The 72,089-nt window shown below is 45.6% G+C and overlaps 2 protein-coding genes across 2 annotated transcripts; both read left to right on the top strand.

The window, feature by feature from the left end:
• The first annotated feature begins 24,893 nt into the window (after positions 1-24,893).
• LOC136588209 (E3 ubiquitin/ISG15 ligase TRIM25-like) lies at positions 24,894-44,312 on the top strand. Its single transcript, XM_066587259.1, has 9 exons — positions 24,894-25,597; positions 30,395-30,490; positions 30,560-30,793; positions 34,410-34,548; positions 35,816-35,884; positions 36,107-36,169; positions 37,130-37,189; positions 37,317-37,388; positions 37,559-44,312. The coding sequence occupies exons 1-9, from the start codon at positions 24,968-24,970 to the stop codon at positions 38,095-38,097; spliced, it is 1,902 nt and encodes a 633-aa protein (XP_066443356.1). The 5' UTR covers positions 24,894-24,967; the 3' UTR covers positions 38,098-44,312.
• Positions 44,313-47,394: 3,082 nt separating this feature from the next.
• Positions 47,395-49,622, top strand: LOC136587314 (tripartite motif-containing protein 14-like). The gene has a single exon (XM_066585872.1). It carries the CDS (start codon positions 47,860-47,862, stop codon positions 49,396-49,398), a length of 1,539 nt encoding a protein of 512 aa, XP_066441969.1. The 5' UTR covers positions 47,395-47,859; the 3' UTR covers positions 49,399-49,622.
• Positions 49,623-72,089: the final 22,467 nt, after the last annotated feature.

The raw sequence follows: 72,089 nt of genomic DNA, 5'->3' as shown, positions 1-72,089 counted from the left end.
ATACCAGAGACGGTAACCAATAATCAGCTTACAGCCTACCTAACTAAAGACCTGCCGCAAGCACTCCAGCTCGACATATCTAATGACCCCCTAACAATAGAACGAGTCCACAGAATTGGCCCACCAGGAGACGGACACAATAACAGAAATAGACCCCGCCCAGTGATAGCAAAATATATGCACTGGGCAACAAAAGAAATAATTCTGCAAGCCTACAGAAGACGAGGGGAATTAATAATACAGGGGACAAAGATCCTTATGTTCCAGGACTTTTCGGCGGCAGTGTCACAAAAACGTAAGCTATTCACCCCGATGTGTCAAGCCTTGCACGAACGAAACACCCGTTTTCAACTATTATATCCAGCAAAACTCCGAATCCAAGACGGCAATAGATCTTTGGTGTTCAACACGCCGGAGGAAGCAAGAAGGCACCTACAAATGGAAGGGCTGGGAGAACAGGGATGAAAACGCCGAAGAGAAGGAAATGTACCACAGCTTCTTACTATAACCCTTTTCCAAGTACTGTGGATGTGACGCCTGTTATGCAAAAGAAAAGGCAAAATAGATGCTAAATGTTTATGCGTTTATTGCCATGTTTTTCATGTTTTTTATGTTTTTTGATTTTCTCTTGATCTGTCTGACCTCTAGGAATCAGAACAAAGGGAGGATTGGAGGGCCCCGTGGACACGGCACAACCAACACCCAGTCACGCCCGCGGCTCGCTGGGACCGAGGGAAGTGGCGAGGACAAAAAGGCAAAAACAACGGTGAATAAGACCAACACACGCATACTAATATGCCTATAGATACAGAGACAAACGAATACCAAACACCCACAACGATACAAATATTGTCTTGGAACGTGGACGGACTAAACACACCCATTAAAAGAAAAAAAGTGCTTACACATCTAAAACGACACAAACCAGATATAGTGTTTTTACAAGAAACACACTGGAAAAAAGAGGGGAAGGGAGAACTAAAAGCACCATGGATAGAAACATGCTACGTAGCCTCACACACATCAGCATCACGAGGGGTGGCCACCCTGATCAGGAGAAACATCCCACACACAATAATACAAAATATAGCTGACCCACAGGGAAGATACTTAATAACAAGAATAACCATGGATGAACAAACATATGCCCTGACAAACATCTACGCCCCTAACACAAACCAATCAACATTTTACACCGCACTAATAGAACAGCTACAACCATACCCAAATGACAGAATAATCATGGGAGGGGACTTTAACGGTACACAAGACGAAACGTTGGACAGAACAGGACCGTCCACCCAGACAATAGCAACCACACACGCACTATTAACCCTAAAAGAACAACTCCGCGTATGTGACCCATGGCGACTCCTCAATCCTACTAACAAGGAGTACACATGCTGCTCTAATGCCCATCACTCATTCTCACGCATTGACTTCTTCCTAATCTCAGACAACATTTTCCAACATCACCATCAATCGGTAATACACCCAATAGCCTTAAGCGATCACGCGCCAATAGCAATAAAACTACAACTGATCACCCCACGAAAGCTGACAAAAACGTGGCGCTTTCCCTCATATTTGTGGGAATCGGAGGACTTCAGAACATACCTGAAGATCAACTGGAACAATTACGTAGATGACAACAGCACACATATAGACAACATAAACCTGTTCTGGCAGGCATCAAAGGCAGTAATGAGAGGCCATATAATAAGCTATCAGTCCCACAGGAGGAAAAAATTTCAAACGGAGTTTGAGGCACTGCATCACTCCCTCCTGACAGCACAAAAAGAGCATATTAACCTCCATAATGATAACTCATATCAAACCTTTATTACAGCAAAACACCTGCTAGACACGTTCGTGCATGCCCACGCACACTGGCAAACCCAGCTGACGAAAAACAAATTCTACAGATGGGGAAATAGGGCAGGACGTTTGTTAGCGAACCTCGCCAAACAAAAACAACCACATAAACCAATACTGACCCTAAGGCAAATTAACGGAGATAACATAGCAACAAAACAGGAGGAGGTGGCTCAAATACTACAAGAATACTTCGAGGATTTATACAGGGCAGAACCAACGAACACACAGGACATAAACAACTTCCTAGACTCCATAAACCTACCAAAACTGACTGAAGAACAAAAGTCACTACTAGACGCTGACATACAGGAAGAAGAGATACGGAGGGTAATAGCGACGGCGGTAGGGGGGAAAACGCCGGGCCCCGATGGATTCTCGGCAGAATATTATAAAATACTAACCACCGACATCGTACCAATAATGACCCAACTTTACAATACAATATACATAAATGGTACACAAACAGAAGACTTTGGGACATCTAGAACCATTCTACTTCCAAAACCAAACAAAGACATAACGGACCCAAGGTCTTATAGACCAATAGCGCTGTTGAACTGCGATTACAAATTTCTGTCCAAGATCCTAGCCGACAGGCTTCAGCGGATTCTTCCGTCCATACTAGACCCAGCACAGAAAGGCTTCACACAAGGGCGAAGTGCTCTAAAAAACATCAGAGCCGCCATAGCGGCAACGGTCATAGCACAGAACCCCGAAAGCCAGACGATGATGCTGCTAAGCTTAGACGCGGAGAAAGCTTTTGATAAGATGGCCTGGCCATTCTTGAATATGCTACTAGAAAGAAGAGGCTTTGGACAGACCTTTGTAAATTACATAGACACAACGCACACAAATGCCACCACGACCCTTACAGTTAATGGACTTAACACCCCCAAAATAGATCTATTCAGAGGGGCCAGACAGGGATGCCCACTTTCACCGTTACTGTTTAATCTATCTATAGACCCGTTACTTAGACATCTAACACACACAACATTATACACAGGGGCAATCTGTGGAAGCACAAAGATAAAGACAGAGGCATTCGCGGACGACATCCTTTTGGTGGTAAATAACCCCAGGGAGACACTAACACCTTTAATACGGAATATTGAGAGAATTGGTAAATTATCAGGCTACACCATAAACCTGGACAAAACAGAAGCTTTACTTCTTAGAGGCCCGGCCAAACCTACGTGGGCAGCACAATATCCATTTCGATGGGAAAAAAAAGCTATACAATACCTGGGAATACAAATTACAAGAAACCCTTCCAAACTATATGACGCAAATATAGAACCCCATATCAAAAAATTAGAAATAACTTTGAACACATGGAAAAATTTTACAATCTCCTTCCTGGGGAGGATTAGTCTAATAAAAATGATAGAATTCCCACGCTTACTATATATATTACACACGTTGCCCATACTCTTAAGACTAAAAGATATAAAGAAAATTAACTATCTATACAGGAAATTTATATGGGGGGGGGGAAAAGACCCCGTATTGCGCTCAAAACACTGCACAAACACAGAGAGAATGGAGGAACCAACCTACCTAACGTCCGAGATTACAACTTAGCAGCACAGGCACGAATCATCCATGACTGGATCTACTCTAAGACATACTTTACAAACAAACCCCTTGAACAGGAAATGGCCGGCCCAGTTAAACTCCAGAACATTTTACACCGCCCATATGCGGAACTCCCAGAAAAAATCAAAAGGAATCCCCTGATACTAATAGCTTGGAAGACGTGGAACAAATTACGTAAAGACAGCCAAACCTCACCATTAATATCACCACACATATCATTAATAGACAACCCCGACTTCCAAAACGGTAAACCCCATAACACTTTCACGGAATGGGAGACCCAGGGAATACACTCAATAGACAAACTATTGCACACAAGAGAAAGACGGATCTTAACATATGACGAAATGAAACAAAAATACCCGGAACTTAGAGTCCCACTATTCTCATACCTACAAGCTAGGCACTACATTACAGAACTCATACCAAAATTCCGAGAAAACGACTGGAAACAGACAGGGGACACATGGACCACTAGGAGAACAGGGCCAAGGGGCATGATCTCCAAGCTGTATAGAACAATACGAAACATGAGAGAGGAAGACGATATTGACCCGGGGGTGGGCAAATGGGCTGTGGACAACCCGGAATTCACACCCTCATTGATAATGAAATCCCTGACCGCAGCACACAGATTCCTGCCATCGGCAAGGTTTCTGGAAATGAGACTGCAGATTGTCCACAGATCATACTTGACCCCAAATAGAGGATTCCACATGGGAATCTACGCCACTTCAAAATGCTTTAAATGCCAGAGACCTCATGCAAATCTATATCACAGCTTGTGGACATGCCCCATAATACAAGCCTTTTGGACACGTATAGGAGAATATACAAAAGCACATCTAACGAACTTCTGCCCACAAGAGCCGATATGGGCAATATTTGGATATCTAGACCCAGAAACATACCACTGCACAAGAGGCGTAAGAAAACTACTACACTTCATAGCAGCAGCAGGACAGAAAGCCATACTGCAAACATGGATTCAGCCAACAGGGCCCCCATTCAGATTGTTCCTAGATAAACTAGCATTCCTGTTCCAAATGGACTGGGCAGAAACATCACTATTCAAGGAAAAAAAGGTACAAGCCTTCTTCGAAACTTGGGAGAGCTTTATCCAACAACTACCACAAAGGGTAAAAGATAAACTGAGGGACTGCTTTAGCTATACCTGCTGGTTCCAGGAACAAATGGCAGCTGGGGAAATACCTGTTTAGGGTGACACATGAGTTGTGCCGTGGACGCGGGAGGCCTCCATAAACTTGAAGATCCTCAACACACAGGTCAGTAGACCAAAAACATAGGTGGTCGTAGTAGATCAAGAGTCTGAGTTAATGTATGTCAATTATGTGTTTTAAAGTTTAGTTTGTTATGTTTTATAGTAATTGAAAGAAAAAGAAAAAAAAGCAGGTTAGGACTAACACACACATACAAAGGAAAAAGGATTCTAAGGCCTCCTTCCCACGAGCGTGACGGGCTCCGCCGCGTAATATTCCGCTGCGAAGCCCGTCACGGCGCCCCCCAGAGCCCCTATACTTACCTGCGGGAGATAGCGTGAAATCGCTTCCCCGCCCACCGCCGCCGCGTCACCGCCCGTCACCGCCCACCGCCGCCGCGTCACCGCCCGTGTCACGTGCACGGCCGGCCGTGTCACGTGACGCGGCCGGCCGCGTCATAAGGCGTCATATGACGCGCGGCGGTGGGCGGGAAAGCGTTTTTTCACGCTATCTCCCGCTGGTTACAGCGGGAGATAGCGTGAACGGACGGCTTCCATTGACTGCAATGGAAGCCGTCAGTGCGTACAGCCCGTCCTCACCCGCAGAAAATAGAGCATGCTGCGGGTGAGGACGGGAGAAATCGCGGTGCGTAATTCCGCGGTGGAATTACGCATCGTGAGCATTGTGCTATTAGGTTCAATAGAACCTAATAGCTGCGGGCAACGCAGCGGATTTTCGCCGCGAATTACGCGGCGGAAATCCGTTCGTGGGAAGGAGGCCTAATAAATTTATGACATTACTATTTGTGTAACCTGATCTGTGCAATAAAGACATTTATAAAAAAAAAAAAAAAAAAATCCCGGCTCACTTTTTCAAGCAAACCTAAGCAGCTTTCCACAGATTTGTATGGGTGGTAGAGGAAGTAGGTTGATAGATTTGTGTGGGGTGGTAGAGGGAGTAGGTTGAACTACTGCACTCTCTCTCGCCATAAAACACGTGGAGGGGTAGGAGCCCCGGACTCTAGACTATACTATTTGGCAGATATACTTACCCGCCTTCTCGAATGGCACTTCTGTTTTGCATTACCAAACAGACAGCCTTGATAGGAACTAATTTACGGGATCTGCCTTGGTTGTCTCCTGAAGACAGACCCTCCTCTATGTTGTCTTACCTGCTTGCTGTGAATTGCCTGGATGTGTGGGATGGGTTGGTGGCCAATAAGAGTCTCTCAATACGTAGGGGAGCCTTGGCTCTCTTATTTCACAACCCAGTATTTCCACCTAATCTCCACGCACACAGGTTCCTGTGTTGGAAGGCATCAGATAATGTAAGACTGGCAGAGGTGGCCCCCAGGAGGGTATTACCCTCATTGCCCACACTTCAGGCCAGCCATCCAGATAAGATGCTCTCCTGGTTCAGCCTTTCTCACTTCCCAAACAAAACCCTTCTAGCTGGGAGATGGTCCCACGGCATTTAAAAACCTGTTCTTGCAGGATTTCCTTCCCTCCCATGGCCTTTCTAAGATATATAGTATATTACTGAGTATCATCACTCCAGACGTCCCTTCATTTGTCCTCGGTTGGGCAAGAGAATTGGCCGTTTCAGTACCGGACCCCAATTGGGATAGGGCATATCTGTTCTCACACAAGCTAGCGGTGGCATGCGCCATTCAGGAGAGGAACTATAAGATCCTTTCCAGGTGGTATAGGTGCCCAGTTCTAATCCACCGTATATATCCATCAGTCTCAGACCAGTGCTGGCGGTGTAACAGTGCAACGGGGATGATGCTCCACATATGGTGGGAATGCCCAGACCTGAAGCCTTTCTGGAATGATGTATTCCGCCTGTATAAAAGGGTGACACATGGAGTGGCCATTCAGTCAGCATAGCTGGCACTGCTCTCCATTATCCCGGGGAGTCTGTCAACGATTAAAAAGGGCCTCTTACACTACTTTCTCACTGCGGTGAAAGCCGTGATTCCTAGGCACTGGCGGAGTACACGGCCCCCCATGATACTTGAATTTGTTCAAGAATTGTGTCACCTAGAATAGATGGAGGAATTAATGTCAGAAGACTACCTAGAGCGTGGGGACTGCATGGGAAAGTGGTCAGCTTGGACCCTTTTCTTGGAGACGGCAGAGTTCCAGTAATTCGTAGGGTAGGTAGATCGAGGCAGTCTCAAATATTGAGTTAAATGAGCGCCAGACAGGATACATTTTATCCCCTCATCTCCTCTTTACTATCCCTTCCCCTGGAACCTCTCATCTCCATCTTTCCTTTCTCTTTCCTTCCCCCCCCCCCTTTTTTTTCTCTTTTTCTTCTTTGAGTCTATTATTTCTTCCATATTTCCTTTATTAAGGAAGTTGATTATTACCTAATGTTTTTATGTTCAAACATTTTTTATTTGTTTTCCTTTATATGTTACAGACATTGTAATCAAATAAACAGGAGTATGAGTACCTTTAAATCTTATAAAACAAGATAGAAGTCAAACATTCTCTAGAAATTCAAAAGGCACTTTTCATTGTTGGTATTTCAGCATAAAACTCTAACACTAACACACTTACGGGGAGACAAACCACTGGACATAGACACAATAGGGGGGGGAGGAGGTGGGAATAGGGGGGGGGGGTTACCTCATGTTTTTAAAAGGTTACTTTTTTTTAATGCTATACTGACAAACATAAGACAGCAGTTGCTATGGATATGACGTTTGTGCTAATATCTATTATATAAGCAACCGGGGCATCCTTAAGGGCCTCCTCCTAAGTTTTCAGTTCTAAACAGCTCACAATCACTTGACTGATATCTCATCACATATGGATACCCGATGTGCTGTGTTCAATATATACGGGTGTTGTATTTGTGCGTAGCAAGATATATCTTTGCACCATACGTTGTATGATTATGTTTCCTTAATACCAATAAAACAATTTAAACATAAACCTGTGAACATTCCGAAGGGATACAACCAGTGTTTCTGGTGACGCGATGCGCCACTTACTAATATACACTGTAAGGAATTGTAGTTGGTACAAATATTTCTGTGCAAATAGTAAGCTATTAACATTATTTACAATTTTCCAGAACATTGCAGATGGTGATTTAGGAACTTCAGCAGCTCGCTGAGGAGACATGTTGGCTCGTTGCTTTTGCATATTAGCTGCATGTAATTTACAAACATCAGCTGCTGGCAGAGGTGACATTGTGGCTTGTCGCTGTGTTAGGTTAGCTGCATTAGCTCCACGGCTGCATTGAACCCTCTGGGGTGACATGTTTGCACGACAGTGACGGTTAGTTACAACACTGGACAATGGTTGACGATTAGATGAAGGCTGGACTGGTGTTGGCAGCATTAGCACTGGACATGACATGATATCACGCTCAGGAGATGTGAGAATTGTGGTGAAGGACTATGCTGCAATGTTGTTGTTGGTCAGTATGCACTGCCAGCTATATATGGGCATTTGTGAGGTGTTATTTATTAGACTCTCCACACAGGTGTGCAGCTGTCCTATAGCCAGTTGTAAACTGCCAGACTGAGTACTGCTGTATCCATAGCAACTGAGGCCGCGGGGGTTTATGGAGAATGTAGTACACAAGGATGAAGGACCTGTGATGATGTCACTGTCATGTCATCAGGCTCTGCTGGCTAAGGACCTGCGATAACATCCTGAGCACGATGGTGACAACATCACAGGTCCTGTCAGGACTCAGCTGCTGTCCGACTCTACAGGTTTTTAATAACATGAAGGGCTTGCGATGACGTCACTGTCATGTGATCAGGGGCGGAGCTCAGAGACCATGTGACTGATCACATGACGGGTCCTGTTAGCACAGGGCTGCTGTCAGGCTCTTTGCTTTATATATGCTTTAGAATGACATCACCGTCATGTGATCAGGGGGCGGAGCATGTGAAGCAATCTCACACACACTCTCTGACAATTGGTCATTAGCACTTTGATCTGAAATATATATATTTTTTTAACAAGACATGCTTAGATACAGTGGCTAAGTTCCAGTGTAGCTCTAAACAATGCAGTCACCAAATAATAGCCAGATACCAGCTCTAAACAGTGATAGTGATTACAGTGCAGTTCCCTCCAGTGATCACAAGTGGTTTCTTCTGGATTTGTTTTCCTTTTTTTTGTCTATCGGGGTTTGATTTGTCTTTGCTCACTTCCCCCATCCTGCCCCTACTCCTAATGCCCCTTTCAGTACCTCACAATATTTTTGCCACCTTTTTTTGCCACACAAAATATTAACCCTTTCCAATCCACTGTCTGACATCTGAAGATATTCTGATTGAAGGCTGTACAGCTTCTGATGTTGGAAGACGTCCAGCAGGGTATTCTTACTGTATATTACTGGCCGTTCTGTTGTTGGAGGCCTCACCAGTATGTCCAATACCGCAGTACTAGCTCTAGCCAGCAGGTGGTGCCATTGTATAATGGCAGAAAGAGAAAAGCCCCTAGGAAACCCTGAATCCAAAATTGAATTGCAAAGTATTAATGCCCGCAGAGAATAATGATACTCTTATAGTGGGCACTATAAGAGTAACAGTGCCTTCCTCTGTGCCCTGAGACAGTAATACGAGGGGGTGTTCATTACAGACCCCCCCCCCCACTTCTATTTATCGCAGGAGGCTGAAACTACACACGTGTACTGATATAAGTCTCTATAGGTTACATGCCAGTTTGCAACTCTGAACTGATAACGGTCTTTCTTTGACAAATATACAAATGGGCAGCATCAGTGGTGCAATAGGATCATCCAAATGGATATATATATACTTTATTCCTCATGAATCAATAGCAACGACGTTTCGCCCACGAGTGTGGGGCTTTCTCGAGCTGATTAGACATATACCACAAGTGCTCAATATATAAAAACAATTGACAAATCATGAAGACTCACAGAATTGTAAAAGTGCCCCCAAACAGCTGCACGAGCTTACCCAAAATAGGCATACGTATATGGAAGGCAGACGGTGGCACACACATTATAAGCCACAAAAGCACCATACGGACAAAGAAGAATGACCTTCCGATCCCTAGACATTGTTTGGCTATGGGGTATTCTATAACCCAACTTAAGTATAAAGTTATCGATCGCGTGCCGAAAAGCCTTAGAGGTGGAGACAGAGAGAGAGCGCTCAAGAAAATGGAGTTAAAGTGGATTTGTAATCTTGATACACTATCCCCGAATGGATGTAATTTGGAGTATAATACCACCTCATATCTGTTATATATATCCGGGTGGCACACTGCAGTGCTTTTAACGTGCCTAGTTTTTTTCTTTTTCCTCTTCTTTTGGTAGATGGGGTGTTTATCAGTTTGGGATTGTTATATATATTTTCACATTGTCATTTTGCGCTCCTTTTTGCACAGATTCGTAACTGCTCTGGTGGATGGTTGACACATGGTGGCGCTGGAGTTTCCTCTCTGTGTCCAAGGGAATAGTATGAATCAGGTTGTGACTCTTTGTGTGCCTTAAGTCAGGCGCTTCCTCGTTTTTCTGGGAAGTCTTTTTCTGGTGTTGTGATTTTCGTATGTAATAAAGCCTCTGTAGTCTAGGGATTTATGGCCTTGGTTATGTTCTACTGTACTGACCTTTGTTGATAAATATCTAGGCGTATGGGAGACACATATGCAATCCTTTTGACTATATATATATATATATATATATATATATATATATATATATATATACACACACACACACGCACACACGTGACACACTCTTTTCGCTTGCTGCTCAAGAGTTGTGCACCACAAATAAAATAAAAACAAAAGATAAAAGCATAAAATAAAAAATACAGCGTATGTGTATATGTATATGTACGCCTTTGCATTCATCTTAGATTCCCCTTGCATTTTGGCTTGATGGCTCTTGGATCATTTAGTACAGTGGTTCTCAACCTTTTTCAGCCCAGCGCCCTCATTAGGTATTGGGATGGTGGCCAGCGCCCCCCAAGCCTTACTAGTTTAAAGTCAAAGTTTACCTTGTTTACAAAGTTAAAAGTACAAATTAAAATACTGAATACTTTGTTTGGAACGTTTGATAGGTTTCATGATCTATGTACCCTTGAAATACCAACATGGGTACCGAGGTATCACTACTAGTTTTTAGAAAAATGTAGTTACTAGACAAAAAAAAAAATCAACAAAGCAAACACAGAATGCCTCCCTGCCGTCCCTTTATGTTCCAACGCCCCCCTGCTGCCCCTTTTTGTTCCACCGCCCCCTTGAGAAGTAAAAACACCCCCAGGGGCATTAATGCCCACATTGAGAATCACTGGTTTAGTAGATAGTACTAGTTACATGCATGGGTCATAGTTTTAATTGAGTACCTTTTTGCATAGTGTTGTCACTGTACGTATAGGTCCATACCATATGATTATTGACATCAGGAGTATACATCGTTGTATTAGAGGGGAGTACCCATGGTCAGGACTGTCAACAGAGTCTACACATAGTGTTGCTGAAGTGCATGAGAGGCCGCAAATTACATGTGGAGCATGCATTGACCATGGATAATGGACATAAGAGAGATATATTGTAACCTGGGGTAAAGCTTGGCTGTGATTGGTGACACCCAGGGAAACATAAGGCAACATAGGGCTTTTGGGAGTGATGGCAGTTTTGTGCATGGGGATTCAGGTAACCAGTGACCATGGTACAGAGCCCAGTCGCAGCATAGTATCCTATACATAACACAGATGCGGGTCTCGTGCGATTCGGATGGATCTCACGCTTGTGCACTTGGATGCCAGAGATGCTAGTCTCGCATCAGTCGGGCAACTCTCGTGCATGCTCCTGTGTGCCACCGTGTGCCTTCCATATACTTATGCCTATGTTTGGTAAGATTATGCAGCTTTTTGGGTGCGTTTTTACAATTCTGAGTGTTCAGGATTTGTCAATTGTTTTTATATATTGAGCACTTGTGGTATATGTCTAATCAGCTTGAGAAAGACCCACACTTGTGGTCGAAACATCGTTGCTATTGATTTATGAGGAATAAAGTATATCCATTTGGATTATCTTATTGCACTACTGATGCTGCCCCTTTGCATGTTATTTGGACTGTTTCGTGGATCTGGTCTGATCCTTTGAGGTGTGCATCTGATTCACTCCTCCCAAATTTGGGGGTTTTGATGAGTGCTGCTGACATTTTTCTATTTCGGTCTTTCTTTGACAGGTGCTGAAGTGGTGCGAGGTCGAATAATGGACCGAGTGAATACAGAGCAGTCATCAAGTTCCTTTACTTGAAAGGCCGCATAGCAAGGGAGACGTTCGATGAGATGAAAGAGGTTTATAGGGAGGATTCCCCACCATTTGAAGCAGTAAAGAACTGGCATCGTCAATTCAAATGTGGTCCGACTTCGATGGAAACGGCTCAAATTCCAGGATGACCCCACTCCGCTATCAATGAACACACCATCCAGCAAGTAGAGGCTGCCATTTTGGAAAATGGCCACATAACCATTCGCAACCTAGCCCAACATGTCAAAATTAGTGTGGGGTCCGTGGAAAAATTCCTCCAAGACCATCTTTATACACATAAAGCATTGGCTTTCTGGGTTACCCCGGCTGCTCTCACCTCTCCAGAAGCATGCTTTTTTGATGATGCGCCATGGAAACCGGGAGAACTTCTTCAACAGACTGATCACACAGGATGAAAGCCGGTCTATCACTATGATCCGGAGGCTAAAGTCCAGTCGATGCAATGGAAGCGTCCGAACTCACCACTTCCAACGAAGGCACATGCACAACCCTCGGCAGGCAAGGTCATGCTCACAGTCTGTTGGCACAGAGTAGTCTTAATGAATTTCCTAGCAAAGGGTACCACAATTACTGGGGCATACTATGTTTCACTGCTGAGGAAACTGTGGGAGGCACGCTCACCAAACATGTCCGCCTTCTACAAGACAATCCCCAGTTCACAACTCACATGTTGCCCAGATGGAAATTCTACCGCATCCCCCTTATTCACCTGACCTCGCACCATCGGACTTCCACCTCTTCCCAACAATGAAGTCATTTTCCAGATGATGAGACTCTGATTTCCGTGGCTTTTGGAGCAACCTGTCGACTTCTACAAGCGAGGTGTTTACATAAAGAGACGGGAGACGTGTGTGTCCCTGGGTGGCACCGATGTAGGGAAAGACTAATAACTGGGTCAAGTTTCGTTGCTCTCAGTCCACAGGAAGTGGGTCAGGAGACATCTTTAATGAACGCTCCTCATAATACCCCTTTTGTGTCCCTAAAAAAATGCTCCGTCCAGGTGCGCCCCCACAAAGTAAGAGTGCTCCCCTGCCCAAAGCTCTTGCCCCTCATTATGGTGCTGCCATTACTGGCCCTTTACTTCACTGCTGCGGGACGGCACGGACACAATGCAGCGGTCTGCACACATACACTTCATTCCGCTCTCTGTCTGCTCTCTTGAAAGAAGAGTAAGAGAGCAGCTAGGCACGTGAATGTACTCTGCTGCGTCCTGCCAACTCCATCTGTCAGTGAGGGTAGATTTACATGGGCGAGCGTGATATTTGTCTGAGAAACTCGCACCGATATCATGCTTGTACAATTGCGATTCTGGATTCAAGCGTGATGCGTTCTTCGTTAAGTGCATCGCATCTATATACTTGTGATTTATTTTTTTTCATGTGCGTGAAAATCACAAGTGCGCCCAATTGTTTTCAATGCTAAAAATTAAATCGCATGCGGTGCAAGGGCAATTTTTTTCCCTTAAAGATCCCACAGGAAATAATGGGCACCACTTTACGAAGAATCAGCAAAAAATAGGATATGCAGCGATTTTTCTAACTCGCAGGGAAGAAAAAAAATCGCTCATGCACATAAACACATTGAAATCAATGTATTAAAGGGGTTGTCCCGCGAAAGCAAGTGGGGGTATACACTTCTGTATGGCCATATTAATGCACTTTGTAATATACATCGTGCATTAAATATGAGCCAAACAGAAGTTATTCACTTACCTGCTCCGTTGCTGGCGTCCCCGTCTCCATGGTGCCGTCTAATCTTCAGCGTCTAATCGCCCGATTAGACGCGCTTGCGCAGTCCGGTCTTCTTCTTTTCTGAATGGTGCCGCTCGTGCCGGAGAGCGGCTCCTCGTAGCTCCGCCCCGTCACGTGCTGATTCCAGCCAATCAGGAGGCTGGAATCGGCAATGGACCGCACAGAAGCCCTGCAGTCCACCGAGGGTGAAGATCCCGGCGGCCATCTTCACAAGGTAAGTAAGAAGTCACCGGAGCGCGGGGATTCAGGTAAGCACTACCCGGTTTTCTTTTTTAACCCCTGCATCGGGTTTGTCTCGCGCCGAACGGGGGGGCTATTAAAAAAAAACAAACCTGTTTCGGCGCGGGACAACCCCTTTAACATGCGCAATTTCCATCCATATCGCTATCGGACAGAACTCTTGCATGAAACTCGCCCGTGCGAATACACCGTAATAAAGCAGATGGACAGAGATAGTGAAGGCAGTTCAGCTTGCTCGTTTCCGCAGATGGACGCCAGCACTGAGGCAGGCCATGTGGGGATGAGGGCCTTGAGCAATTGCCTAGTTTGCCCCCTCTATAAGGAAAAACCCAGTTTTTTAGTATCAACTGAGAGCTACAGTTCCATTCAAAGCGTGAAATTCCTAATTAATGCAAATTAAAGGGAACCGGTCACCCACTATAAGCTATGTTATGGTGCTCAAATTCACCTGGTTTGCCGTTCTTGCGATGTCTTATAGCAAAACCGGTGCGCACACTCTGACTTTGATGGGGGACACCACAGGAACGGGGCAACGGGTGAGTATGAAATGTGGCTCCCTGGACTCCAGGTCTCCTACACTAGAAACACTATAACTTATTACGGTGCTTATGGTTGATGACAGGTTCCCTTTAAATAAATAGAATTAAAATGCTCATCAATCAAGACAGAGCATGCGGATTTGATTTGCAGACCTTTGGGTGGGGAAATCAAATTGCAGCACGCTCCTTTTAACTGCGGTCCCTGCAGGGACAGCTTCCATTGAAGTCAATGGGAGCCGTCCGATCCGCGGCCCATCATTGACATTGCGGATGGACTGTGGATTCCGCAGGAAAACAGGAGTTTGACAAAAAAAACTCTACTGCACATGAGGACGGTGAGCCACTGAATGCGAACGACACAATTCCCAACAACGATTTACCTGTTTAAACAGGCCGCACGAGCGCGAATGAGCTGGTCTGAAAGGACCATAAGAAGACCCAACTTCAGCCTTGCTTTGTCTTAACGTGGTTCATCAAATAGGTCTCCTCAGGGACGTCACAACAAGGGGATTAATCCAGATCCGTATGTAATGTGGCCCCAAAGTAAGGCCTGTTTCACATGGGGACCTACATGTGCAAAAATTGCGCGTAAAAAATTGCGGCTATTAGAACCAATGGTTTCCTATGGAAACGTTCACATGATTTTTGCGTGTCTAAAATTCCTTCATCTGAACGTTCCCATTGGAAACCATTGGTTCTAATAGCCGCTTTTTTACCTGCGTGATTTTTGCACACGTAGGTCCCCATGTGAAAGAGGCCTAAGGCTTTATTCCCACGAGCGTATATTGGATTCCAATGCATCAGATTACATAGCCATATTCCCGCGACGTAAAAGCGCCCGGCCAGGACAATATAGCGCCGGGCATTTTTACGTCAGGCCCAAAAGATAGCCCTGGAACTATCCTTTGGGCCGGAATACGTTGGCCGCTGCATGGGCTCCTATAGGAACCAATGATAGTGGCTGGAGGTGGGAGGCAGGCTCACCTCTGCTCTCCTCCCCGCTAGTTCTCTGCAATGGGAGGGGGCGGGACAGTGCAGAGCTAAGTGACACCCCATCTCCCATTGCTGGCTGCGGACAAGCGGTGGGGAAGGGACGGAAGCTTTCTCGTACAAGCGATACATCACTCCATCTAACAGCCCCCAAACGGCAGCAGGAAGGGGTGTGTAAGCCCGAGCCTCCCACAGGAACGGTCAGTCAGAAGTCCCTTCCTAATGCTCTGAATGGAGGTTCAGCTGCGTGACTGAGGAGCTGCTGGTCTTCATCCGCGGGGTCTGACAGCACTGTAATGTATAGCTAATAAATATGGAGGTCTAAACCCCCAGTGTTACAGATTACCGACTGATGGTGGTGTGGTGTCCCAGAACATCATCCTGGCCCCTCCAGAATTGTCATACATATATTGTCTTATGTAGATGCACCGTGCAAAGCTGTCATGTCTATTTTTTGTATGTGTGTTGCACAGCTGCATCGTCTGAAGGGTTAACTCCATCAAAATCATTGCCTTTCAGCTCTGCTGCTGAATGTATGTATGCTACTGTGTCATGTGGTACAAGTAAAGTGATAAAAGTGAGTGTCAGAGTGGGAAGGGGTCTTCTTCCTTCTGTGTTGGTGCGGGGTTTCATCTTACCTGCTGCTCAGAGCTAACACAGAGCCGCATGGGAGCACCGTCAGCTTCCATGTTGGTGAAGATGGAGGAAGAGGAACGACATCCTGTGGCGCATGGAGAGTGGATGTAAGGGAGAGAGAGAGAGCGAGAGAGAGAGAGAGACAGAGAGAGAGAGAGAGAGACAGAGACAGAGAGAGAGAGAGACAGAGACAGAGAGAGACAGAGACAGAGAGAGAGAACAACCCCCAACATCCTACTTCACACCAACCAGGTACTCGTTCACACTACAGGCATTATTTTCTCTGTGTGGCCATTAGGATCACCACACAGAAGTACGGGATTGTGACACCCACGCGGAAAATATATGGGGAGCATCTGGGCTAAGCCTTCTTCTAAGTAATTTTGTCTTGCCAGAGAGTATGAGGAGAGGATCTTGTCTTTTTACCTCCTCCAGAGTATATATATAATGTCCAGAACCAGTGATATATAGATAACGTGAACTATAGGACCCTATTGTTCCCGTGTTTCCTCCCATCCTCTAAGCTTCTGCCTGTAACTGCTGCCGTGAATGTATCTGTAATTACCTGTATGCAAACTTTATTCAAGTAAAGTTTTACCAGGCCTCAACCGTTCCTGAGGACTCGAGGTACGATACACTTGTCCAGTGTTTATTACTCTGCCACATAGAATAACGGTGTGGGAACGGTGGCGTCACGACGTGATATACATATATACTTCCATAAATATTCCCCCTGTGTTACCACTCGGTTACACCGTGACAAGGACTACTCCCCCGGACTTATGCACAGTAAGTGTGTGTGAGTGGTCCGTTACAATTGCTTTGGTGTCTCTAACAGGCCGTTACAGTGGAGGTGGAGGAGATCCGACACACTGCTCTCTTCCTGTTGAACTGCCCTCCTCTTGTGCTGTTTCTTCATCCCTCTCCTCTCTGAACTGTCTCTGCCTCCCTCTCACTCCTCTCTGAGCTGTCTCTGCCTCTCTCTCTCCTCTCTGAGCTGTCTCTGTCTCCCTCTCTCTCTCTGCGCAGTCACTGCCTCCCTTTCAGCTGTCTCTACCTCTCTCTCCTCTCTCACCTGTCTCTGCCTCTCTCTTAGCTGGCTCTGCCTCTCTCTTTCTCTCTCCTCTCTCAGCTGGCTCTGTTTCTTTAAGCTGTCTCTGTTTTCCTCTCCCTCAGCTGTCTCTGCCTTTATCTCTCTCCTCCTTAGCTGACTCCGCCTCTCTCTCAGCTGTCTCTGCCCCTCTCTCTCTGCTGTCTTTGCCTCTCTCTTCTCTCTCAGCTGTCCCCATTCATTTTACCTCAGCAGTATAAGAAATAGCAACCAATCACAGCACAGCATTCATTTTACCTCAGCGGTATAATATATAGCAACCAACCACAACAGAGCTTTCATGTTACCTCAGCAGTATAAGAAATAGCAACCTGTCACAGCACAGCTTTCATGTATACTCAGAAGTATAAGAAGTATCAACCAATCACAGCACAGCTTTCATGTTACCTCAGCAGTATAATATATAACAACCAATCACAGTGCAGCTTTCATGTTACCTTAGCAGTATAAGGAATAGGAACCAAATACAGCGAAGTTTTCATGTTACCTCAGCACTATAGGAGGTAGCAACCAACGACAGCGCAGCTTTCATGTAACCTCAGTAGTATAAGAAGTAGCAACCAATCACAGCACAGCTTTCATGTTACCTCAGCAGTATAAGAAATAGCAACCAGTCACAGCGCAGCTTTCATGTTACCTCAGTAGTATAAGAAGTAGCAACCAATCACAGCGCAGCTTTCATTTTACCTCAGCGGTATAATATATAGCAACCAATCACAGCACAGCTTTCATGTTACCTCAGCAGTATAAGAAATAGCAACCAGTCACAGCGCAGCTTTCATGTTACCTCAGTAGTATAAGAAGTAGCAACCAATCACAGCGCAGCTTTCATTTTACCTCAGCGGTATAATATATAGCAACCAATCACAGCACAGCTTTCATGTTACCTCAGCAGTATAATATACTAGCTGATATACCCGGCTTCGCCCGAGTTAATTTGGTACTGGTGTTTATCTGGTGTTCACACAGAAAATCTTATGAAGTCGTGGTTACTTTAGAGATACCGAGGAAAAAAATATGTTCACTATTTTGCATGGTTCATTGCGTTACCCAGGAAACACCACGTGGAGGTAACCATGCAACGTTTCCTTTATATAAAACTAGCTTACCCATCGCGCGTTGCTGCGAAGACAGACATACATACATACATTCGTTTTTATATATCTAGATAACAACCAATGACAGCACAGCTTTCATATTACCTCAGCTTTATAATATATAACAACCAATCACAGTGCAGCTTTCATGTTACCTCAGCAGTATAATATATAACAACCAATCACAGCGCAGATTTCATGTTACCTCAGCAGAAAGAGAAATAACAACCAATCACAGCGCAACTTTTATTCTGCTCAGCAATATAAAAAATAGCAACCAATCACAGCGCAGCATTCATTTTACCTCCGCGGTATAATATATAGCAACCAATCACAGCACAGCTTTCATGTAACCTGAGTAATATAAGAAGTATCAACCAATCACAGCACAGCTTTCATGTTCCCTCAGCAGTATAATATATAGCAACCAATCACAGCACAGCTTTCATGTTACCTCAGCAGTATAAGAAATAGCAACCAATCACAGCACAGCTTTCATGTAACCTCAGTAGTAAAAGTAGCCACCAATCACAGCACAGCTTTCATGTAACCTCAGTAGTATAAGAAGTAGCAGCCAATGACAGCACAGCTTTCATGTAACCTTAGTAGTATAAGAAGTAACAACCAATCACAGCACAGCTTTCATGTTGCCCCAGCAGTATAAGAAATAGCAACCAATCACAGCACAGCTTTCATTTTACCTCAGGATTCTCAATATCCAGCAATTGTCTTGCGAAACGTTCGGCGGATGCATCATTTTCTGGTTGAACACGCATCCCGTTGCTCGTAATGCCTTTTGCTTTCGTGCTTGAAATGGAAATCAAACAATCTTTGTCTGGGGGGCATAACTGTCGACGATGCTCGCACGCGCACCACCTATCGTAGGATAGTTGTACTATGCCAGTAATCTTCCCAGGAGTGTACTCAACAACTTCCCAAAGTTTCATGGTGATTGGATGAATGATGTAGTAATGCATAAAGGACAGACAGACAGACATACATTCATTTTTATATATATAGATGACATCAGGAAGTGAGAGAATTAGATTTCGTACATAAAATTTGGACGATAATTCTTTTGCGCATAGAATTGAATACTCAAGTTGGGACCCATTAACTTTTCCTATTGATGACATAATCAATGCTCGTGCGAAATTTCAAGTTTCTATGACATGAGGAAGTGAGAGAATTAGATTCCGTGCGTAAAATTTGGACGCTAATTCTTTTGCGCTTAGAATTGAATAATCGAGTTGGGACCCATTAACTTTTCCTATTTATGATATAATCAATGCTCGTGCCAAATTACATCGGGAAGTGAGAGAATTAGATTCCGTGCGTAAAATTTGGACGCTAATTCTTTTACACTTAGAATTGAAAAATGGAGTTGGGACTCATTAGCTTTTCATATTTATGACATAATCAATGCTCGTGCCAAATGTCACGTTTCTATGAGATTGGAAAGTGAGAAAATTAGATTCCGTACGTAAAATTTGGACGCTAATTCTTTGGTGCTTAGAATTGAATAATCGAGTTGGGACCCATTAGCTTTTCCTATTTATGATATAATCAATGCTCGTGCCAAATTACATCGGGAAGTGAGAGAATTAGATTCCGTACGTAAAATTTGGACGCAAATTCTTTTACACTTAGAATTGAAAAATGGAGTTGGGACCCATTAGCTTTTCCTATTTATGACATAATCAACGCTTGTGCCAAATTTCAAGTTTTTATGACATCGGGAAGTGAATTAGATTCCGTACGTAAAATTTGGACACTAATTCTTTGGCACTTAGAATTGAATAATTGAGTTGGGACTCATTAGCTTTTCGTATTTATGACATAACCAATGCTCATGCCAAATTTCAAGTTTCTATGACATTGGGAAGTGAGAAAATTAGATTCCGCACGAAAAATTTGGACGCTAATTTTTTGGTGCTTAGAATTGAATAATCGAGTTGGGACCCATTAGCGTTTCCTATTTATGACATAATCAATGCCCGTGCCAAATTTCAAGTTTCTATGACATTGGAAAGTGAGAGAATTAGTGGCAATGATGGAAATCGAACGATCTACGCGTGCGGAGGGTGGGGCGGCGTAACTGTCGACGATGCTCGCACGCGCGCCATTTATCATAGGATAGATGTACTATGCCAGTAATCTTCCCAGGAGTGTACTCAACAACTTCCCAAAGTTTCATGGCGATCGGATGAATGGTGTAGTAGCGCAGACAGACAGACAGACGCATACATTCAATTTTATATATATAGATGAAATCAGGAAGTGAGAGAATTAGATTCCGTACATAAAATTTGGACGCTAATTCTTTTGCGCTAGAATTGAATAATCGAGTTGGGACCCATTAGCTTTTTCTATTTTGGACATAATCTATGCTTCTGCCAAATTTCATGTTTCTACATCGGGAAGTTGGAGAATTAGTGGTGAGTGAGTCAGTGAGTCAGTCAGTGAGTCAGTGAGGGCTTTCGTCATATTATATATATATATATATATATATATATATATATATATATATATATATATATATATATATATATATATATATATATATATAAAACAACCAATCACAGTGCAGCTTTCATGTTACCTCAGCAGTATAATATATAGCAACCAATCACAGCACAGCTTTCATGTTACCTCAGCACTATAGGAGGTAGCAACCAATCACAGCACAGCTTTCATGTTACCTCAGTGGTATAAGAAATAGCAACTAATCACAGTGCAGCTTTCATTTTACCTCAGCAGTATAAGAAATAACAACCAATCACAGTGCAGCTTTCATGTGACCTCAGCAATATAATATATAACAACCAATCACAGCGCAGCTTTCATGTGACCTCAGCAATATAATATATAACAACCAATCACAGCGCAGCTTTCATGTTGCCTCAGCAGTATAAGAAATAACAACCAATCACAGCACAGCTTTCATGTTCACTCAGCAGTATAAAGAATAGCAACTAGAGATGAGCGAGCATACTCGTCCGAGCTTGATACTCCGAGTATTAGGGTGTTCGAGATGCTCGTTACTCGTGACGAGTACCACGCGATGTTCGAGTCACTTTCATTTTCTTCCCTGAGAAATTTGCGCGCTTTTCTGGCCAATAGAAAGACAGGGAAGGCATTACAGCTTCCCCCTGCGACGTTCAAGCCCTATACCACCCCCCTGCAGTGAGTGGCTGGCGAGATTAGGTGTCACCCGAGTATTAAAATCTGCCCCTCCCGCGGCTCGCCACAGATGCATTCTGACATAGAGGAGGGAAGGTGGTGTTGATGCCGGAGCTGCTATGAATTGTCGGGAAGGGCTTAAATATATAAGCCCTTCCCTGCAATTCATCCAGAAAAGTGTTAAAATAAAATATATATATATATGCTCACCTGCTCCCGGCAGCCGGAGTTCCGCGCAGCCGGCCTGCAGTGGGTGTGAAGGGGGTGTGAGTCAGACCTGCCCCCTGATTGGCTCAGCGCTGAGCCAATCAGGGGGCAGGTCTGACTCACACCCCCTTCACACCCACTGCAGGCCGGCTGCCGGGAGCAGGTGAGCATGTATATATATTTTATTTTAACACTTTTCTGGATGAATTGCAGGGAAGGGCTTATATATTTACGCCCTTCCCGACAATTCATCCCACACTCGCCCGCAGCGCATTGTTTTCGGACAGCTCCAGCCCGTTTCTAATGAAACACGGCTAGGAGCAGATTTTCGGGCGATTTTCGGGCACCGGTCACGCGATTTGTGGATGCGCATCCGTCATGTGATCCGCAAATCGTGCGAAAAAACGCCCGTCTGACTAAGGGTGCCTACTAGAGATGAGCGAGCGTACTCGGATAAGCACTACTCGCTCGAGTAATTGGCTTTATCCGAGTATCGCTGTGCTCGGGGCTAAAGATTCGGGTGCCGCTGCGGCTGACAGGTGAGTCGCAGCGGGGAGCAGGGGAGAGCGGGCGGGAGAGAAGGAGAGAAAGATCTTATCTCCGTTCCTCCCCGCTCTCCCCTGCAGCTCCCCGCTCCGTGCCGGCACCCGAATCTTTAGCCCCGAGCACAGCGATACTCGGATAAAGCACATTACTCGAGCGAGTAGTGCTTATCCGAGTACGCTCGCTCATCTCTAGTGCCTACCCACTAGCGTTTTTTTCCCTGTGAAATTCGCAGCATTTTCTTCTCTGCAGTGGTCTATGGGACTTGTAATGTTAAAATCGCGATCGCGCAAAATCGCAATTTACCGCGAAATCGCGATTTTGCGCGATCGCGATTTTAACATTACAAGTCCCATAGACCCCTGCAGAGAACAAAATGCTGCGAATTTCGCAGGGAAAAAAAACGCTAGTGGGTAGGCACCCTAAGGCCTTAGGCCATAGAAATCGCAGATTGCACCTATGTGCGATCTGCGATTTCTGTTCTCTTCTCTATATGCGCTCAATGGGGCCGGCGGCAGCAGCGCCGACCCCATTGAGAACATATAGAAGACAAATCATTCTTCTCTGCCACAGCTGTAACAGCTGTGGCAGAGAAGAACGATGTTTGCCCATTGAATTCAATGGAGCCAGCAATACAGCCGCCTCCATTGAAAGCAATGGGCTTCCGGCGATCGCAGGATGAATTGTCGGGAAGGGCTTAAATATATAAGCCCTTCCCTGCAATTCATTCAGAAATGTGTTACAATAAAAATATATACCGGCGTATAAGGCGACGGGGCGTATAAGACGACCCCCCAACTGTCACCTTATACGCCGTTAATACAGTGGAGCAAAGAATAGAAATCATTACTCACTTCTTCTGACGTTCTGCGGTGCTCCTGCAGGCTGTCGCTGCCTCCTGGTTCCCGGTAGAGCATTGCTTTCTCTACGAAGGGCTTTAAATCCCCGCCTCCAGAAACACACGTGCCTTCAGCCAATCACAGCCAATGACAATGATGTCATTGAATGGCTGTGATTGGCTGTGCTTCTGGAGGCGGGGATTTCAAGCCCTGCGTCCAGAAAGCAATGCTTTGCCGGGAACCAGGAGGAAGCGACAGCCTGCAGGAGCGCCGCAGAACGTCAGAAGAAGTGAGTAATGATTTTTATTCTTTGCTCCACTGTATTGCCGGCGTATAAGGTGACAGTTGGGGGGTCGTCTTATACGCCCCGTCGCCTTATACGCCGGTATATATTTTTATTGTAAGACATTTCTGGATGAATTGCAGGGAAGGGCTTATATATTTAAGCCCTTCCCGACAATTCATCCCCGCGCACGCCGGCAGCCCATTGCTTTCAATGGAGGCGGCTGTATTGCTGGCTCCATTGAATTCAATGGGCAAACATCGTTCTTCTCTGCCACAGCTGTTACAGCTATGGCAGAGGAGAACGATCTTTACGCTGACAGTGCGGGGGGGGGGGGCACTCTTGCCGCTATTGTGGCTTAATAGTGGGACCTGTGAACTTGAGATGCAGCCCACCATGTAGCCCCTCGCCTGCCCTATCCGTTTCTGTGTCGTTCCCATCACTTTCTTGAATTGCCCAGATTTTCACAAATGAAAACCTTAGCGAGCATCGGCGATATACAAAAATGCTCTGGTCGCCCATTGACTTCAATGGGGTTCGTTACTCGAAACGAACCCTCGAGCATCGCGAAAATTTCGTCCCGAGTAACGAGCACCCGAGCATTTTGGTGCTCGCTCATCTCTAATAGCAACCAATCACAGCGCAGCTTTCGTTATACCTTTGTAGCTGCTAATATAGCAGTGCGCTGAGCCACTGATGAGTTTTGTAATTCCGCCGATATTTGGGAAAACCTTTTGAATCGATTCGTCTTTGGTTGATGTCATCTTACCATAGTTTGTTGGCAATGTGATACATTCTGTAGATCTGCCGATTGCCATCGTCCCATTCCCAATATCCAGCAATTGCTTTGAGAAACGTTTGGCAGATGTATCATGTTGTAGTTGAACACGCATCCCGTTGCTCGTCTGTTTCTGAAGCTCGTAATGCCTTTTGCTTTTGTGCTTGAGATGGAAATTGATTGGTCAATCTACGTCCGGGGACATAACTGTCGACGATGCTCACTCGCACGCGCGCCACCTATCGTAGGATAGATGTACTATGCCAGAAACCATCGCAAGAGTGTACTCAGCAACTTCCCACAGTTTCAGATGTAGGAATAAAGAATTATCTTTTATCTCAGCTGTCTACTTCCCTCTCTCCTCTCTGTTGTCGCTGTCGCTGTCGCTGTCTCTCTCACCTCTCCACCTCTCCACCTCTCCACCTCTCCACCTCTCCACCTCTCCCCCTCTCCTCTCCTCTCACCTGTTTGTCTCTCTCACCTCTCCCTCTCTTCTCTCACCTGTTTGTCTCTCTCGCCCCTCCCTCTCTCCTGTTTCTGTCTCTCTCGCCCCTCCCTCTCTCCTGTTTCTGTCTCTCTCGCCCCTCCCTCTCTCCTGTTTCTGTCTCTCTCACCTCTCCCTCTCTCCTCTCACCTATTTCTGTCTCTCTCGCCCCTCCCTCTCTCCTGTTTCTCTCTCTCTCTCGCCCCTCCCTCTCTGTCGGCCCCTCCCTCCTGATGAGTCACAGAGTGAGAAACGAAACTAACTCCTCTGTACATAAGCGGCTGCGGGGCCAGCGGCCGGGAGATGGACAGCATGGCGCAATCCTTGGAGGCCATGGCAGAGGAGCTCAGCTGCTCCATCTGCCTGAGTCTCTTCACCACGCCGGTCACCCTGCCGTGCGGCCACAACTTCTGCTCTCAGTGCCTGGACCTCAGCTGGAAGGGCGGGGAGGACTCGGGGTACAGCTGCCCGCAGTGCCGCTGTGTCTTCCCCAGTAAGCCGGCGCTCCAGAAGAACACCCTGCTGAGTAACCTGGTCAGCCAGTTGGCGGCCGCACGGAGGGCAGAGCCGGCTCCCCAGGAAGTGGAAGTGGAGGTGGAGGAGGACGAGGAGCCGGAGGATGAGCCGGGAGTCCCGGAGCGGGATGCCGTGCTGTGTGACAGCTGCCGCCGGGTGGCCGCATCCAAGACCTGCCTGACCTGCATGGCATCGTTCTGCCAGGAGCACCTGCTGCCCCACCTGCAGAGCCCCGCCTTCCTGGACCACCTGCTCAGCCAGCCGCTGGGGGACCTGCAGCAGAGGAAGTGCCAGGAGCACAACAAGCTGATGGACCACTACTGCTGGGACCACGGGGGCTGCCTGTGCTGCTACTGTGCGCTGGGCCACAAGAGCTGCAAGACCCTCACCCTACAGGAGGCCAAGCGGCAGAAGGAGGTGAGGCCCCCTGTGTAGTGACGGGCCGTGTCCCCCTTACCGGCGGGGCGAAGTCCCCCCCCCCCCCCCCCCCCCCTTCATTATACGGTGACGGGCCGTGTCCCCCTTACCGGCGGGGCGAGGCCCCCCCCCCCCTTCATTATACGGTGACGGGCCGTGTCCCCCTTACCGGCGGGGCGAGGGCGCCCCCCCCCCCTTCATTATACGGTGACAGGCCGTGTCCCCCTTACCGGCGGGGCGAGGGCGCCCCCCCCCCCCCTTCATTATACGGTGGCGGGCCGTGTCCCCCTTACCGGCGGGGCGAGGCCTCCATTGTATGGTGACGGGCCGTGTCCGGTGGTCCCGCGGCAGGATGTACTGGACGCATCACAAGCTACGGTTGATTTCCTATCAGTCGTCAGTTTGTGGTGTTCTAGTTCAATAACCCCCTGAGTGCCGCGGCTCTTCTGGGTAGAAAAACACTTTGTCCTGCACACGAGCGGAAAGCAACTGCGACTACTCCGCTCACGGAGGAAAAGACTGCCTCCATTGAAGTCAATGGATACCGTCCGCCCCGCGGCCCTTCTATCACATTGCTATATGTGACTAACTATAGTTGTTCCATTTTGGGGCACGTAAGGCTGTTAAAAATCCCTTTGTGTTTTTTGCGAGGCAATATAAGCAAAGTAAAGCATTCTTGTGTGTTACTGTGCAGGATAAAAACTGTCCAAATTAAGGTCATTTAACTGACAATACCAAATGTGGCACTTACGGTATATATTTCCTTTTTTCACCAAAAAAGGGAAACCTATGCAAATTTTTTTTAACACGAATGCTCAGATTATATGCTGCAGTACTTCTGTACTTCACTGTATTATCCCTATTTCTTCCTATGGTAGACCCAGATGCCATTGACTTGTGTCTGATTGCAGTCACAGCCCATCAGGCCAGTTGCATGTGGGCTCGGACAGCACATGGACCCGCGTTGGTGTGCAGTTGACTTGCATTATCCTGTCCTAGTTCTAATCTGCGGTACGCACCCGAGTCGGACATGTGAGGAGTTTTCTCATGTGGACAATTGGTGTCCATGAAAAAAACCCATAAATTTGCATATCCCCATAGGCTATCATAGGGATGTGTGCTGCCCGTGAATTAACAAGGACTGCACACGGCCCCACATACACTAGTGTGTTGGAGGCCCAAACTGGACCCCTCTTGTATCTTAAAGGGGTTGTCTCGCGAAATCAAGTGGGGTTATACACTTCTGTATGGCCATATTAATGCACTTTGTAATATACATCGTGCATTAAATATGAGCCATACAGAAGTTATTCACTTACCTGCTCCGTTGCTAGCGTCCCCGTCGCCATGGTTCCGTTTAATTTCGGTGTCTTCTTGCTTTTTTAGACGCGCTTGCGCAGATGGGTCTTCTCCCTTCGGCTCTGCAGCATCGGCGTTTTGGCTCCGCCCCCTTGTACGCGTCATCGCGTCGCTCCGCCCCATGACGTGTGCCGGTTCCAACCTCCTGATTGGCTGGAATCGGCACGTGACGGGGCGGAGCTACGCGATGATGCGTACAAGGGGGCGGAGCCAAAACACTGATGCTGCAGAGCCGAAGGGAGAAGACCCATCTGCGCAAGCGCGTCTAAAAAAGCAAGAAGACACCGAAATTAGACGGAACCATGGAGACGGGGACGCTAGCAACGGAGCAGGTAAGTGAATAACTTCTGTATGGCTCATATTTCATGCACGATGTACACTACAAAGTGCATTAATATGGCCATACAGAAGTGTATAACCCCACTTGCTTTTGCGGGACAACCCCTTTAATAATACACTGCATTACCGGGAGCTGTGCTAAAGTCAGTGTAGTTAAAATCGGCCTAAAGCAGAAGTGACGGGCACCACAGAATGTTTTTAAAGAGTTGTCAGTCCTAAAAGCAAAAAATAAAACCAGTTCCCCATGTGCAAACATAATAAACAAGCATATACTCGCCTTGCCTGCGTCGCCGCAGCTCTAGGTTGGTTTGTTATGGTTGTACATGGGAAAGCTTTTCCTTGTTTTAGGCTCACTTTTTTTTACTGAGCAGTTGTTGACTAAAGGGGAGAGTTGTTGGCCGGTTATGGAACCACAGAAGATCATCTCTTTAAATGGACAAGGAGTCATAGGCCTGCTGGAACTAAACTATTAGCGACTAGTTGATAGTTTCTCGCTTCTCACCCCATTCATGGCATCAACTGTCGCTTACATTCGCTCAATCACATTCTGTGTAAAGCCACCCTCAGTCGGACAACCCTATGAAGGGGTTTTCCCGGAAAATGCTATTGATGACCTATCTGGGGGATAGATCATCAGTTAATCGCTTGGGGTCCCCATCGTTCAGCCAGGTCGCTGTCAGTACAGCAGGGCTGGACGTTTTCATCAAGGTGTGAGACTTCGTGCTCCGACTCCCATACTGAAGTGTAATGGGTGGCATTGCTCCTGTCTATTTCAATGGGAGTGGAGCCCCTCTGAGACTTGCTGCGTCAACCCTGATGAGTACGTCCAGTCCCGTTGCACTGACAGCGGCTTGGACAATCAGCTGACTGCCAGGGATCTCAAGCGGCGGATCGCCAACGATAAACAATTGGTGACCTATTTGCCTGGACAATCCCTGTAAATGTCTCTGGGCTACTGACCTCATACCCCCAATAAGAGGGTTGTGAGCTTCATCAGGATGTAGTGCTCTCCCTGCAGTAAAGGTGCCCTCTTATGCCTCCACTCGGTAATAATGCCCCCTTTTATGCTGTAAAATGACAATATTCTCACATCTTCTGCATCGGTCTTCCCTCACTTCCGGGCAGCGCAATCATGTTACCAAGAAGTGAGCGAGGACTGGGGGCTGCTGGGGGTGCAAGAGGGGAGTGTATTGTCATCTTAGATTCTACAGCATTCCCCCACTTAGGTGTGAAACATTGTTATAGAGGACTATGTATGGGTAATGGCGTAATAGAGGACTATGTACGGGTAATAGTTTTGGACAATGGATACTACTAAATGGCTGGCACTAACAAACCCCTTATGGACCTGGACTCATCCCCTCTTTCTACCCCCCCCCCCCCCCCCTCTTTCCGATATAGGATGTACAGTTACAATCAGGTTAGTGGCACTATTAACCCTTTAAAGCTTCTGTCCCATACAGGCCCCCCCTTGCAATGAGATTGCAGGGAGCCTTGTGGGTGTCATGGCAGCTGGGGGCATTCTAGAAGGCCCCAGGGCTGTCTTGGCAGACTGCCTATCAATCTGTCCCCATGGGGTGGCTTGGCAGAATGCCTGCCTGATTACAGTATGGTGTCATGCGATGGCACTACATTATACTGCAGAAGCGATCAAAGCAGCTCATGTTTTGGTCCCCTGGGGGGGGGTGTCTAAAAAGAAAGTAAAAGTTAGATATAAAACGCCAGCAAGGGGGTGAGGCCAAAGCTCACACTGCGTTTGGGGAGTTCCTCTTCAGCTATTGACTGTCATAGACTTTGTGACCTCACTGGCTGGAGCCGGAAGACTGGGGCAAAGCAGCAATGTGACACCTTAATTATATAACTAAACAGTCCAGGGTGTCCAACCCGGACATGGCCCACCGGGAATCTGCCTGATCTGGCAGGAAGCCACTCCCTGCTTCAGTGTCTTCTCTGTGCTTAATGTCACTTCGCCACTTGCATCGTTGCACATGATCCTGGCCAGAAGAGGACACCATAGTAGTTTAAACACTTTGTAGGACTGTGAGGGTGGTTATCGTACTACAGGGGACTGTGTGGATTATTGTGAGGGACAGAATGGCTTATTAAAGGGATTGACAATTTACAATTTAAAAAAACAAAAAACTTTATAAACCTAACTGAGTAACTAATGCACTTTTTATTCAGCCACTGCTCCATTCTGTGAAGCTCCGCCCTCTCATTCCATCCCCAATACTCCTCCCATAGAAAGACTATGGGCAGGCATGTGACCATAGATGTCACTCAGGCTCCTCCTCCATGCAGGCGCAGTGGAGGAGGCTGGGACCTCCATAGTCGCATGTCTCTCTGTAGTCAGCTATTTTATGGAAGCAAGGACAGTAAGCAAGGGATGTGGCTGAAGGAATATAAAATACACCAGTAAGTTACTTATAATCACATTTATAAAGGTTTTTTAATTACTTTGAAGTGGTCAACCCATGTAATTGTCAGAGCTAAGTTCAGCTTGTAAATTACTGTGAAGGCGCAGTGTGGCACTATTAAGTTTATCTTAATGGAGGAGTTAATTATATCAGAAATCAAAGTGCCAAAGACATCTATGTGGCAACCTCTGAAGAATCAGGTTGCAGCCGCCAGAAGTTATCATAACGGTTTGGTTTGGATGGAGAAGAAAAGAAGTGACTTCACCTGTGCATTATTGATTGTTCTGCCAATGACTGCGTTTGATCAGTCCTGTAGTCCTTATATGGTATGCAGAGCGATGATGGTAGCATTCTTGTTTGTGAACTAACTCCCAGAACTAAAATACCACTGTTCAAGTCATGCTGGGAGGTGTTATTTTGTGTTCTACAAACTCGTGTAGCCTGGTTTAACCTGACTCTGCAAATTATTTCTTAGATGAGCTTGGTTCTGGTGCTGTATTTGTTATGAGGTTGGCCCAGAGGCCGTATTTGTTATGACCTTTCTTCAAGTACTACTACAATGGCCCCTTCCTCCACCTGTGCAGTAGAAGTGGCTTTATAGGTGGTAGATCTGCCGCTGCACACACCATTGTGGGGAGGGCCATGCTTAGACACCAACCCAATCTGATCATTTTCTTTCCAGCTGCATTTCACAAATGTCTTGAGATCTCTGAACCAGAAGATTGAGAAGGCGGCCACCACAGTGGAGGAGGTGCAGTGTGAACAGAAGCGGCTGCAGGTTAGTGCGCAGACCCTCAGGTGGGGCTCTCTGCTTGATGCTCCCTTCATAAACTCCTCATCTTTTTAGGAAACCACTAGGAAGAAAAAGGAGCTCCTGGAGTCGGAGTATGATGAGCTCAAGAGTCTGATCGATGAGGAGCGGTGCAGGGCGATGCTGAAGATTGAGGAGGAGGAGAAGAAAGTCACCAGCAAATTCAACTACACACAGAGTGTCCTGAGCAAGAAACGGCAGGAGTATGAGCGAATGCGCAGCAGAGTGCAGAGTCTCCTCCAGGAGCAGGACGACCTCCAGTTTCTGAAGGTGATAACCTCAGCCTAACACCAGTGTCATTCCCCTTCATCCGTGCTGATTCTAAGCTACAGCCTAATAGTGAGTGCAGCTCTGGAGTATAATACAGCATTTACTCTGGATCAGTACAGGATAAGTAATGTATGTACACAGTGACTCCACCAGCAGAATAGTGAGTGCAGCTCTGGAGTATAATACAGGATGTAACTCAGGATCAGTACAGGATAAGTAATGTACGTACACAGTGACTCCACCAGCAGAATAGTGAGTGCAGCTCTGGAGTATAATACAGGATGTAACTCAGGATCAGTCCAGGATAAGTAATGTATGTACACAGTGACTCCACCAGCAGAATAGTGAGTGCAGCTCTGGGAGATAATACAGGATACAAGTCAATATATTCCCTTACTGACCTTCAGTATTTGCTGGCTGTTGTAACACTAATTCCAGTTTGTGTGGAAGGTAAAAAAGGCTAAAATAATCCAAGAACGTATTTCTGGAATCCGGATTGCATTATTGACAAGATTGGATAGAATTTTTGGCAAAATGCTAACTTATTGTTTTCCCTTTTTTGAGAATGGGTATGCTGAAAAATATATTCCCTTTTTTCCCCCCCTCCTAATACAGTATGAGGTTCAAGCTATAACTTCCCATGGGCTTCTACTACATCCAGCCTGAATTTGCACTGCTCCCCTCTTTGGAGATGCTGACAGTCCGAGGGGTAAAGATGTCCCCTACTTCTCAGCAGAGTGTTAGTTCTGTTGCTAGTAGAGACCACCTTGCGGTCCGGTCTGTCCTCTCCTCAGACAAGTAAAGAGCCTGGATAGAGCGAGTCTGAAGAAAGGATGGTCCACATTGTAAGGTGGTTACTATGCTGGGAGAGAAGTAAGTCGCCTCTTTACTTCCTTTGAACAGTTACTTTATTGCCAGCCACGTAGAGCAGCGTTGGTCTGCGTTGTATGGAAGTCTATAGAAGGCCATCTTCACACAGGCGAGAATTGCGCTTTGCGAGGTGCATGAAAATACCCCCCATCTTTTTTTTCTCCCCACATCGTGATGTGCGTAACGCATTGCGGCATAGCCTATTTTTGGGGCATGCCCTCACATTGCATCACCCATTGTTTCCAATGCGGCCGCCTGCCACATCGCACCATGCGGTAGGTGCGCACAAGTGTGACGTGAGGTTTCCCCATTGAAAACAATGGAGACACTCCTCGATTCTTGGCTGCGGCGGAGCTTCACTACTTCCAGCAAAATGCTGCAAGATAGTTTTCATTAAAAAAAAAAAAAAAAAGCCTTGCATCCGCAGGGAAATCGCATGTTGGCAAGCGCAATATCAGACTGTGATTTGTGGCTTGGTATCTCACTCGTCCCTGCATGAAGTTGGCCTAAGAGTTTATCTGCCCATCTATTGGCCCCCACTGTGCTTCAGCATTTTTTTCATAGAAAAGGGTTACAGTTCTTAAAGACCAGGATACCCAAATACTGAAAATCCTTATCGCTCAGTATTTCACACCACAATGTGTAGAAGGGGGATTCTTAGTTAAGCGTCTATCATTATTATAAGAAACCATCTAGGAGGCAGGCAGCCTTGCCTAAACTACCTTTGGGATACAGACCAATTCCCTGTATATTCACAGATGGGCATGCTGAAATTATAAAGGTTTGTATCCAAGGAACAAAATGCCCTCCAAACCCCAAAATTTAGAGTTTGCGGCCACAGCTACTACTCTGACTAAGTCAAAATAAAATGATGAATTAAAAAAAATAAATAAAAAAAATTTGTACCCTTATTAGAGCTGCAATATAAACCCTGGGCCACGTAGATGGAAAGCAATTATCGTTAGATGGGATGAGTATATGATGCAATTTACTGCATTTTCAGCCACTCATCCCCCAGTATTCGAAAAGTGTTAATATTTTAAAAAAAAAATCTATACCCCGGTGACCTTCTTCATAGTATTCTACAAAGATGTAAGATTTGTATCAAGAAGGGCTCCAACAATTGGCTGTATTTTGTCTAAGTTTATCTAAAGGGGCCATCTACTTCTAGATTAACTTTTTAAGAATAGAACCAAATGTGTTAAAACGATATGAATTAGTACTCAGTCCCGGTGATCCAGCGCTGCAGCCCTGCTACTCTCCCAGTCTGATAGAGGAAATCAGGTGACCGCTGCCTGCCAATCAGAGGCCACAGCGTCGCCGTTCATGATTCCTGGCATCATAGCGCCCAAGATGTGAGCACTGATGCCAGGAGAGTGGGTGGCAAAGCTGCGGCCTCTGGTTGGCTACAGGTCTGGATCACCAGAGCTAAGGACAGTTAAGTGTCATTTTGTGTTAACCCATTTGACTCTAATCTTAATGTGTTTTTCGGCCCAATTGAAAGCAATGGGTGAGGCATTCTGAGGTAATGCCCAAGGACAGGTCCCCTCGTGACTACTTGGTTTCCACCTCACCATGATGCGGGGAAAAAAAATAAGTCGTGTATATGACAACATTCAAAAGAAATGCATACATAGTATGTTAGGCTGAATGAAGACCATGTCCATCTAGTTCAGCCTGTTTCTACCTCCTTGTTGATCCAGAGGAAAGCAAACCCCCCCCCCCCAAAGAGGCAGAAGCCAATTGGGTCATTTGGGGGGAAATTCCTTTCCATAATGGCAATCAGAATAATCCCTGGATCAATGTTCGATAGTTCCTACCTGACGCCAAGACCCAGATCAACAACCCCGCTGGTTATTTAATGTCTATATCCTGTCATGTCATAGCGCTCTAGAAAAACATCTAGTCCCTCTTAAACTCCTTTGTGGATTTTGCCATCACCACATCCTCAGGCAGAGAGTTCCACAGTCTCACTGCTCTTACAGTAAAGAACCCCCTTCTGCATGGGGTTCATATTTTTCTGTCTTGCAACACACATCTGCCTAAGTTCAGCTCCATAGTAAAATACAGCCTGTAGCTCCGGATCAGGACAGGATAAGTAACGTTTTTACAAGTTGTCTCCACCGGCAGAATGGTGAGTGCAGCTGTGGAGTAATACGGGGTGTGACTGTGGATCAGATGGAAGTATGGATAGCGCTCCAAATAATGGTAAAAATAAATATGGCTGTAGGGAGACTCTGCTGGTGTGGAACGCAGTCAATTCACAGCAGTCCACACCGCTGGTCCAGAGTTGCCTTTAATGTGGTTGTAAATCCAATGCACCACCCATGAGCGTGGGGATCTTTTACACGTTATTCCTGCTTGTTAACTCTGGATTACTGTACAGAAGGGGTTAAGGTCTACAGGCTGTGTTTTTTTTCGTTTTTTTTTCCACTACATATCACGTGTGTGACACACGGTAAATGGAGGCAAGGAAAGTCAAGTGACTTTCATTCCTCCATGCACACCAACATGTGCAGGCAGTGTTTCTGTACAGCAGAGATATAAATCGCAGCATGCGCTATTTCTGTGTATGGTACGCAGGCATTGCGAGGGCAGAGTTTCAAAATGCATTTTGGGGGGAAAAAAAACACACACACACACAGCATGTGTTTGTGACGTTATTTTCCCAACATGTGCAGCAGCTCGCACCAGTCCTGGATGCAGAGCATTGTAGTTTCTTACATCCTCTTCATATTTTATGCAGAGAGCGATTAAAGTGAATGATACAACATCCAAAGAACCATTCAAGCCAAAGACTGAGTTTGATGAGAAGTTGCTGCAAGGCCTCTACAAGAACGTTGTGTCGCTCAAGGACCTTGTGAAATCCAGCATCCGCCAGATGGGTAAGAGCACCTTCTGGGCGCTATGGTGCCACTTACTAAATCAGTGATGCGCAACCAGGGTGTTTCGACAGGCTGCCAGGGGTGCCGCGGCTCTCTGGCTGGAAATCACATAATTGGTACAGTTTTATGGGTATTGTATCTTGTCACCACTGGAAGTCAGGGGGGTGACAAGCTACAGAGGCTGTTTGATAGGCCGGCCACGCCCCCCCCCCCCCATCCCCCTCTCAGGTCCTGGCAATCACTAAAAGTGGCTTTCCCGGCAGCACAGCGCCGCCTTCTCCGTTGGCAGCCTCCCTGCACTGGGCAGCGGCGGCGAACACTGAGGGAGACGGGGAGCGGCGGCACAGAGATGGGTGAGGGAGGGGAAACTGGAGGGTAGCAGAGACAGTGCAAGAAAACTGCGGGGACAGCAGTGGGTGACAGTGTGCCTGGCATGGAGGGTTAGGGTTGGTTTCAGTGTTGGGGTTGTATTATTAGCTATAAATGCTTCCATGTTCATGCAGCTGGCTCTGACATGGAAGGGTTAACGGCTACTAATGTAACCCTAATATTGAAACAACCCCTAAGCCACCATCCCAGCATAAAGTAAGGAGAAGGGTTAATGTTACTGGGGGGTTTAATAATTTTGCAGGGGCTACTGTAGGGTTAATAGTCTGAGGCCACGGTAGGGGCCGCTATAAACCCCTGGGGTTGCCTATTACTACCGAAGCCACTATAGGGGTCGCCTATTACTAGCGGGCTCGCAATAATTACTACCAAGGCCACTGTGGGGGTCACAATTACTACCAGGGCTAATATAGGGGGTTGCTTGCTATTACTACTGGGGCCACCAACATATGGGGGGGGGGGGGCTGATACTATTAATACATGGGCCAGAGTAGTTGTGGAGTTTATAGTAGCTGTAGCAGCAAAGTGAGATTTTCTTTCCACACCGTGTGGATGACTTTCAATCTGCACAAAACCCGTGTGGACACTGACATGAGGTGCGGGATTTAATTCCACAACATATTAATTTTAAATATAATGTATATCAATAGCCCACCCAGCGCTCCTGCATTCCTACCTGCATGTGCGTGTGTTTTTTTTTGTTTTTTTTAAATTTAAACAGCCCTGTCCTTTTTAACGATGGAGGTAAAAATCATGTTGTAATAAGCCACACACCCTTGTGGTAAGGGTGCCGCCCCATAAACCTTTTTCCCAGGGGTGCCCCAAGGCTGATAAGGTTGGAAAACACTGTACCAAATAATGATCGTTTCCTTTCCTACAGCGGAGAATCCAGAATGGAGATCTCATCCTATGCAGAAGGCATCAGGAGCAGAAGCGGGGCTGGAAACAGGTAGGATGATTCATGTGCCGCACACCCTTCACAACGGTGTTACCTGGAGCTCGGGGTGGGGATTTAAGTGCACAGCACTTCCTAATCCATCTAGTAACAGATAACAAACTTTCCTTGAGACGCTTGTATGTAGAGGGGGGGGGGGTTCCTGCATTTCGGGGTCATGGCTCTTTATCTTCACTACTTGTTCTGTAGGATCCACAGTTTTCTTTTGTCTTACAGAGGAGGCCGGCAAATGGAGGGCCACAAGACCCAAAATGCAAGATGAGAAGCCCAGTACCAAAAGTAAGTCATGTCACGTATGTTATTGCATTAGAATTTGAAGTTGGGGGACAGCAGTGTCCGGTACGAGCTGTAATGAAGGGGAGATATTATTTTTTGTGTGTGATGTAGACTTCAGTACAATTCAGTAAAGGGACCTTTATGTTTTGTTTTACACCATCACAGTACCAAGTACCACTTGTCTGTTAGTGAGTGCGTTACATGCTCTGCCCCTGATCACATGGCAGTGACGTCAAGGCAGAGCCTACCCGCAGCCGTGTTCTGACACATTCTGTGATGTTAGTCATGAGATCAGTCACCTGGGCTTTGACCTTTGCCCCTAATCACATGATGGCAATGTCATCACAGCTGCTTCACTTTAATAAAGACCAGCAGGGCTGTGCGCCTGTGTGTGAGGCGCCGGCGGGGAGCAGGGCTGTGCGCCTGTGTGTGAGGCGCCGGCGGGGAGCAGGGCTGTGCGCCTGTGTGTGAGGCGCCGGCGGGGAGCAGGGCTGTGCGCCTGTGTGTGAGGCGCCCGCGGGGAGCAGGGCTGTGCACCTGTTTTGTGTGATGCACATGTAAGCAATGATGGTGACATCACAGGTCCTAAAACAGCAGCCTTATGCTTGCAACTCCAATCCCTTCCACTATATTCTATTAGTAAGTGGTGTATTGTGCCACCAGAAGCACTGGTACTATAATTTCATAATTACTAGTTGACCCATATGGGCTGTAATCTAATTATAATATGTTTTGGGATCATCACTTCCTAGTCTATAAATATGAGGACTTTGCTACTCCACTGTATAGTGTGTGTGTGTGTGTGTGTGTGTGTGTGTGTGTGTGTGTGTGTGTGTGTGTGTGTCCTCTTAGATATAGATGGAGTTCTTCTTGGTTACATGCATGTGTAGATGGAGGACACAGTCCTGCCCGCACATGAAGAAATGATGTAGAGCTGATGAAGACCTAACGATTGTCTTTCAGATAAGGTGAAGAAAAAGCCAAACCCACCAACGGCTGATGCCAGCGCACCGCTGCCTCACGGTATGTGCGCCACTGTCTAGAGATGGTTAATCTAGATTGCAGATGGTCATAGCAAAGCGTGGGGAGATGGGGATAGCGAGGGGCAAGTGTCTGCAGTATATGGCACCATTTTTGTTTCACTTTACAGAAAGACCACATTCAGTGCCACACGCCAAACAAGCTGTGCCGACGGCCAACCTTCGGGAGCAGTTCATGAGGTGTAAGAAACCATAATACAATAGTTACATCCCAGGCAGCCGACATACTGGGCGCCGTTTACTAAGGGGGATAGACTTGATAGCAATGTTTGGGGGACAGGTGTAAAATACTGATAGAATGCTATTCTTGAGTGGAGTTATATAACTTTGGGATGTTTATTGTTCTCCTCAGATGCCGAGAAGCTATATGCCGATCCGAGCACCGTGCACAAGAAGATCCTCATTTCTAACCTGTTCACCAGATTGGCCGTCAGCGACATGCCTCACAACTACCCGGAGAGTCTGCAGAGGTTTGTCAGCTGTTCCCAGCTACTTTGCTCACAGAGCTTTTCAGAAGGCGTCCATTACTGGGAGATTCTAAAAGAAGGCGGGAACTTCAGTGGGTTTGGTGTGGCCTACCAGAGCATCGCCCGCACCGGGACGGAGAGCCGTCTTGGCCGCAACAAGGTGTCCTGGTGCATTGAGTGGTGTAATGGGAAGCTGCAGGCTTGGCACGACGATAAACAGACTGACCTGACCACCCCGAACACCAACAAGTACGGGGTGCTGCTGAACTGCACCGAAGGCTTTGTCTCATTCTACTGCATTGGAAAAAAGTTCAGCGAAATTTATAAGTTTCGGGCCAAGTTTAAGGAGCCGCTGTACCCAGCCTTCTGGATGTTCTCCAGTAAAACGGTCCTGGTCCTTAATGCGTTCCAATTAGAGCCCTGAGATCTCCCTGCAGGCGATGTATTCCTCTCTACGGGTGGGAAGGAATGGGGGGTGCTAGAGAGTAATACTTTGGTTTGCTTGTAGAGCCATACACTGACACTACTTTGTAGAATTGAGGCTGTCTTCTTGCACTGAAGCCCCTCCACAGCTGCAGTTACGTTGCCTCATAGGCTCCTTTTACACAGAGTGATAAACCGTTCGCACAAGCGAACAATAACGGGCAGATCTTCCCAATTGCATTCGCATATTCGTCGTTTACACTTAATGTACCAGTGAATGAACGACTAAACAATCGCCATTCACGTGCAAACAATAGTATTTTTATGCCTTTGTAAAATGAAGGACAAGAAACAAATTCTGTTCGCCGCTCAGTTGTTGCCCATGTTCGTTTACGATTAACGCTTATCCTTCAAATTTGCATGATCCAAAGTTTGGTTTTGTATAAAAAAAAAAAAAAAAAAAAAAAATCATTCCGCGTAAAAGGCCCCGTATACTCTAGTCTGAGGCCGCTCTCACACAGACCTATTTTCTTTTTTCCACTGCGTTCAGCGCAGAGTTTGAAGTGCTGCACTAAACACTGTAAAACTCCTCCATTAATTTCAATGGGGCCTCTCAGATAAGCGGTCTATCGTGGAATCAGAAATGCGGTCTGCTATTTTATTGCATTTTCTTTCTTTTTGTAACGCACCTTATCACCCATTGCAATGATGGGGTGCATTAAAAACCACTGAATGCAGTAAAATACCGCGTCTAATAGACACAGTTTGGAGATCACATATTGTCCTCTGATTAACGTTTGCCTTAAGATTTGTTAAATTAAAATACCCATCACCTTGATGAAAACACAATTTCCGTAATGCCCTTCACCAATCTAAGGACCTCAGTGGTGTTCTATATTGTCTGTGTAATATATTCAATCATTATACTGCATCTACAGATCATCATACATACTCATCAGTAATGGGTACACCCTGGGCGTCTCGTGAGCGGTCGGATGGTTACCGTACTATCCGCCTGCATCCAGATCTTCTTTGAGGGATGCATAGTGGGCGCCACATCCACCTGGGTGGACTCGGGGGACCCCTGCCAGCCCTCAGCAGTAATGACCCAATAAGGGTATGTTCACATGGGGCGCAAATGTTTCTGTACGGTAAATCTGCAGCATTGCAGTAAACAATTGATGATTTGAGCAAAGATTTAATGCTTTGAAATGCAAAGGGTGAAATTCGCACAAGTAGTCTGCAGTGAATGCGGCCCATTTGTCTTCTGGGTTGGCTAGTGAGAGGCCTTCAGATGTGGGGCAGGAAAGGGTATTGTTTGTTCTTCCAGAGAGCAGATAGGTCTTAGGAGACTTATAACGCTATCCATGCTCTTCTGAGAAATATGCAAATGGAGCAATACCTCTACAGCGCCACTTAGTGGAAGGCTGCATTCTTGCACGTCAACAGCAGACCTTTTTGATAAGCCTTACAGCAATGACTGACTGGGAACTATGAGCCAAAGCCAACCATGCACGACAGACTGTTCTGGGGTGATTGCACCTCATCGGTGTGCAGTTGGTTTCTGGCTGAAGGTGCTTTTAGATGGAATGATTTATTATTCAAATGAGTGATAATTAACTAATCATTCAATCGCCGTATGCCATATCCTCCTGTCTAAACTGTCCGCCTCGCTCGTTCAAACGATAACCTGATTATTTAAAAAGGACCCTTAGCTAGTGATCAGCCTATAGATGTGGGGTGGAAAGGGCAATGGTTCTCCTTAAGGCAAGCACCTAGAAGGTGTGAGGCGACCTATAAGGCCATCCATGCTTTTCTGGGAAATGTGTAAATACAAAGGTAGAACAATGCCTCTGTAGCGCCACCTATTGGAAGGCAGCATTCCTGCAAGTCAACGTCAGACCTTTTTAATAAGCCTTGCAGCAATGACTGGAAAATTATGAGCCAAAGCCAACCATACATTGACACTTTTTTCGGGGGGATTCCCCCTCATTAGTGTGCAGTTGGTCTCTGGCTTGGCTGGTGAGAGGCCTATAGATGTGAGTCAGGAAGAGGATCGTTTCTCAGGAGGAAGAAAACCTAAATCGAGGATGTAAAACTCCTTTTCATGGAGGGACCACCTCAGCATTATGGTTGCCTTCGAAGGGCTCATTCACAGGGGCATATTTGCGCTGCATATTGTGAGTAGTTTTTACACACGTAATACGTATAGCTTAAACACCATTTATTTCCATTGGGGTCTTCAGACATGTATTACATGCCTTGTAGCAATGACTGGGAATATGAGCCAAAGCCAACAATGCACAGACAGACTGTTTTGGGGTGATCGCCCCTCATCAGCGTGCAGTAGGTTTCTGGCTTACTGGTGAGAGGCCTGGACATTTGGGTCAGGAAGTGTATTGTTTCAGTCTTGGGGAGAGCATCTAGAAGGTGTCTGAGGAGCCAGCCTTATGAGGCTCCTCTGGGAAATATGCAGATGGTAAGATGGAACAATGCCATCATGTTGATAAGGGTCCTATTGAACTTCTTCGGTTGAAGATCTCCCAGTTGGTGACATTAAGTAGTGCATAACTTTTTGAATCTGGAGATCTTGCATAATTCTTTTGGGCTGCCTCTAAATTTGAGCTGGTATGGGCTCACAGGAAGGACAAAACTTCTCCCACAAGGTCTTTGGTGTCTTAAGTGATATAGACCTGTGTATAAACTGACTAGTAAGACTTTGCTGGTGTTCCCTGTATGAGGCTGAATAGACTGGAAGTCAACACACAAGCTCCCTTGGCCTGCTACTTGCAATGTTCGCCAGTCGAGCTGATTTGAATGGCAACCTCTTTCTTCGCACACACCCATTGTAGATCTTGCAGTATTTCTCAATGTCCGCCTCCATATGTGGCCAATAGCTACTAGTCCTACTGCTGAGGTTGGGTTGGTTGGTTTGGGCTTGTTTGTTTTTAGGGAGGGGTGGTTGGTTCTTTTTTTGTTTGCACACAGAAGGGCCATGGTTTTTTATGGAGGTATAATTTACAATACTGGATGGGTAACACCTGTTTCTAACACATGCCTCTAGTCTGTTCTAGGGATTTCTTGGTACGGTATCCCTCTTTTCATTACCTGCAATTCCCATTGCCTAGCCAATGAGGTACCGCCTTCAGTCTTCCATACTCTTTTCTGTGGGTGGCAAACTTTCTTGAAAACTTGGATTTCCCCAAGGGCTGTGTCATCCTCCTGAGTATTTTGCAATGGTCCATGTCCATCTCGCTCATCTCGCAGTATGTTGAAGCACGGCCTCTTCTGCGGCACCTAACAACAAACTTATATATTCTGACTCCAAGGGTTTGGGGACTGGGTTTTTTTTTCTGCCCTAGGCCATGTGTTCCTGTAGCAGGCGCCACTCTTCCTCTCTCCACTATCCTGTTTCTGTCCAGGCAAGTGGGATAAGGCATCAAGTGTAATGTTGGAGTGGCCAGGATGATACTTCATCTTGGGCAGCTGTAGCCATTGACACTTGTTGCATCTAGCTTTACCGTTGGTTGGATTTAAGGCAATGGGTTGTTGGACAAACCATTTTGTAGTGCACAATGCCATCACTTCACACTTTAAGGCTAGTAATTCCGGTTTGTGGGCGGGGTACACATATGGTACGTTTTTTCAGACAGCCTCTGTGTAGATGGCTTACATTGCTTGCTATTGGTTGATGGATATGTGAAGTTACAGTGAGCGTCTGTAGATGACATTGTGTCTTAACATTTTCTTAACCAACCTTATCTCTTGGTGCTTTTCCACTTGTTGAATTCTGTATTTTTCACTTTTGTTTTTTGATCAGTTAACTTTTTAAAAAAAATCTGGTTTAGAAAAAGTCTTAGTCCTCGGCTTTGAGTGTCACTTACTTTCCACTTCACCAAAGGAATGAGAACCCAGTTCAATTTCATCAGTCCGACTACTGTTGCCGATCTTCTCATTGGTGGACTCAACCTGGTGAAGCGGCAATCAATGAAGCGCTCAGCCACTCACTTGTTCCGGAAAGGAAGGAGAAGCCTGTACTTTCTTGCCTCCCTCCCTCTGCCAATAGTATGTGCATCATAACTGATCCTCGCCCGCCAGTCTGGTGGAAGAGAGGGGTCTGCTTCAACTACGGGGCAGTTGAAAAGAGACTTCAAAAACTGATCTGATGGCCCATGGGGATATTCCTTCAGCAACCGGACCTCCAGTGCCTGCGGCAAATATAGCCATGGGTATAATGGGCACCTTGGGTTTTAAGTTTTCTTCCTCCTTCCCCTGTGTTGTTGGTATACCCAATATACAGTCAAAGACTGCTTTCACATCTGCGCCGGGCGTTTCATTATCCTGCACTGTTTTGGGGGCAGGAGAGGGGAATCCTCTGGCTGAATGGGTGTGTTGTAACAGAACCGAACAATGCCAAACAGACCCCAATGATTACAATGGGGTCCGTTTTGTTTTCCGCTCAGTTGCCTGACATTTTACTGGAAGAAACGCTGCATGCAGAGCTATTTGTGCCGGTTCTACAATGGAGCCTCCGAACCAATGCTGTCAAACTGAGCTCAATGTCTAAGCTACCCACGCACCACACTACAGCAATTGCAGTTATCCTGCATCGTGTGAACAAGTCTTTTGAGCTTACCTGAGCATATCTCAGAAAACAGTCTGAAAACCAAGTGGTAATCGCCCTCATGCAGTCTCCTGGTCAAGAATGCAGCTGCCATCTACATGTTATACATCCAGACCAGAAGGGCTTTATGATTGGATGATCCAAATCTGACTATTAGAAGGGTCCGAGTGGCCACATTGGATGGAAATAACAGTGATTGAGCACTGGCGTTACTGGACGCTGCTAAGGCCTCCGATTCCATCGAATGGTTATCTGTTAGAAGGGATGCCATGTTTTGGGTTTGAAGACTCATTTATTAGGTGGGTATCCAGTATATACAATACGCCTATGGCCAACATCTTAGTATATGGACTGCTTTCTAAAGCTTTCCCTCTTAGTAAAAGGAGAGGCAAGATTGGACAGCCTTGTTGTGTCCCATTTGTAGTGGCCATTGAACCACTAGACCTGGCTATCATACAGGACCCCCAGTTATTCAGGTGTTAATATAGGGCCAAGGGAAGATCGCATTGGTTTATTTGCAGGCTACGTGATTTTATTCCTATCTAACCCAAGGGTATCTCTTCCATATGCTGTCTCTCTTATTGGTAGTTTTGGGAGATACTCTGGTTTATGGATAAACTGGCAAAAATCCACATTTATGCCTTTGCAGATGAAGAGTTGGTCTGTAGGCGAGGTGATGCGTCCTCCATGTTTCCAGCTTCGACTATCTAGATCTATATATTTCTATAGACTCTACTTGTAGCTATAACCTAAACATTGCCCGACTGCTTGCATTTCTTAAAGCTAAACTTAAGATGAAGTCTTTCAGCAACCAATAGAGGCAAGGAGCTTCACATCTTATCAAAATGATTATACTCCCTAAATTCTTGCAGGTTCTAGATCATTCAGACCCCATAGTGTTTGTTTGTTTTTTTTTTTTTTTTTCTTTTTAAATGTAGTTAATTCCATGTTATCTGCCTTTTAGTATGAGGCAAGGCTCGAGCTGTATCCGTCCATTTCTTCATACCCATTGATTGGAGTTTTGCGCGCTCAGAGACCTACGGGCTGAGTTGTATAATACAGAAGTTGAATAAGATGATATAAAAAAAAAAAAATGCACATATACACCTAAATGTGGAAGATAAGTGGAACGTGTTCATTCCCTTGCTTACTAGACTGGCACTGTGCTATATGGCATCCTATACTTTGGTCCATACTTGTTTGTTGAACTGCCCTGCAATCCACGCCCTCTGGCGTGAAGTAACATCTACTCAGCCAAATAATAAGCACAGCACTTCCAAATACTCCTAGTGTGTGTTCGGTGGATGTCTTTGAGGAAGAACAATGACGGCACCATAGTCTTATTTTTCTTAACGAGACCCTCTACCTTGCGCATCACCGAGATAGACTAAACCTATCCATCATCCTCACCATATGTGGCATCCATACAGTAGAAATTGGAAACTCAAAGATGAACATGCATCTTTCTGTATATTAAGATGACTATGCTTTATCTGTAATCACACAATCTGATGGCGATGAATAGAATCTTGACCCATGTATATGCTGCACTGCTTTGTCTGTTATCTTTCAATAAAGTTTTAAAACAAAAATCGCTGTTGCCAAATGTGTTAAAGTGCTGGTGCAAAGACAATACAGAAAGCAATGAGGGAACAAACTATGTAATTACACCCCCTCTACTATTCCTTAGTCAGATCTCATCTGGCTTACTATTATGTCAAGTTCTGGGCACCCCACTTAAAAAAAAAAAAACACATACTGGATGGAGTTCAGAAAAGGGCTAGCAGGATGGTACTAAAGAGTGGAAGTATTGCTTCCATTATGCAAGACAGGGATCACGTGACCGCCAGGCACCCTCTGTCGCAGCAGACCTGTAGGATCCTAGCAGACCCTGATCCTCTGTTAGTGACACTCACTACAGGGGCATGGTTTTCCCTGTAACTGGGGCTCCTATGGATGCCAGCTACAGTGGAAAAGTGTGAAATATAAAGCCTCCTCAGCGGGCTTTATAGTGTGTGTGAGTGAAACTACTAATGACCACTTGTCTGTATGTTTTGTGTGTGTTTCTCATGCTCCTCCCCTGATGACTTCATTGAAGGTCCTACAACATGTATAAAACATTCTAACTGACAGAACACAGGCCTCCTGGAAGGGGAGGACAAAAGTAACACACTGAGAACTGCTTAGTTGTATGCTTAGACACAACTCAGCGGTCCTGACAGACATGGACCTCCCCCCACCACAGAGATCCGATGGGCTGAAGGACCTGCGGTGGTGTCACTGTGGGAGAAGCCAAGCTGTGTTTGTCTTGTGTGGTAATCCAGCTCCTGTGAATGTGATGTGCCACCAGACACACTGGGGCTATAATGTCCGAATAATTACCTGTGTGTATCTAATATGAAATACCAACCAAAGCTGTTGCTGCATGCACCCTGGACTTCAAAACTATACAAAACATATATTAAAACGGCCGAAACTAAATGAGGAACCTATTCCCGTACTCTTATTTTAGAGTAAAAATACATTTTAAACCTTTTTTTTTTTTTTTTTTTTTTTTTTTTTTTAGCAGCAGCTTTTTACTTGCAATAAAACTAGGGAAAAGTTGGAGAAAAAAAGATATTAAAATAAAATAGCCCTATTTTAGCAAAAATAATTCTGGTAGCTGAAGGAAAAAAGAAAAATAGGGCAGTAAAATCCCTAAGAAGTGTCTGGTCCTTTTTAGGACCAAAACACCCTGGTCCTTAAGGGGTTAAAAGACATCCACAGGATGGATTTGAGAACAGGGCAAAGGACAAACTCTATCAAAGTCTAGGTCTGTGCACTTTTGGACTTTCTGGGTGAGTCTCTATCTACAGAATCTCTGATAAAGCGGCTCACAGTGGCTGTAGAAGCTGCGGACGCCTACAGTTAACCCTTCCCCCAAAACGCGGTTTCACTCTGCTCTTAAGAAGATTACCTGAACGTCATTACAGGAGGCAGACCTGCTAGATATATATTCTCCGTAATACAGCCTCACCATGGCTATACGGAGCTGAACTCCAAGCACCAGGGGGTCTGTGAGGCTCCGGGCTCAGGTCTGTAGACCTGCAGTCGGGTCAGCATCCTTCTAGAATCTGTATAACCAACCAGGGGTGGCGTGGATATGGAAAAAATGTAGTAAGAGCAGAAACTTCAAGGTGACTCAAGCACACGAGGTGGGAATGGTGAATACAGCGAGGACTCTTATTACAGGACCAGACTTTGATCTCCTGATACTGTGTTATATAAGGAGTTATTGGACCTCCTGTGGTGGCGATAAGAACATGGAAGTCCCTGCCCGGTGGTGTTCACTGCAATCATCAGGAGGAGGATTATTATACATCTTGGTTTTAGGGCAGCTTCACAGGGGTGTATTTGTTTTTACATACACAATATGCTGTTAATAGAACCCATTGTTAATGAGTTTATACATCTTGCTATTCTCCCTATTTTCAATGCACACACACACAAAAAAAAAACACAGCATGCTGCACTTGTATGCGCGTTTGCACACCACAGGTCCCCATAGAAGTCTATGCAGGGTGTGCCAATGTGCACACTATATGCTTGCAAAAGAACATATCCAGAACTCCGCTGAATAGCCATTTACCGTAAATCAGGATGTGGTTGAGTCCTGCGTGCAAAAGAACAATGCCTTGTGTGGAAAAAGTGCAGTAAAATACGCTGTGTTCAAATATGGCACAAATATGTGGCACTGAGTCACGTGCGGTTGTGCATACACCCACCTGTGTGAAGCCGCTCTAAGGATGCCTTCAAATGGAATGATTTATCGTTCGCCCCAGTGAATAATGTAAGAGTTCGCTCGTGAAGCCAGTCTATACGGGCAAATCATTCGCTCAGTAAATCGTTGACATTTACTGTATAAGCAAGTGCGAACGACTCCTTGATCGGTATTTAAACCGAGCGAACGAGCCAATGATCTTCGTGCTTGCATGAAATGAACGATCAGCGATGGAGATCAGCGTGGGATTGTTGGCCTTGTTTACACCAGACAATTATTGTTTAAATTCGAACGATCCAGTGTTTTGTTTTTACCGATAATCATTCCGTGTAAGCGCACCTTAAAGGGGTTGTCCCGCGAAAGCAAGTGGGGTTATACACTTCTGTATGGCCATATTAATGCACTTTGTAATATACATCGTGCATTAATTATGAGCCATACAGAAGTTATTTACTTACCTGTTCCGTTGCTAGCGTCCTCGTTTCCATGGTGCCGTCTAATTTCAGCGTCTAATCGCCCAATTAGACGCGCTTGCGCAGTCTGGTCTTCTCCCTGGTGAATGGGGCCGCTCGTGTCGGTGAGCTGGTCCTCGTAGCTCCGCCCCGTCACGTGTGCCGATTCCAGCCAATCAGGAGGCTGGAATCGGCAATGGACCACACAGAGCCCACGGTGCATCGTGGGTGAAGATCCCGGCGGCCATCTTAGTAAGGTAACGAAGAAGTCGCCGCAGCGTGGGGATTCGGGTAAGTACTGAACGGTTTTTTTTTTAAACACATGCATCGGGTTTGTCTCGCACCGAACGGGGGGCCTATTGAACAAAAAAAAAACCTGTTTCGGCGCGGGACAACCCCTTTAAGTTGCAGTTAATTACTGGTCATTTCTCCTTTAAGAAGTGATTAATTCCTGTGGCAGTGAGCTTTGGCGGAGTCCAGGTTACTGCCTATTATGTAAATTTGCTGGAGCCAAACCTCAAGTTTAAACTGACTGTCTCCAGGTTACGGAGTTGTTATCAAATGTGAACATTAACCCATTCACTTCTTCACACTCTGTGTCAGTCAGCTGCTGCTGCCTTTGCACCTGAGATCCTGTAATGTCGTCATGAGCTAAGGCTTGTTTAATAAGTTTGCTTTCTGGATGAATTGAGATTTTATTGCGTAAAGTCCCTCCCCAAAGCCAATATGCAGATAATTCCCAGGAATGTACTTGACCTTATCTGTTCTTGTATCCAGCGACAACGAGAGAACACAGCGAGATAAGCCGAACTTTAGGTGGAGTTCACCTGTACTTGTGCAAATACTCTAAAGTCCATTTCCTCGCTATTCGCGCACCAGCTATAGCTTGCCTGCGAGGCATTCGGCTTTAGCCTTTGTTTCATCGTGATGGCGTTTGCAGATTCAAGCGAGACTCTTACCTGTCTGAACTGTCAGAACACAAGTGCAGATGCCGGAGCCGTAAAAGGTGAGCACAACTTCTGCTGGGTGTGTATCGACTGTGTGCTGGATAAGCAAAGAGGAGTAAGCACACCCCATGAATGTAGAGCGGAGGAACGACTGGTTGGGGAGAGAAGAATCCAGGAGGTGGGGAGACATGGCAGCTTCATCACCTGTACATACTGCGTTCACACTTCTGTCCCAGCCGTGAAGTCCTGTGTCATGTGTGAAGCTTCTCTCTGTGACACCCACCTTACTGTCCACAGCAAGTCCCCAGAACACATCCTTATCGAGCCCACCACCGCCCTACGCAACCGCAAATGTTCTGTTCACAAGAAGATACTGGAATATTACTGCACCTCCGACGCTACCTGCGTCTGTGTGTCCTGCATCCTCTTTGGAGATCACAGAGGACACCGAGTGGAGACTTTTGACGTGGTCTCCAGAAGAAAGAAGACCAGACTAAAAAAGGACCTAAAGAAACTCTTCTCGAGGAGCGAAGAGACTGAGAAACAAAGACAAACTTTGCAGACTCACAAAGCAGAAGTGCTAGGAAAGACTTCTGGTGCGACCGAGAGAGTGACTGCCCTGTTCCGACAAATCAGGAGGCAACTTGACGCCTTGGAGAAGAAAGTCCTAAGTGAGGTCTCCAAGCAGGACGAACAGATGTCCGTTTCAGTGTCTAAACTCATTGAGCAGTTGGAGCTCCAAAAAGATGAACTATCGCAGAAGATGTCCTATATAGAAGAGCTGTGTAACAAGGCGGACCCTCTCGTTGTCTTGCAGGAGCAGGAGTCTGAGAGAGCGGACTTCTGTGGCTCCGAGGTGGGAGCAGCAGACCCGAAGGTCTGCCAGGATGGCCAAATCTATAAAGTGGCCTGTATGGATGAGGGACTGATTGCAGTGACATTACATAAGGGGTTATGTGACACAATAGCTAGCATAATGGGTGGGCTCAATATACACGGAGCTGCAGACCTATTGCTGAACGTCAACACTGCTGGCAATGACATCCAGATATCTGGGGATCTAAAAGCTGCATCCTGGTCACAAATCAACCAGAATTACCCAGAGAAGTCTGAGAGATTCCAGTATGATCAGGTCCTTAGCACCAGGAGCTTCAGCTCAGGGCAACATTTTTGGGAGGTTGAGACAAGTGAGACGGGAGTCTGGTTCATGGGAATGTGTTACCCAAGTGTAGACCGGAAGGGGCGTCAGTCATGGATTGGCGATAATAACAAGTCCTGGTGTTTACGGCGCTACGATAATGTTCAGTACTCGGTGATACATGATGGTAAATGGCTGCAGTTACCCCACAGTGTGTCCTGCCATATCCTTGGGATCTATCTGGACTACGAGGCCGGTCAGTTGTCCTTTTATGAGCTCCGTGACCCTATAAGACACTTGCACACTTTTACTGTCACCTTCGTCGAGCCACTCCATGTGGCCTTCAGTGTGTATAAAGCCTGGGTGCGGATCAGTAACTAGGTATAGTTCCACCAGGACCCTTGAATGGACAGGTGCATTATATAATCATGATGTTGATGGGTGGGAAGAAGTCTTCACAGATGTCCCAGACTATATTACTGGATATTAGACACTGGGGGGAGGGCAGATCATCTGCTGTCATCCATCATTTCTATTGATTAAATGATTCTGGAATATTCCACCTTAATAACGCAATACTGTAATAAACAGATAATTAACAATGACTTTTTATGCTGTGGTGAATGAGAAACCAAATGGTCATTGATGGGCAGAAAATGATCCTTGTTACTACTTCTAGCAGACAGCGGGCTTCCTGCTCAGACACTCATATTTTGAATACAGGGGTTTGCAGCAGTTCTTGGAGCATGATGTTTTGCAGAGCTGTATCCTATTTCAGGATGGGTCCTTACCTTTAACTTGTCTGATACCTGGAGAAAGAGAATTGACAATGTTAAGGCAATTTTAGATGGAACGATATATATACGCTGTGATTAGAATTCAATGCATCAGATCACATGGCCGTGTTCCTGAGACATAAAAGCATTTTTACGTCTGGCCCAAAAGATAGTCCTGGAACTATCTTTTGGGCCAGAATACGTCGACCGCTGTATGGGCTCCTATGGGGGCCCATGGCAGTGGCCGGAAGTGGGAGCCAGTTTAGCAGCGTGGCTGCTAAACTCCCTCTCTCTGCTCTCCTCCCCTCCCCATGCAGGCTCACCTCTGCTCTCCTCCCCACTGGCTCTTTGCAATGGTAGGGGACAGGGGAGGAGCTAAATGCCATCTCGCCTCCTCCCATTGCTGCCTGCAGACAAGAGACGGATGTGGGCGGAGCTAAGCTGCCATCCTCTCCCTGCCCCTTGTCCATAGCCATCAATGGGAGGAAGGACGGGATGGCGCTTAGCTGCACCTATGTCCCCTCCCATTGCAAAGAGCAAGCAGGGAGGAAAGGAGAGGTGAACCTGAGATGGGGAGGGAGGAAAAAGGGGCAACGGTATGGTAGTCTTCGCGTATATGCACCGGGACCCATGCCGTCTGAACGGGCGCACAAGCAGTTGATTTGTGCGCCATTTACCAGTTTTCTCTCTCCCAAGGTAGCGTATATTAGCTGGCGGTGAAAACGCTTGCGGGAAAGCGTTCAACTGCTAACGAATCGCTCACTATTTTTTGCAGGCATGAAAATCATTGTTGGTTCGTTCACTTATCGTTCCGGTTAACCAGCGCTCGTTCAGTCGTTCTCGGTCAATTATACGGCAAATGTGAACGACTGATCGATTTCTCGTTCGAACAAGCCAGTGATGTATCTGTCGGTATAAACAGGCTACACAAGCGAACAAACTAGCGGTGACCTCACTCGCTTGTTCAAACGATAAGCATTTGGTGTAGACGGATCCAAAGCCCTTAACCCTACCAAAGTTGAACTAATGAGGTACCCAAAAAGACCCCAAAGTGTCAATCAGGCAATGGGGTACACATAAAAGAAAGGGGAGAGGCAACAGCAAGATCATGCTGTGTTCAAAGAACATAAGGGCCCCCCAGTTTTTTTTATTCCTTCTATTTCTGTTTTAGGCCTCTTTCACATGGGTGGCACGATATCGCCGCAAGAAAATATCACGATTTTGTGTCACTACAAAGTTACACAACTTTGTAGCACTCTTCTGCCCTACCCTGAAAATAAGCCCTAGTGACATAAAAAAATTAAAATAACCCCAAATACATCACCTAACAGCTGCTGTTCACTCTGCTTCGCCTTCCCTGCTGCTCCCCGTCACTTGCTTGTAGTATTCTCTCAACGCTTCCTGGTCATGGGTTTAAATTCCCCGCCTCCAGGAAGCGCTGGCTGTGATTGGTTCGCCCGTGTAAAACCGACCTTAAGACCCTTCTAAAATCTAGGAATACAAGCCCAAAACCTGAGGCTACAGCATTGAGGACACCCGAGGACTACATGAGGACACCTGGGGACAATATGAGGACAACATGAGGACACCATACCCATCAGGGTCCACATCCTGCCCAGTCTCAAGCGCTGCAGTTATGTGTGCACATTGATGCGAATGGTGATCTGGACCGACACAATGGGACAGATTTACTAATCCCGTCTAAGGGCTCCCTCCCGGGCGTACACGTTTTTGCATAATGCTTAGCACAACATATTTTCACTCTTACTTTTTGCGCTGGCAGGGCAGGTTCATTTGCACGCAGCCGACAAACACGCCCTGATTTAAATGCATATTTCGCCTAATGACTTCCAGATGTGTTCTTTTATCATGGAATTGCTTGGCGTATCGTACATCCTGTTTGCACACCTCCCATAGACTTCTATGGGGATCTTTAGTGCGCAAATGCCCAGAAACATAAAGCAGGTCCTACTGTATGCGCAAAATCGGGAAATGTGTACAAACTCATTGACGTCAATGGGTTCTAGTTTCTGCGTATCGCGCATGTAAATCTGCCTGTGAAGGATCCTTAAAGGTGCTTTTAGATGAAACCATTAGCGTTCAAAAATTGTTCAAACAAGCGAAAGTAACCAATAATAGTTCGGTCTAAACGCGAACCAACGACGAACGAGAATTGTTTACGCTTTGTTCGTCAATTTTCCGCAGGCATTAAAATCATCGTTGGCTCGTTTGTTTATCATTCGGTTAATCGGCACTCGTTCAGTCGTCCTCCGTCCCTTATACAGCGAATTTGGAGAGGGAGATCGGATCCCAAAGGGGAAAGATGGCAGTAACCTGTATGGAGTTACTAACAAGTAGAGATGAGCGAGCGTACTCGGTACGGGTGTTCTTGCACTCGAGCACCGCTTTTCCGATTAACTGACTACTCGGACGAAAAGATTCGGGAGGCGCCGGGGGTGAGCGGGGGGTAGCAGTGGGGAACAGGGGGGAGCTCTCTCTCTCTCCCCCCCCCCCACCCCCCCCCCCACTCCCCTCTGCAACTCCCCGCTCACCCCCGGCGCCCCACCCAATCTTTTTTGTCCGAGTAGTCAGTTACTCAGATAAAGCGGTGCTCGAGCGCAAAAACACCCGAACCGAGTACGCTCGCTCATCTCTACTAACAAGGCTTCTTCTAAAGGTGTGTGTAGGGAGTCTTCACTTTTGTGGGGATTTTTGCCTGTACTATATGCAGAGAATAGAACCCATTGGTCTCAATGGACTTGTACAAATTTCAGTTTTTCCGCACAAAAAATTGGAAAACTCAGCATGCTTTACTTTGTGCCAATCTGTGCACCAAGGGTCCCCAAAAAGTCTATGGAGGGTGTGCAGATGCACGTACAACACGCTGCGTGATTCTACTGGAAAAAGAGCATATCTAGACTAAATATCCATTTAAATTGGGGCGTGTCCATCTGCAGCATGCAAATAAACTTGGGTGTAAAGTGGGTGTAAAGAGTGCAGTAAAATACACCAACATGTGCACAAAAAAACCTCCTTTAACCCATTAGTGACCAAGCGGTTTTTCCATTTTCATTTTTTCCTCCGCCCTCTTTAAAAATCGTAACTCCTTTATTTCTCCATCGCCGTCGCTGCATGAGGGCTTGTTCTTTGTGGGACAAGTTTGTATTTTTTAGTGGTACTATTTAATGTACCATATCATGTACTGAAAAATTTTCGGAAAATTCTAAGTGGAGAGAAATGGCAAAAAAATTAAATTCTGCCATCTTTCAGAGTATCTTGTTTCTGCAGCAAAAAGGACATAACTTTATTCTATGGGTCAGTACGATTGCTATGATACCAAACCTATATAGTTTTTTTTTTTTTTTTTGCTGTGCTACTTTTATTTTTTTCAAAGATTTCAAACATTTAAAAAAAATTTTTTTTGCCGCCATCTTCTGAGCGCAATAACGTTTTTATTTTTCTGTTGACTTTGCGGGATTTCCTGTAGTTTACGTTGGTAGCATTTTGGAATACATGCGCCTTTTTGATCGTTTTTATAGCATTTTTTTCTTGTAGACCGTGTGACCAAAAAAGTGCATTTCTGGAGTTCTTTATTTTTTTTTCTGACGACGTTCAGCGTGCGGGGAAAATAATGCATTACTTTGATAGATCAGACTTTTATGGACGCGGCGATACCAAATATGTATTTTTGTTTTATTATTTAGATTATTTTATTGAAAATATAGTGAAAGCTTTTTTAAAAACTTTTATTACTTTTTTTTAACAATTAGTAAAACTTTATTGTTCTTATTTTAACTTTTTATTTTAAGTCCCCAGAGGGGACAACAACTTGCGATGCTTTGATTGCGCCTGCAGTATGATGTGATGCCATAGCATCGCATCATGCTGCGATTGGGCAGGCAGTCTATCAAGCTACCCCATGGGGATGGGTGGATAGGCATTCTGTCATGACTGCCCTGGGACTATTCAGAATGCCCCCATCTTCCATTACACAAGCACGGCTTCCTGTGATCTCATCGTGGGGGGGCTTATGGGACCCCAAACGATGTTCAGGGGATTTACATGCTGCGGTCAGAATTGACAGTGGCATTTAAAAGGTCAACAGGTCCGATGAGCCGCGCAGTTCATCGGAGCTATTGCCGTCACCTGGGATGCATGAAGAGAGATCCCTGTGCGATCTCCCTTCAAAACGGTGTATCGGTGGTCACTAAGGGGTTAAAACGCAAATACGTTGCGCTGAAGTGTGTGTGATTGGGCATACATCCGTTGGATCTTTCAAATTTTAACTAACCGTTCAGTGTAAACAGGGTCTACAATGGAACGATGAGCAATGATTCATTCGCCTGTCGTTCATTTCATTCAAGCCCAAAAATCATCATTCACTACTAGTGCGGTTCAAATACCCATCATTTATCGTTCTCATTCATTGGCACAGGCACTGAATCCAATAACAGAGCCCACCGATCCAGCACTGAGCTCTGTTATTGGCAGCCTCTAAACGTGACAGCGGAGGGGAGACCCGGAGCAGCGGCACGGGACACGGCAGGACCTGGGAGAGGTGAGTATATGCCTACTTGTTATGCTGCAGCATGGGGAGCTGCTTGACAGACATTCTACAACTTGGAAGACCCCTTTAATTATTGAAAGGCACATGGGGTTACAACTGAGATTAAATTTCTAATCCGCCTTGTATATAATCAGTGCTACCGTAGTAACGCAAATGGCTGAAGTGCCATTTAGATACAATGATTATTACCGCTCAAAATTCGATCAAAAGACGTCTTTTGAGCGATAATCGTTGAGTCTAAACTCACGGCCATCGTGCAGTTTTCGTTAACGATTCGCTCATCGATGAGTCTTATCAGGGCCGCGCAGTTCTTAGCAGGACATCGCTGATACTATTGTTTCAGCTGCTATCCCACTCGGAGAATACAGCCGGAGTATGAAGAAGACAGTGGTCCAGCTGTGTCCTGTATACCCCGCTCGGAGCGCTCAGCTGTATACCAGCTGTGCGCTTAGTGAACACAGCAGGAGTATGCAGAAAACAGCGCTGCAGCTGTGTTCTGTATACCCCGCTCGGAGCGCCCAGCTGTATACCAGCTGAGTGCTCTGTGAACACAGCAGCTGTATACAGAAGACAGCGCTCCAGCTGTGTTCTGTATACCCCCCTCGCAGCGCTCAAAAGTATACCAGCTGTGCGCTCCATGAACACAGCAGGAGTATGCAGAAGACAGCGTTACAGCTGTGTTCTGCATTCCCCACTCAGAGAACTTAGCGGGATACCAGCTGAGTGCTCTGTGAACACAGCAGGAGTATGCAGAAAACAGCGCTCCAGCTGTGTTCTGCATATCCCGCTCGGAGCACTCAGCGGGATACCAGTTGAGTGCTCCGAGAACAAAGCAGCTGTATACAGAAGACAGTGCTACAGTTGTCTTCTGTATACAGAGGCAGCCTTCATTTACACACTAATAAGCTTTTAAGTTGCTATTTAGCTACTTAAGAACTTATGGAAAGTGAAAGCTTAAAACTGTCACTCAAACTTCTGTTTGAGCGAATTTTAAGCGATCATCTTGCCGTGTAAGTGCACGCAACGCTTATCGCTCAAAAGGTGGAAGATGAGTGATTTTTGAGCAATAATCGTTGTGTCTAAATGGGCCTTAACACTATTTTTCTGAAAAAAACATAAATCTGTATAATTCTGGGAGGCTACATAGCAAACCTACTGCAAGAACAGAAACCTTGTTGGTGGTTAGGAGCGCAGCGGAAGGAGAAGCGCTGGAGGGCGAGGGGTTTATAGCAGTTGACTATTGTCTAATTCTTGTGGTCATATTTGCATTCCTAACACATCACAAGACTGGGAGTCACAAAGATCAAGTTTGTTCATTGTGAACGCCCTTGGAACTACTTAGAGCTATGGCAGCGTTGGTACATAATAGTGTAGGTAGACCAAAACAAGTCAGGAGACCTCATATAAAAGAGCTGTGGAGGCTGAAACTCAAGATGTGCAAGAAAATTAGACCCAGAAGGGAAAAGATGGCGGCTACATGTAAGGAGTTACCAACAAGCCTGCTTCTAAAGGTGTGTTTAGGCAGTACGAATATCGTCAGATAGTCATTCAGTGTAAACACGGCCAACGCTCGAACGAATAATGAACTTATCGTTCATTTCATGCAAGCATGAAAACCATTGTTGGCTCATTCACTGATCATTCAGTCGTTCTCATTCACTAGTACACAGGCGGATTGGCAACTTAAAGTGGCCCTAGGAAAATGTACCAATGTAGCAGCACCAACCATAATGGCTGCCTCACTACCACTGGTGGAACTATAGGGGATGCGATTGCACCCGGGCCCAGGAGCATTAGGGGCCCCATAAGTCTGCTCTTCTCTATATAGGGAGCCCAGTACTATGAATACAGCATTATAATTGGGGGCCCTGTTACAAGGTTTTGCAGTGGGGCCCAGGAGCTTCAAGTTACGCCTCTGGCTACTACGGTAATAAAGTATGCTATGCGCCTCTATGCTATTTGTGCAGCATGGCCACTTTCATTCAGTGTGAATGGCTGGCTGTGCTATGCTAATAGTGTAGATGCTCCACACTGTGTCCCTAGCATGATAATGCTGTTACATCTGTAGGTAGGTTAAAATTATCAGAAATAGGGGCAACACAAATAAGTGGGGTCAGAAAACGATTCCAAGCGTAGACAGTATAAATAATGCACAGGAAATGTTTTTGTCACAGATGTCTGTGCAGAAATGCTGCGGATTTGCTGTAGATTTAGCCCTTGCATTGCAAAGGATGAAATCTGCTTTAAAAATCCACTGCAAGCAATTGACATGCTGAGGATGCCAGCATGCACCTGTGGGTCCATCACCACTCTAAAGGCCTATTTAGACACAACGATTTTTGCTACAAATTTGCTCAAAGCCGTCTTTTGAGCAATAACCGCTGTGTCTAAATGCACGGCTATCGCGCAGTTTTTGTACACGATTCGTTCTTCGCTCAATTCTAGTTTTCTAGAAATGAGCTATGAACTCTTAGCAGCGGTGCAGACTGTTATCACAGTCGGCAGCACTGATAAGATTCTTTCAGCTCATGTCCCGCTGCTAGCTCATTCAAATCTACACCTGACTGAAGTTGGGTGTCACAGCCAACTGATGCCAAAATTCTTCATCGTAAGACCACCAAGCCAAATTTCTGTTCAATTTGTAGGTATTGAATGGAATCTCCATTTAACTAAAAAAAAATTCTACCCCCTTTTCCCAGAAAATGTTGACACAGTACATGAGTAGCGTTGCTTGTTTTGATCATCCGGGCAGAAAAAGTGCCCTGATTTCTCCGAATTGGGTAAATCTAGCCCAATTTTTGGTGAATATTGTGAAAAAATTGAATTTTCTAAAATAACTGCTACAGATGTCAGAATGCAGCCAATTAGCAGCCAAGGCATCTTGATGATGTCACCACACCTGTCCTCTATCTTGCATATCGGCAGCAGTTACATTGAACACCTGCATCACATAACCTAGCCATATATAATACTAGCTGATATACCCGGCTTCGCCCGAGTTAATTTGGTACTGGTGTTTATCTGGTGTTCACACGGAAAATCTTATAAAGTCGGGGTTACTTTAGAGATACTGAGGAAAAACATATGTTCACCATTTTGCATAGTTCTCTGCGTTGCCCAGGAAACACCACAGGGAGGTAACCATGTGACGTTTCCTTTATATAAAATGACATCAGGAAGTGAGAGAATTAGATTACATACGTAAAATTTGGCCGCTAATTCTTTTGCGCTAGAATTGAATAATCGAGTTGGGACCCATTAACTTTTCCTATTTATGACATAATCAATGCTCGTGCCAAATTTCACGTTTCTATGACACCAAGAAGTGAGAGAATTAGATTCCGTACATAAAATTTGGACGCTAGTTCTTTTGCGCTAGAATTGAATAATCGAGTTGGGACCCATTAACTTTTCCTATGTATGACATATTTAATGCTTATGACAAATTTCATGTTTCTATGACATTGGGAAGTGAGAGATTTAGATTATGTTCGTAAAATTTGGACGCTAATTCTTTTGCACTTAGAATTGAATAATCAAGTTGGGACCCATTAGCTTTTCCTATTTATGACCTAATCAATGTTTGTGCCAAATTTCATGTTTCTATGACACCAGAAAGTGAGAAAATTACATTCCGTACGTAAAATTTGGACGCTAATTCTTTTGCGCATAGAATTGAATAATCGAGTTGGGACCCATTTAGCTTTTCCTATTTATGACATAATCAATGCTCGTGCCAAATTTCATATTTCTTTGACACCGGAAAGTGAGAAAATTACATTCCGTACGTAAGATTTGGATGCTAATTCTTTTGAGCATATAATTGAATAATCGAGTTGGGACCCATTAGCTTTTCCTATTTATGACATAATCAATGCTCGTGCCAAATTTCGAGTTTCTATGATACCGGGAAGTGAGAGAATTAGATTCTGTAGGTAAAATTTGGACGCTAATTCTTTTGCGCTTAGAATTGAATAATTGAGTTGGGACCTATTAACTTTTCCTATTTATGACATATTCAATGTCCATGCCAAATTTGAAGTTTCTATGACATTGGGAAGTGAGAGATTTAGATTATGTACGTTAAATTTTGACGCTAATTCTTTTGCGCTAGAATTGAATAATCAAGTTGGGACCTCTTTACTTTTCCTATTTTCGAGATAATCTATGCTTGTGCCAAAATTCATGTTTCTACGACATCGGGAAGTTGGAGAACTTTTGCCCAGTCAGTGAGTCAGTGAGGGCTTTCGTCTTTATATATATAGATAGGCACAGTCTAACGAGCGGCCACTTTATAGCTCAGTGCAGGACAGAGAAGCTGCATCACACTTATAGGGCTATATTACACAGATGCTGCGATTTTCGGCCAAAAATCGCATGAACAAGAGCCAGTCACATCCAAGTCGCGGTTGCATCTCCCCGTTCAGACACCCGGGTGCGGCATATAGATGCCACAGCCCGGAATACTGTCAGCCAGGGAAAGCCAGTTGCTGAACTCCCTTCTGTTTCCCTCTACCTCTCCACATCTTGCCATGAAGGAGAGGGGACGGGGTGGGAGCTTAGCTTAGCCAGTCGTGCTAGATATCGCAAAAAGAAAGGAGATGTTGTGATTTTTTTATTCACGCAGCATCACAAGAGTGAAAATAACACAAATGAGAATGAAACGATTGAAAAGCTTTCGTTTCGTAATCATGTGGTTTCACTCACTCTCATATCGTGCGAAAATTGCACTGTTTTCCCGCCAGTGTGAAGGCGCCCTTATATGCCTATACTAAATACATTGGGTCAGGGTATATTTCTGCTGCTGTCATCGTATATAGCAGCAAAGCAGACAGACAGACGGACTACGCTTTGACGTTGGGAATATTGCAGTTCTCAGTTTGTGACCTCAGACATTGCTCAAAGTTGCAAGTCCGGACGCTACAAATTATATCCAGGCGTTCTGCAGTAATAAAGAGGGACGGCTCACAAAGATACAAGCTGTACTCTGTGCCCTTCTGTTTTCACATATTGTGCCGCCCAGGGATTGCTGCCTAATTAGCTGACTATGTTTTTTGTGCATATATAAAAAAAAAATCAAAATAGGAAACCGCAAAAGACATATAGTGTGTGTTAGAGGCCTTAGATGGTGTTCAGATCATAAGGCCTCATGTCCTAAAATACATTTAACCCTTTCCAATCCAATGTCGGGTCTGCCCCAACATCATAATTTCCCTCCACAGCTCCGATGTCGGGGCAGGCCCGACACTGCAGTGCAGGAGTGCATCTGCACCCGATCATCAGACACATCGGGTGCAGATGCACTCCTGCACTGGTCCCCATTGAGGACCCCCGAGGAGAAGGCAGAAAGGGTTTTTAACCCTTTCTGCCTTCTCCTTTACACATTACATAGCGCTCAATTAGCGCTATGTAATGCACGGAGATTCCGGCCAGCGATCATGTGACTGCCGGTGTCACCTAACCCTCAGCTCTCACATGATCGCCGAGCCGGGAGGCCGAAGGGAGAATGCGGAAGATGCCGGACAGGTAAGCAGGCCCTCCCACGGTGCTGTGAGCACATGCACCCTCCTGAACTCTGTCAGTTCAGGAGGGTGCAGGGAAATGTATTTTTTCTCATCCATTCTCACCAGCTCCAATTTATTTGGAACTGGGGAGAATGGCTGAGAAAAAATAATTGGATTGGAAAGGGTTAAAATCCGCAGCGTTTCACCCACACGCGTGATCCGCGCCCCATAGGGATGCATTGGACACCCGCAGGTAGTTAAATACCTGCGGATGTCATTTTCCCCTGAGGTGCGGATTGCGTGTGCCGGAAAACACCCGCAGCATGCTCTATTTTAGTGCGGGTCTCTCGCGGGGACGGCTCCCGCAGGCTTCTACTGAAGCCTATAGAAACCATCTGGATCCGCGGCACACCCGCAGCTGAATTTCTGCTCTCCGTCGCGGGAGAGCAGGAGTTAAAAAAAAAAAAAATAGAGTGCACGGCGCATGCGCGCGGCACGCTGCCGATGTGCCGAACACATCCGCCGGGCAGAAGAAAGAAGATCCGGCCGCGATGGAGGGAAGATCTGCAGCGTCCGGACAGGTAAGTAAATCTTCTTTTTAGGCCTCATGTCCACGGGAAAGGAGGGACCCGCTGCGGGATTCTGCATGAAGAATCCGCGGCGGGCCTGATTTTCCCCCGTGGACTTGAGGCCTAAATGCGACCACTACAAAATTTGTAGGCCTTACTCAGCTACCTGTGGGGTGAGGGGAATTAAATTATGATATGCAAAACAGGGACAGTTCACAATATAGAATTATAGAAAATTGATGGCAGTAAAAGAGCCCATGATTCATCCAGCCTGCCATTATATTATCTCCTCTTTAATTCTGTTTTAGGATAGAGCTATGCTTATCCCAGGCAGCTTGAATTAATTTGATTGATTTTACAACCACGTCTGCTGGAAGTTTGTTCCAAGCATCTACTACTCTTTCGATAATATATCCCGGCATTGCTTCAGATTCTCCCACCTACTCTCAGATCATGCCCCCTTTGTTCTAGTGTTTGGTTTCCTAATAAATACACTTCTCTCCTGAACCTTATTTTTACCTCTAACATATATAAAGGTTTTGATCGTGTCTTCCTTCCTTCCTCCAGGCTACAAATTAAGTTCTTTAAGTTGTTAGTGAAATTTAGATTGGTTCAAAGAAATGGTTCATTCTGATGATCCCTTTAAGACATTCTGAGAGGTTATCGTGACCTGTTCATGAACCATGTAACAATTTTTAATCTTGTACTTTCTCGGAATTATGGAGACACAAATATTTGCAAATTTATCTCAGAAATGGTATCAGGATGCACCTAAGACTGTTAGCTGCGGAGGGGTTATCCTTTAATTGTTCTGTTTGTAGGACATACCAATGTGTTTACGCCAAAAATGATATTTTAGCTTGGGAATATTGTCTTGTAGCCAAAAACGTATGTAATCATTAGAGATGAGCGAGTATACTCGCTAAAGGCAATTGCTCGAGATGGAAGGTTCGGGTGCCGGCAGCGGGCAGGGAGCTGCGGGGGAGAGCGAGGCGGAACGGAGGGGAGATCTCTCTCTCCCTCTCTCCCCCGCATTTCCTCCTGCTTACTGCCGCTACTCACCGCTCCCCGTGCCGGCACCTGAACCTTCCGTCTCGAGCGGGGAGATACTCGCTAAAGGCAATGCTCGCTCGAGCAATTGCCTTTAGCGAGTATACTCGCTTATCTCTAGTAATCATATATCCTGCATATGTAACATTTGTATAATCCATCCCATATCTATATGATGGTTACGCTTTTTCTTCCCTATTAATAAAATCACGGTGTTGGGTGGTTTAGAGCCAGAACCCATTACCATTGACTGAATTCAGATCTCTCGTTCTGAGTTTTTGTTAACGGCATGGTCAGTTGTGACTCATACTTATTAATTTTACCTAATTAAAGGTGTACTCCTTTAAAAATTCTTTGACAAAGCCTTTCCTGATAAGTTTTGGTCTTGAGACCTCTCGCCATTTTTTGTAGCTCTTTTTTGAACTTGTTCTAGTTTATCAATGTCTTTCTGTAGGTGAGGGCTTCAGAACTGCTCCCAGTATTCCAGATGTGGTCTCCCCAGAGCTCTACACAGCAAGACCACAATCTCCGACTTTCTACTGGCAATACCTCTAGCTATGCAGCAGAGCAAAACAAATTTATACTTTGTGGCCTTCTGTTCTCACATATCATCACTCCACTCAGGGATTTAGGCCCAGTTAGTCGTCTATGGTTTTTGGTGAATATAAACCAAAAAGAATCCCAAACAGGAAAACAGCAAATACACATAGTGCGTGTCGCCGATTAGTTCAAAGTCACGAGTCGGGCTATTACGAGTTATTGTCAAGCCTTATGTAGCTAGCAGTGGAGTGAAGGGAATTAAATTACTCCACGCAAAACCGGGTCAGTTCACAAAGATACAAGCTCTAGCCTATGACTTTGTGTTCTCATATATCGTTCCACCAAGAATTGTGATCCAGTTAGTTGGCAGTGGTTTCTGCTGAATATAAAAAAAAATAATCCCAGACAAGGAAACAACAAATACACAGTGCGTGTCAGCAGCCTCAGACGTTGTTCGAAATTGACTCTCCAGCCACTGTGAGTTATTGGCAAGCTTTATGCAACTATCTGTGGTTGCAAACTAAAAAGTTACATAAAACTGCACTAAAAAGTAAACAAAAAAAACAAAAAAGAAATAACTATAAAAAATAAATAAAAAGGAAACGGGAAGAAAACCAGGCGTGTAGGGTACGTGTTGGTGATGTTGGTGGTAGAGGATGGGTAGGTTGGCACTTCGAGTGGCTCTCATTAAGGCAACAGCTTCACGTTCTGTAGGAAGCCAGACAAACCCTCTGCCATTCCTTAGAAGTGGTTCTGCATGTATGGTATATCGACAGCACACAGGTTGTACAGTGGATGACACAGCATGGCTTAAGTACCATCACCTCCAATTCCAGTCGCAGGCACACAGTTGTCAGTCTGCACCAGTCTGCCATGAGCATCCTCCCCTCTACGTCACCCCATGTTAAATCCCCACAACTTCCAAAGAGGTCCACATGGACCAGTCAGAGGAGCTGTTTGATCATTCAGTGTCATAGATGGCAACCAGGCAGTCTAAACAACCAGACGGAGAAGACCAAGACATCAAATGCAATGATGCCCAACCATTTTGTCCCCTGAAGAGGAAGATGAGAGTGGATCAGTGCTCGGTCAGCCCTCCTCAGGCAATGTGTATTCAAGGGGATGTGGAAATGGCAGTGCCAGCTCCTGGTGCTCACTAAGTCCACTCAGGAGGAGGACAACAAGGAGCAAGAGGAGCTGGAAGAGGCACTTGATTTAAAGGGGTTGTCCCGCGCCGAAACGGGTTTTTTTTTTCAATAGCCCCCCCGTTCGGCGCGAGACAACCCCGATGCAGGGGTTTAAAAAAAAAAAAAAGTTTAGTACTTACCCGAATCCCCGTGCTGCGGCGACTTCTTCCTTACCTTGCGAAGATGGCCGCCGGGATCTTCACCCACGGTGGACCGCAGGTCTTCTCCCATGGTGCACCGTGGGCTCTGTGCGTTCCATTGCCGATTCCAGCCTCCTGATTGGCTGGAATCGGCACACGTGATGGGGCGGAGCTACGAGGAGCAGCTCTCCGGCACGAGCGGCCCCATTCAGAAGGGAGAAGACCGGACGGGCGATTAGACGCTGAAATTAGACGGCACCATGGAGACGGGGACGCTAGCAACGGAGCAGGTAAGTGAATAACTTCTGTATGGCTCATATTTAATGCACAATGTATATTACAAAGTGCATTAATATGGCCATACAGAAGTGTATACCCCCACTTGCTTTCGCGGGACAACCCCTTTAACATGGAGAGGCAGGGAGTCATCAAAGCAGCTCACACAGGGATGAGGAAGTCGGGCAGCACCATGCCAAGACAAGGAAAAGGGTGTTTGCAGAAGGACCGTACTGCCACCCTCAGGTACTTCTAGTCACAGCAGCAGCAACATTAGGCCCACAGCTAGGTCTGCTCACAGGACTTGTGCAGCCGGGCATTCATTGAAACCGCGTGTGGATGAGATAAGAGCGGTCATCTGTAAAATCTGCGGTAAGCATTTAAAATGTGTCAAGAATGTAAACAACCCCAACAGAACATGTATGAACAGTCACATGAACTCCCACCACCCGCTGCCTTGGAGAGCCTAGCTGGGTCAGAGGGCAAAGAGTCAACCTCACCCTGCTCCCTTATCCGCTGCTGTAGCACCATGCTCTGCTAAACCCCATATGTCTAGTGTAGAGCAGTCACATGGCCAAAGAGCTGCTGACCGCTCTGCAGGCGCAGGCTGACACATGGCTGACTGCTCACATTCTGAAGTCAGGCAAGGTTGTGTCACAATGTTTTGCCAAGGTGAAAGGCAACAAGTTCAGATACGGCTTTAAAGAAGGACAGATAGGTTGATGCAACTCAATTTTATTAATGAGATAATAATTGAACAAAATGGTATAAAATAAGTGATAATTAAATTAAGTTACATGAAATAGGTTATATGGCATAAACTTTTACAATATCTCTTATGCAAAGGTTACGTACTGATATCACCAAGAGTTATACATGAATCACATTCACCTTACCTAGGAATATACTCACATCACAAACACATCATCTGTCTTGGAACATCAACTGCAGGAAGAGTCAGCGAAAGGCAGAGAACCAGTCCCATCTGTAGGAGCCTTCCTTAACATCATCTGTCTGGACATCCACTGGAGAAGCGGGCAGCGGAAGACAGAGAGCCCCTGGGAAACTACACCATGAGAGGGCGTCCCCTGCTCATGGGTCCACGGCTTCTGTCTTCCATGCATCAACTCCAATCTTCTATACACTATAAACCAGCTTAGTCATCTACTATGTCCTAAACTGCATCTTCGCAAAGAACAAAGGTTTGTTTCCCTGAACTTATCACACATCCAAGGTGGCCACATTTTGGAGTGTAACAAAGTCTGGTCAAACAAGACCTTATCTCAGACAATGGTGATGTTAGCACTGGATTAACCGGGCTCAACAGATCTCTACCGGAGAGGTTCATATTCCAGACAATGATATACTCATGTAGAATCAAATTATACAATCATCACAATATATATATATATTCATGGCTGCTAAGATACAAAATGGCGGGCTACAAATAGTCACTTTTATACATTTTCACCACATACAATGCCTGAGGAATTTCACACATGTACCTTGCTTTGCCCATGTGATGAACCTGGCAGTGCAGCGCTTCCCAAGCTTTTACCCAGGTTTACATCCACTGCTGGAAAAGGCCAGAAAAAGGTGCTCGCAGTGTCGGCGTTCACACTCAGCCACCTCTTGCCTGGTGCAGGTGAAGCAACAGGTTGACCTACCACCCAACCATCTCATCAGTGAGATGCCACCATGGTGTAATTCCACATGGCATATGTTGGAGAAGTTAAGCAAGTAGCAGAAAGAGATCACAGAGTACCAGATGGTGTATGCCGCTAGCAGGCGCTGTATGGAGATTGCTTATGAAATGACTGAAGATCAAAGACGTTTGTGCCATTTTAGCCTGCTTTGAGGAAGAGACCAAAAGGGTCAGTCATGATGACACAGTAATCAGACACTACAGAACCTTAGGCATAATGACTTGCTGTTGTCACAGGAGGAAGAGATACCACTCTCCCAACCTTATGGCCAGTCCGCCATTACTCAACACCACATTGAGCGTGGCTTTGGGAAAGAAAGGGAGGCATCTTCTCCAACACATTTCTCTACCCATGGGAGAAATATGGAGGAGGAAGAGTAGGATCAGGATAATTTAGGTCTAGAAGCAGGGGAGGGGGCTACGTAACATTCCTTCCATCTATCACTAACCCCAGCTATTCTATGTGGATGGCAGGACCAGCCAGAAGAATGTGGACCATCACTCTTAGGCACTTTGAGGCATATGAGTGCTTTAATGCTGCAGTGCTTGCAGAAGGACAGTCGCATTGCCCACATCAAAGTGACCCTGAGTTTTACTCCGATTGACTTTAATGTTAGTTGGAATTAGCTGTCCTAATTTACAATGATTTTGGTGAAATTGGCCTGATCTTGACATGAACTGAACTATTTTATTAATCGCTCACCACTATACATGAGCCATAACTGCAAAATATTCGAAAATATGTTTGCTACCCTAGACTTCCTATCTAAAGCTCTTTAAAATGAACGCTCCTTATCAGCTGTCATGTGATCCATAGATAGAGACCGTACATCAATGTATTCACTGATGCGGAGTACCAGCATTAGACCGACTCGCCATCACCGCTATGGCCAAAGCTGGATCTACGCCGCCTCTTCCTGTTTCTCCAATCCGCCCAAGCCGAACATCCTTGAGCTAGCAGTTAAACCTAATGAAGGAGATGATAGAGATGCTGCATGATGAAAGTTGAAGATGACGTCCAAACAAATCTGAACTAATCCACTGCCCAGTGCCGCCTCTTGCGATTTCTACAGGTGTTCGATCCTCCTCTGTGATGCTTCCTTTTTGTCCCACAATGGCGCCTCTTGACCGGCAGAGGAAAAAACAGGACAGTGAATGCACAGCGCCCAGTAATATCATTACTGTGTTCCAAGCGCCCTCTGGTGGCACGATCTGGTACTACAGCAGTAGAAGCAAGAAGGTGCCACAGAGAGTAGGAGTTAACATTGGGAGGGGGTTTGGTGGAATTAGCTCCACTGAGTTCCAGACGTCTCTCCAGGTGATAATTGCTGTCCCAGTCCTTGATAGTTGGCGGTGCCTGGCAGCCTTCAGAACCTGACGCTGAGTATGGCAGGGGACCGGGACATCCTAAGAGCACTATCTCTTTCAGGCTATGATGGAATCTCCGGGATAAATGCTGCAATGTTCCAGCATGACCGACAGCCCCCCTTACTCAATTACAGTCACTCTCTCCAGTACCAGGCATCATAAAGTTGTTCTAGTCTTGCTGAAAATGATGCAGTTTTCTACTGCAGCCTCTTTATTATAGTCCTTTTGATGGTCACCTTACTGCAGAAAAATCTGACCAATCAAGCTTGTGCCTTCTTCACCTCCAAGCAGCTCCCCTACCCCATACCACTGCAGTCCCTCGCCCTCTTTAGTGCCATTGAGACTTTGTGCAAGCATTACTGTGATCTTACATAGTTCTGGGCCTTGGGACATACTAAAAAGAATGAAAAAAAGTAATGAACAAAAAGCATGAACAATATTACCAATTAGTGAAAATTTAAAGACAAGTATAAAAATGTTCCTGTGTAAGATAATTGGAATTGCAACGAGCAGAAGGGTGCAGAGACAGCCTGAGGGGATTGTACTAACTTTAGTGTGGTCAACGGTGGTGGCTACTCCAATGAAGATGGCTACTCCTGCAGTTGGAGGATTGCAATAGACCTCTGTAGCTTGAGGGTGATTGTCAGATCGTGACGCCAGTACCTTTGAGGGTGGACTCGTGTTTGTAGTGAAGAAATAGAGAGACAATAATTTTCCTCTGCAAGATTTAAAGTGGAATGAACAGAATATACATGTAGTTTAGAAAAGAATGAACAGCTATTCCACATAAGTATATGCATAATAATTTTCCTGTGCATAACCGACATGGAATGAACAGGATTAATAAACTATTGATAGTGGAATGAACAAATATTCTACAAAAGTAGAATCCTAATAATTTTCGTGTGCAAAATAGATGTGGAATGAGCAACATAAATGTGTAGTTTGTAGTTGAATGAATACATATGCCACATAAGTAGATGCATAGTAATTTTCTTGAGTCTAAGGGCTTCTTCAGATGGGCGTGATTTAGTCCCGTTAAGCGATCGTGATAATCACAGAACATTAAATGGCTGTGATTGTTTCTTGAGTGCCGCAGCTCAGCCAATCACTGCAGTGCTCGATGAACCAATCAGAGCGAGCACTTCCTGGAGGCGGGATTTATGAACCACCTGACCAGGAAGCGGCGACTGAAGACTACAAACAAGTGTGGAGGAACTACTGGAGGAGAAGTGCGGCGGAGCGGACAGCGCCTGTTAGGTAATGTATTGTTTTTTTTTTTAAATGTAGCTAGTGCTTCTTTTCGGGGTAAAGCTTATATTTCAAGCCCCCTCGAAAATCCCGACAAAACAGCGCTACAAAGTAATTTACAAAATTGCGATATCGCACAGAGCACAGCTGTGATATCACTGCGATTTACTCGTGGCGTTATACCTGTCACCCGTGTGTAAGAGGCCTTACTTTGACTATAAACTACAGATATATCTGGTTCATTGCTTGTCAATCAGGCACATCATAATAATGAGACGTCTACAGAAGCTGAATTTGTATTAAGTCCAGCATAAACTATCCAAGATCCTGTTCATCCCATCAAGCCATGGCCCCCGCATGCACAACTTTTTACATGAAACATGTTCATTCCTTTATAACCTTCACATGGTTCATGTTCATTCTATGTTTAAGAACAGGAATGAACAGGAATAGATAGGTGTGTTTTTGTCCCAGTTTGCGACCGTGAAAATCACTATGTACGAGAAAAAATGGGGCAGGAACTATCTTCCCGCTTTTTTCCCCCTAACTAATGCGTAATAGCATGGAGTTTGAATAGTCAGAAAAAACAAACCCTTGTTCATGCGCAACAACACTCCGTAGTGGCGAGCGTATTAGCGCATGCACCCATCTGTTTAAGCTCACATACTATAAGATATAGTTATATCCTGTTCATTCCATGACTACCAGGCATAGAGAAATGATTAGGCATCCACTGCTGGGGAATATGTGTTCATTCCGCTATAAACTGTTTCATATAGCCTGTTCATTCCATGTGTATCAGGCTATATGAAACTAGGCATCTACTCATTTGGAATAAGGTCTTTATTCCGCTATATCCTATTTATTCCACATCTATTAAGCACAGGAATATTGTTGGGCACCTACTTATGTGGAATATTTGTAGATTCCACTGAGAAAATCTATGTATATTCTGTTCATTCCACGAGTATCAAGGATGGGGAGGTTTTAGGCATCTACTTAAGAGGAATACGTGTTCATCCCTCTATATACAGTACATCTATCATGCATTGGAGAATGATTGGTCCCCTTTACTCCAAACCTTCCGCTCCTGTCTTCAGGCAGCACCAGTTCTCCAGAATGCCACCCCAGACAATCAGACTAATTCCCAATGCCCACAGCTTTAAGCGGGCCCTAAAAGCACATCTTTCCAGGGATTCCTCCCGTATTCATCTTCTCTACTTACCTTACACTTTCCATTCTTCATCCTCCATACATCCTAAGGATGGCTCCACACGACTGCATTTGCGCATGGTTTTGCACGTATAAAATATACACGTGCTGAACACAGAGAATAGAGCTCATGGATTTCAATGGGTTTGTTCCCATGAGTGGGTTTTGCGCACGCAGTAAAAAATAGGACCTCTATCTTTCTGTGTTTTTCACAGCAAAAGCCTCCATTGGGGTGTGCAAATATGCAAGGATATGTGTGAAACAATGGGCAAAACCGCGGAAAAAATACACATCTGAACCTCATTAGGCTAAATAGCCTTTTAATCCATGGCAGGGGTGTGCCGCGTGCCTGTGGGAACTGGTCCTGCGTGTGCAAGAAAGTACAGTAGTATGTGCAGACATGCGCGCAAATCAACCATACATGCGCAGTATAGGGGACACTGCGCCGGCACTATGGCGATGACGTGGCCTCCTTTGCTGCGAATGTGCCAGCCGTTGCATGCGCAGCTGAGAGGACGCTGCCCCGTCACCATTGCAGTGATGTGGCTTCTGTGGCCATTCTGCAACCTTGATTGGCGGAATCAATTGCGGCGCAGACGGTTTCCATTGACTTCAATGGAAGGCAGCTGTGCATAGTCCTCGGCAAATCACAGCATGCCATGATTTCTTTCCCGCAAGTGGAAAATCGCAATCGATTTCCGCTTGTGGGCAGGAAATCGTGTTTTTCCATAGCATGCTATGGGCTGGATTTGCTTGGAAATCCGGAGGTGCTCTGGATTTCGTAGTGCAAATCTGCCCGTGGAAGGGAGCGGAAAGCAGACAGACCCCATTATAGTCAATGGGGTCTGTCCGGCGCTGTTTGGTTCCCTCATTAATTGGAGCTGTACAGCCACAGGGATTCCCCTTTCTTGCTCCCTGAATGAAACAGAAAACCGACCCCCTATGCAAATGTGAAACCCTCATTCACCTTTTTTTGCGTATATGATAGTACTGTGTGTATATATATATATATATATGTTTAATACTGCATGTTTTGTCGTATTTTGTGTTGTCTCCTCTGATTTGTAAAGCGCTGTGTAATATGTTGGTGCTGAATACATAAAGATTATTTTAGTATCATTTGCTTATATGTTTTCATTCCACTTTAAAGTAAACATCTGTCTTTTTCATTCCATGTGTATCGGACACAGGAAATGTATTACACATGTAGTTCTGCGGAGTTCATTCTACTATAACCTATACATATATCCCAGTCATTCCACATGAACCAGACACTGTAAAAGTAATAGGCATCTACTAATGTGGAATATGTATTCATTAAACTATACATGCTGTTCATTCCTCGTATATCTTGTAGGAGAATTATAAGGTATCTACTGATGTGGAATATATCTTCATTCCACTTGTAACCTGCACAGGAAAATTATTAGGACTCTACTTTTATGCAATATATTTTCATTCCAATAAGTAGATGCCTAGTAATTTTCTTGTGCCTAAGGCCTTGTTCAACCGAACGCTATTTTAGCGCAGCATAGGTGCGCTAAAAAATCGTGCCTATACTGCGCTAAAAATCGCGTGAACGGGCAGTTCCTCCAGGAGGGGAGAGAGAAGGCTTCACGATTTCCCCATAGCAGGGAGAGAGACAGCAGGGCTATGGGGGATTAACCCTTAGCCCCGCTCTGTCTCTCCCTGCTATGGGTTAATTCTTCATAGCCCCGCTCTCTCTCCCTGCTCTGGGGATCCCCGAGGGATGTGGGCATGGCTAGATAGAGGGGGCGGGACAATAGGGCTTCTCACAGGGGTTCCCCATAGCAAAGATAGAGGGCCATGGCTAGAGGGCGAATCCCTCTAGTCCCACTGCCTCCTCCCTGTTTCCCCACCCCCTCTGTTTTCCCGCTATAGGGAAATCCTTGAGGGAGAGAGTCCCCTACTGCCCCCCCTACTGCTGGGGAATTGCCCAGCAGTGGGATTGGAGGAATACCCTGCTACTTACAGCAGGACATTTAAAACGTGCTGCCCAGAAGCACATTTTTGATGTCCCATTGTAAACTCCTGTTGGTCCCCATGGGGATTAAGGTAACCCACGGGGCTCCCCTCACCCCCACAGGAACTAACAGGAGTTTACAGTGAGACATTTAAAATGTGCTTCTTTTCTGCAAAGGAGTCCCGTAGAAGTCAATGGAAACTCCTGCGCGGATGACACAAAGATAGGTCAGGTCCTATCTTTTCATACAGCACAAACCTTAGATGCGGGCGTTGTAGCCATGCATGTCCTTTCTTTGTTAGGTGCGAGTATTTTGCGTGTCTAAAATTCCTTCATGTGAACGCCTCTATAGGAAACCATTGGTTCTTATAGAATTGCTCTTTTCACGCACCTTTAATGCGCGACAACAGCGCTCGTGTGAATGAGGCCTTATAGACAAGGAATGAACAGGATATATATATATATACTGTTCATTCAATGTCTATTAGGCACAGGAAAATTACTCTGTATCAACTTATTGGAATATTGTTGAGAACGCTACAAACTTCACCTATATCTTGTCTATTCTACATGTAGCTTGCAAATTGGGAAATGATTAGGCATCTCCTTATGTGCAATATCTGTTCATTCGACAATAAAGTAGACAATACCCACAACGACATCATCCCTAGATACATAGAAAAAAAGGTGATTTCACATCTTCATTGGAGCTTCTGGTCGGAGTTTCCATCACAGATCCGTCACAAAATGCCAGGAGGTAAAGTGCTGCATGCAGGACTTCTTCGTTCAGTAAAATACAATGGAGCGGAAATTGAACAGACCCCATTATAGTCAGTGGGGACCATTCAGCACTGTTCAGTTCCGTCATAAGACAGAACTGTTCAGCCAGGAGATTAACCTTTTCTGCTCCAAGAACGGAGCAGGAAACCAGAACCCCCGAGGA

The sequence above is a fragment of the Eleutherodactylus coqui genome, chromosome 13 (assembly GCF_035609145.1).
Source record: "Eleutherodactylus coqui strain aEleCoq1 chromosome 13, aEleCoq1.hap1, whole genome shotgun sequence".
Classification (NCBI taxonomy): domain Eukaryota; kingdom Metazoa; phylum Chordata; class Amphibia; order Anura; family Eleutherodactylidae; genus Eleutherodactylus; species Eleutherodactylus coqui.
This window is presented reverse-complemented; position numbering and strand designations above follow the sequence as displayed.

Coding starts and splice junctions, on each gene's coding strand:
- LOC136588209 (XM_066587259.1), top strand. CDS start 24,968: ATGGACAGCATGGCGCAATCCTTGGAGGCCATGGCAGAGGAGCTCAGC. Junction 25,598..30,394: donor AGGCCAAGCGGCAGAAGGAG/GTGAGGCCCCCT, acceptor TTTTCTTTCCAG/CTGCATTTCACAAATGTCTT. Junction 30,491..30,559: donor GTGAACAGAAGCGGCTGCAG/GTTAGTGCGCAG, acceptor TCATCTTTTTAG/GAAACCACTAGGAAGAAAAA.
- LOC136587314 (XM_066585872.1), top strand. CDS start 47,860: ATGGCGTTTGCAGATTCAAGCGAGACTCTTACCTGTCTGAACTGTCAG.